Source organism: Gossypium hirsutum, chromosome D06 (assembly GCF_007990345.1).
Source record: "Gossypium hirsutum isolate 1008001.06 chromosome D06, Gossypium_hirsutum_v2.1, whole genome shotgun sequence".
Lineage (NCBI taxonomy): Eukaryota > Viridiplantae > Streptophyta > Magnoliopsida > Malvales > Malvaceae > Gossypium > Gossypium hirsutum.
This window is the reverse complement of record NC_053442.1, coordinates 44841848-44913936: the sequence shown is the minus strand read 5'-3', so window position 1 is coordinate 44913936 and position 72089 is coordinate 44841848. Positions and strand designations below refer to the sequence as shown.

The 72089-nt window shown below is 33.4% G+C and overlaps 1 protein-coding gene, 2 long non-coding RNA genes, 1 other non-coding gene and 2 pseudogenes across 16 annotated transcripts; 5 read left to right on the top strand and 1 right to left on the bottom strand.

Annotated features, from left to right (window-relative positions):
• Positions 1-17770: 17770 nt before the first annotated feature.
• LOC107901750 (uncharacterized) lies at positions 17771-20621 on the bottom strand. Of its 11 annotated transcripts, none has more exons than XR_001685395.2 (8): positions 20295-20535; positions 20149-20206; positions 19911-20062; positions 19496-19599; positions 19007-19096; positions 18747-18818; positions 18434-18534; positions 17771-18325 (listed from the first exon to the last, which is right to left on the bottom strand). It is a non-coding gene; the product is annotated as an uncharacterized lncRNA (long non-coding RNA). The 11 variants fall into 11 exon arrangements; XR_005914660.1 differs by having other exon boundaries at positions 19007-19092; positions 19496-19618; positions 20360-20535; XR_001685394.2 differs by having other exon boundaries at positions 20360-20535.
• A 638-nt stretch (positions 20622-21259) lies between these two features.
• Positions 21260-23037, top strand: LOC107901749 (regulation of nuclear pre-mRNA domain-containing protein 1B-like; annotated as a pseudogene).
• A 12342-nt stretch (positions 23038-35379) lies between these two features.
• On the top strand, positions 35380-35485 carry LOC121218888 (small nucleolar RNA R71). The gene has a single exon (XR_005915370.1). It is a non-coding gene; the product is annotated as a small nucleolar RNA R71 (small nucleolar RNA).
• A 9082-nt stretch (positions 35486-44567) lies between these two features.
• LOC107962166 (cold-responsive protein kinase 1) lies at positions 44568-48258 on the top strand. Its single transcript, XM_016898436.2, has 7 exons — positions 44568-44760; positions 45015-45150; positions 45324-45436; positions 46090-46300; positions 46424-46661; positions 47349-47499; positions 47647-48258. The coding sequence occupies exons 2-7, from the start codon at positions 45075-45077 to the stop codon at positions 47965-47967; spliced, it is 1110 nt and encodes a 369-aa protein (XP_016753925.2). The 5' UTR covers positions 44568-44760; positions 45015-45074; the 3' UTR covers positions 47968-48258.
• A 1881-nt stretch (positions 48259-50139) lies between these two features.
• On the top strand, positions 50140-57525 carry LOC121218133 (uncharacterized). Of its 3 annotated transcripts, XR_005914373.1 has the most exons (4): positions 50140-50382; positions 50535-51041; positions 56652-56920; positions 57188-57525. It is a non-coding gene; the product is annotated as an uncharacterized lncRNA (long non-coding RNA). The 3 variants fall into 3 exon arrangements; XR_005914374.1 differs by lacking the exon at positions 56652-56920; XR_005914375.1 differs by lacking the exons at positions 56652-56920; positions 57188-57525 and adding an exon at positions 55199-56028.
• An 11753-nt stretch (positions 57526-69278) lies between these two features.
• On the top strand, positions 69279-69403 carry LOC121218933 (uncharacterized; annotated as a pseudogene).
• Positions 69404-72089: the final 2686 nt, after the last annotated feature.

Genomic DNA, 72089 nt, shown 5'->3' with positions numbered 1-72089 from the left:
ACCATGCCTAGCAGGTCCATAGCCCCTAGGTGGCTGCTGAATTGCCCTCTAAGGCTGTACAGAACCCGGTCCTGAAGCTTGCATCTGATCAGCCCATTGTGGACACTCTCTAATCCGATGCTCCAATGACCCACCCCTCAGACAAGCCCCTAACCTCCTCCAACACTAGCCCGAATGGCGCCTACCACAATCCCCACAAGGCTGAACCCCAATAGGAGCAACAGGAACCCACACTCTAACAGGCCCATTAGGTCTGGCTTGTTTTTTAGGCCTCTGAACAAAATTAGAAGGCTCCGAATCCCTCTTATTCTTGCCTCTCTCTCTATCCCTATTTTGGCGCTCCACGCGCTTAACCCATTCGGCGATTTTCACCTTATCTACCAGAACTACGAACTCTCACTCCCTCTATGGAGCAATCAATACCCTTAAATTATCCTCAAAACAGACGCATTTCTCTACGGAGCCATCCTCAAAATAGACACATTTCTCATACTCAGATGCCACCATGCCTCGAGTCTAGCGGCCCAACCTCAAAAACTCAGCCTCATACTTGGCCACAGATCTATCACCTTGCGTAACATTCATAAACTCACGCCTACGAGCATCCACATAGCTCGCCTCCATATACTTCCCTTGGAAGGCAGTCTTAAAATAGTCTCAGTTCAAACGATCTGGCTGAGTACCCTCCTTAACCGACAATCACCACTGATACACCTCATCTCGAAGCAAAGAGACTGTACCCTTTAGTTTCTTCTTAGGAGTACAGTTTATATCGTTCATAATCATCTCGGTGGCCTCCAACCAATACTCGGCCACAGTACGGGCGACTCTAGTGACACCCCTAAACAGCTCAGCTCCATTGGATCGGATTCGTTCAGTTACCAACCCACAGGCCCAGATCCAGAATGGGGTCCAACGACCCTCTCCAACACCCTCAACATGGCTTGGGACAGTGCGTCGTCCCCAGCCAAGCGGCTTTGAGACCCAGTCTCAGTAGCAGGTGAAATCAGTTTCTCACTCGTATCTAAATTTGGCATACTGCCCAAAGAGAAAGACTCAGCTCGAGCTTCCCTGCGCCCTCTACTGTGCCCATGAATACCCCGACCGTGACTCCTTGAGTACTTATCGTATATTTCAAATTTTATCTACATTATAAAATTTTACGTATCAGTTCCAGTATTTATTAGCAGATATTTTATTCGTAAATTATCAGAAGTTCAGAAGTGTTTCAGAGATCTTAGTCTCTAACTAGCTTAGTATGGTTTTCAGAAAGTGCTAACTATAGTCTTTTCAGAAAGTTCTATCTAAATTCAGAAATACTTACGGGATCGGTGCTGGAGACTCGGTGTACCACATACTTTCTCAAATTATCTATTTTTTTTTTAAAATCAATTCTTTCTGAAACACAATTTTGGAACTCAAACTTCACAGCCCGAGTTTTGCAACCTGGATCTGATACCACTAAATGTAACACCCCAAACCCGGTCTAGACGTTATGGCCATATTCGAAGATGTCACAAAGAGGGGTTTTCAAAGACTGAGTCGTTCAATAAATCATTCAAATTTTGTACCTCTTTTTCGTTTATAACCATTATCGAAAGTGTTATTTAATTAATTTATTTGCCAAAACATAATTTGCAGTGAAAGCCATAGAAACTTTTGTATTAGAAAATCCCGTTCTTATTTTTGGGAAGCCTTTATTTTAGTAAAACTGTGTTTTTAGCTAATCGTCTTAGATAAAGTGTTAAATCGAAAACCCAAACTCAAAATAAAATCAACAGTCCGAAGAGTCCATTAATTTAAAAACTCTCAGAAATAATCCTTAATTAAATCAAAATCAAAATCTTAAACAATTACGAACTCGTGGTCACTGTGAGGCTCCGTCACACCGATCCGCCTAAGTTTGTGGATTACTTCAACAGAACAAACAAACAGATGTGAGTTTTTGTAAACTCTGTGTGTAACCCAACCGAATTAGACATGCTATTCATACAGATATCACATTCACAGTCAGATTCAAATTCAGATTCGGACTTAAGTCCTTTACAGTTACAGATAACAGAATCAGATATGCAGAACAGATATACAGAATCCTACCCCCATCCTCTACACACCAACTTCGACCATTCTATCACACCATGTAGGGTTAGAAACACCCACCCATCCCTACACACCATATCGTGTCATTATGGCACATATCAGATAATATGCAGCCAAGTTGCCAGAATATAAATGATGTTTGCTATACAAAACACTTCCTCCACATATACAATTCCCATCCCAATCATAAATACAGAAATATCATGCTTACATGTTCATATACAGATATTAAATATATATTTAACAGAATAATCAGACATGCATAACAGTGTCATACTCAAAGCAAAATATCATACTATCAGATCATATAGTTTTAGGGTTTGGTTAGCCCTTATCGACCCTATGGTAAGCCCACAGTCGATTCAACGACCCGTGCAACCCTAGGGAATATTTTAAAATTATGGGCTCACATGTCTGTGTGGCTTGCCTGTGTGGGCCCACACGCTAGTGTCACCCACACGGCCTGACCCAAAATGCACACACCCATGTGGCATGCCTGTATAGGCTGACACATCTATGTCGCCTTCCAGTATGGGCCCACACACCCGTGTGGCCCACACGGCCACACCCACACCACCACGTGGTCTGGTCTTGCGTATGACCATGCCCTCATTAAACCCACAGCCGTGTCTCATACACGGCCAACCACACAACCAGGCACACGCCCGTGTGGCATCGATAGAATGGTTTTTTGCCTTCTGTTGAAAGTCAGTTTTCTGTATTTTAGGGACACACCTGGTACGATTTTGATGTGAAAACACCCTCGAGCCACTTAGTACCTAAAAATTAACCAATAAACCATCGAATTAGTCACTTAAATTGATACTAAATCGAATCCAAGGCTTCGTTCATTCCAATAAACAACCAAACCCTTACATTCTAACGAACAACAGTGATTCTGCACAACTAAAGCACCGATTAGAAGGCCCCAGCCCCTTGATCTTCTCCTAAACACAAAATGAACCCCATTAACCAACGATTCACTAACCAAAACAATAACCACACTTACCACACTTACCAGAAACACACAAAGAACACCGCAATACCGCAACACAACGAATTACACCTAGAAAATGACAGAATTAGAAAAGAATATAACAAAAAAAATTTGGCAAAAAACCCAAAATGAGAGGAAAAGAAACGTCAGAATTCTTTTCTGGAAGAGAGAAAAATTTTGAAAAAGAATAAAATAAAATAACATATATTTGAGAAATCCCAACTCTCCACTAACCACTCAACCTCAACTACCTCAAAATCCTAAGACCACCGAAATTCTATCATGCAACAGAGAAAAAATAACATCCACACTCGCACAGGGATTCGAACATAGGACCTCTAACACATTCACTCCCTTACCAATCAAACCAGCAGACTCATTCTGATATGGATTAACAGACAATTTTATATAAGCCCACTCAACAAGAGTAAAGCTTAGATCTAAAACTAACAAAATTTGGCAAAAAGGAGACTTGAACCCAAGACCTTACACACACACCCAGAACACTTAACCACTGAAGCAGACAAATATTTGTTAGGTATTTATAAAAATAGAAATAAATTAAGTGGGGCATTACAGTTCTGAGCTGGGACACGAATGATATGTGAATTGTGATTACTTATGCAATATATATTGCAGGCAAGTTATTTTATTTATGAACCATGTTCTATTGTGAATTGTGTATTATGAACTATGTTATAATGTGAGAGCTATGCTTAATTGTGAGCCCTATTATACTGAATATTGTGAATGTGTTAAATAGATCAATTGGCATGCCATAGGATTGTGAGTACTCGCCCTCATTATTGCAATGGGCATTGTGCCCGGAGATAGCGTTGGAGAGATAAGGGAATGTTGAGCATAGCTCCATTCAACGGAGACAGCATATGGCTCTATGACTTGGGACTGTTAGAGAGTGTGAGCATTCGTGCTACACTTATATCAAAGACAACATAGGGCTCTTTGAGTCTAAAAGTTAGGCATTATAAAGAGATCCGTTTATCAAATGTGTGGTGATAGAGTCCTTTATATGTTTCATAATAAAAAAATGTCAAGTTATCGTTCTTAGAAATATATGAGTTATGATGGAGTATGAACTATTATTATGCATAAGTTGTTATTTCATATGAACTGTTATTTTATACAAACTGTCTATTCATTTAATTCGTGTGAAATGTTATCTTGTGTGAGTTACGATAAAAAGTGAATCGTTTAAGTATTCCTATTTCACCTAACCTGATTGATGTGTTTATTTGTAGTATTTTGAACACTCACTAAGCTTTCATAAGCTCACCCACCCTTTTATAATATTGCAGTGACTTAGCTAGTGAAGAGGTGTGGGATTGAGTCATCCAAGTGATCCAAATTGAGGTTATACCTGGGTATGTTATTGTATTCCCAAACCCAATGAGGAAGGCAATGTAGGACCAAATTATGGGATTTAGAATTAAACTTAGTTATAATTTTCGGGTTATAATTGGACATTATGGACTCTTTAATTGGTTTAATTTGGAACTTTTACTAGTGCTTTAGATAGATGATTGAATTGTAGATTATGCTTGCTTGATGAATGCTTTGATTAATTAATCGACTAACTTGGAAGTGCAGGTGGAAGAGCCGTTGGACATTTAGGTAAGACTTAGATGTTAAAGGTGTGTTTTAGAAAACAATTGAATATTTAGTATCCATGATTGTAAAATTGGATTAATTATGTAAATTGTTAGTTTCATACTAACTAATTAAATGAAAAAATTTATGAAATTGTGCGTAATGTTTTAATTGATCTTCCGAAACAAGACTTATATGTATAATCCTATAATACTATTTTCAAACCTTGTGAAATGTATTTTTCTGATATTTTACTATATTACGATTTAAATCTAATTATATGTTTTTAAACAAAACGATTTTTCATGTCCCTACAAATATAGCCCTTTTAAAAAAAACCCTATTGCATGCATGTATGTTTAACTAAAGATTTTGAGGTAATTTTTCGTTAAATATTAAATTGTGAATTAGTTTTTTTGTTGATTATTGATCAGAGTAGCACAACAAAAACATGATATTAGGTTTTTATTAAATATTCCATGATTAGTTGTATGGTATGATTGGTCGGTTGGTGTGTTTTGTGATGGTTTAAATGGAGAGTCACTTTGATGGCTAATGTGACATTTGAAATTTGGGTTGGACCGTCCCAAAAGGGTTTAGGTTAGAGACATGTTACATAAAAATCAGGAGAGACCACGAGTTTTGTCAAACTGTCATCTTTTTGAAAATATACATAATCTGGTTTTAAAAATTAAATTTGAAATATTTAAATTTTTTACGAAAATGCCCTTGCATGAAAATTAATTGTTTTTGTTGGGGTTGGAATGTGAACATATTGCCTTCCTCGAAAATGTGTTCTTTACAGATTATGCCTTAGATCACTTATTACTTCCCACTCCTCGATAATGTTTATTTGTTGATTATAGTATGTCTGATATGCCTTCTAGTCAAGATTGTGACAGTGCACTCGGGCAAGGTATGTTTTTCGTGCTACATGTGCTTTCTAGGGAACATGTTCCTTTAAAAGTTTGTTTTCAGTATGAAAAGAGGTTTCTGTTGGTTTAGGTTTTTTGGCATAACCTTAAAATTAAAGAGGCTACTCGGGATGTAACATCCTATAAATCACGGGTTAAAGAGAGTGGTCATGCCCTAATTTTTTAGATTATCAATGAGTTTTTAGGAATAAATGAGGTATTGGTTTGTTGAATATGTGTTCGTGAAACGTTCCTTGAAATCCAAGTTCAAATCCCTTCTCCCTCACCATTTTTAATATTTTGTTAATTTTGCCTCAAACCCTAGTATGTAACACGCCTTGTTTTTAAAATAATATTTCAAAATTATTTCAAAAAGAAGGAAATAGCCTAGTGGTTAATTGATAAATGCAAAAGCATGCAAATTAAATTGAGGTCCCAAGTTCGAATCCTTTCCCATGCAAAACAACTTTTTTATACAAAATCCATTGTTTTTAATGTGTATGCCATCCATAACCTTGTAACCCTAGGTATAGATGATAATTTTACACAAAATAATTAGTTTAGGGTTTAGGAATAAATAATATATTATTTTATTGGATAAGTGTTAGTGGAACGTTCCTTGAAATCCAAGTTCAAATCCCTTCTCCCTCACCATTTTTATTATTTTGTTAATTTTGCCTCAAACCCTAGTATGTGACACACCTTATTTTTAAATTAAATATTGTAAAATTATTTCAAATATAAAGAAATAGCCTAGTGGTTAATTGATAAATGAAAAAGCACAAAAATTAAATTGAGGTTCTAAGTTCAAATCATTTCTCATGCAAAATAATTATTTTTTTTTACAAAATCCATTATTTTTAATGTGTGTGCCATCCATACCCTTGTAACCCTAGGTATAAATGTTAATTTTACACAAAATAACTAGAATTTGTTCTATTTTTTCTCACCCTAGTTGTTCCTACTCTATCCTTTTCTTCTTGATCTTCAATTTTTCTTTCTTTCTTCCTCCATTGTTGTTGCCGCCTACACCTAGTTTTACCATTTCTTTTCTTTTTGTCTCAAGATTTGTTAAAAACTTCTCCACCATATTTTTGGTAATTTCCTCATTGAAATCAGTCCCAAATCTAAAATCTTGAACTCCAAGATCGATCCTAAACATTGCCAAGAAAGTGCTATTGCCGTTTCTCTCAACTAGCTTGTGTAAGATCTTTTCTTTCTTCAATTTGTTGATTAATCTTGTCAATTAAAAAACTAAATTTCTAGATCTGGAATTTAGGGGAATTTTAAATATTTTAAAGGTATTTTTCTAGATTTTTAATGGATCTTTAAATAGATTTAAATTAGCCCTGAATTTGGCTACCGTGGGTGGTGGTGCGTGCACCTATGTGCAAGAAAGGGGCTTATTTTGTTTCTTGGTTCTTGCTCATTTTTTTCAAAATTAATTTGAGTTCTTGAACCCTCTTAATCAGTCTTTAATCACATGTTAATTAGGGAAAAATTTTCTTAATCAATTAGCCATTCGGATCTCATAATTTGGGAAGTGTGAATGAGATTAATTGTAAACTAGTTCGTTGTTTCGACAAAGTTGTTAGGAAAAGGTTATGGATCGATTAAATGATGGATTTTAATCAATATTATCTAATGATTTTTCAGTATTTAATTGTGTTAGGTGCTGACCGAAACACCCCAAATCAACCGTAAAGCCGAAAGATGTTCACGCGCACGATTCGTAACAAAATAGTTTAAGAAATCTAACTAGTTTGGATTCATAGAATAGTACTAATTTTTACAATTGGTTGGAGCCCATAAAAGGGTCTTTAAGGGCTGGTTAAGAGACGAATTGATGGAATTTATATTGATTTTTACCTAGAATCATTTTAAGGTTCACTAAGGAAAATCGGAAGATTCGCTAGTATGCTGTGAGAAATCAAGAAAGGTGTGGGTCCTAAACTCAAAACCTTAATTAAAAAAGATATTTTTTTGATATATTTGAATTTATCTTGCTGATTGGATTAGCTTAATAGCCAAAATATTAATTTTGTAAGTGGCCAAACCATGTATGTTTCGAGGCCTAAAAGATTGATATATTAGCAAAGTTGCTAATTTGACAGTGTGACTGTGTGAATGGTATTGTAATGCATGATTGTGTTATTTGGTATGAGATTGATTTTATATATAGCATGATTTGCTAAGATATGAGTTTATGCATGATATACTTGCATGGATAGTTTGCTATGTTATATTGGGAAGGTTGTTATACATGCACATTGGAAAATCGTAAAAGTATGTGAAATTGTTTAATGTTGAATGATATCATCTCAATGGTAATTTGAAAGTTGGAACACTATTTCCATTTACAGAAAGTATGTGATTATTGAAGGCATGTTGAACAAGTCAAATAAATGTGAAAATTATTAAGATATGATTATGTATGACTTTGTGTGACATATTGCATTTGCACTGGAATGGGATATCTTGTGATTGACGGAGGAGTTTCGTAGAGTACAGTTGGCATATTAAGTCCACATTTATATGTAGTCAGTGCACTACATACCTAGAGTACCGAGAGGATTGGCAATTTTATCGCATATTATATGTTATTGGCGATTGTATTGCACTATTTGATATCTGGAAGATTTTCTGCATTATTTATTATTTGGTGGTTTTACCACATCAACCTATGCTCACATTTGTTGAAGTTTGGCAGACGGGTTCTGGGGAACTCGTGGTGTGTAGCGGATGGTATGGGTAGGAACCTTTTTGCATTGTATCATGCTCACGAAATATTCGAATGTTATTGATTTATGCTACATATTGTATTGTCTAGTATTGAATGATATCAAAATTAGTAATTTTTACTTGAATGAATGATGACCATGCTCAAACACCGTTTGACATCACTTTGATAATGACTATGCAATGATATGAAATTCCAATGATGGTTCTGTGTTCTTCTATTAAAACTAATATGTTTCATTGTATTCGATATTTATGTCTGTTTAAATAACTATTCCACTCACATTGAACTTTCATAAGCTCACCCCCCAATAGTGTTTAACTTTTCAGGTAAACCTCAAAATTAGGACCAGACTCGGCATTCGGAGAATCACCTTGGACCTCGGACTATTCTTAATACGTATTATTAAGTCTTTATTGGTTTTGGTTTGTAATTTTTAATTATTTCTGGTCTATGGCTTGGTAACTTTCCTTTTGGAGATTTTTGCATGCATGGATTACTCAAGCATAATAATTGAAAAATGCATGATACTGGGCTTATGTAAAATTTGACATTGTTCCCTAATTTCTGATGCATTGCAAATGAACCATTTTTGAAAAACAAATCGATAAGGCAACTAAGTTTCCAAAATGACTTGAAAAATAGTTTTTCCGCTGCATTAGTTTAACATCAAGTTTTTACAAAGAAGAGTGACAAGCAAATGATTTTTTTTCTTAAACAACATTATCAATAATAAAATGAGTCTTATGTATAGGTTATCTAATAAATGAACTCTTTTAAACTAACTCAAAGTGAAAATACGTTTTTTTCTCTAAAATGAGTTTATTTAAAGTTTTCAAAAGTAACGTAAGTTACCCTAGCCATTTCGGTGGCTAATGTAGCCTTTTCAATCCAACCATAACGTCTAGGTCAATTTAAGGAGGTTATACGAGAAGCTAGGCATTAGAGGGGACATTAATAACCTTATCGGTTTAGTTTAGGTAACTTCAAAGACAAAATTCTTTCTAAATGGGGAGAATTGTCACACTCTAAAAATTGGGTTAGTAGAATTGGGTAAGTAGGATCGGGGGTTAGTGAACAGGAACTCGTAAATAGGTTATATCATTAAATAAATTATTAGAATAATTAGAATTAATAATTTTAGGTTAGGAAATTAAAATTAGGTATCTAGGAATAAATTTTATTAAAACAGATTTTTGAAAACGAGGATTGATTTGAAAATAATTTTGAAATTGGTTTTAATTGAAAACTAAGGACCTATTTGAAAATGGGAAGAAATTAGAGGTGGTTATATGGGTAATGGCCCAATTTTTAAAATTTTGGTGCCTATTTAACAACCCCCACGTCTCCTTCCCTCCTATTCTTCATCTTCTTCAAAAATTTGCCAAACACCAAATCAAAGCTTTTATCCTAAAATTAGTTTATCCTTTTTTATTACTAAGCTCTCTAAACACAAAATCTCTTTTCAATTTTGAAGAAAACTCATGTTTTCATCCTTAAAATCCTCAAGAGATCTTCACAGGTTTTACCTCGAATTAGCTTCATAGCTCGACGATTTAGAAAAATTAAGGTGAGATTCTAACTTTTTATGATTAAAATAAGTGAGTTGTTATTTCAATTCGAGATTTAAATGATTTAATCAAGGTCTTAATATATCACTAGATTTTAAGTTGATTTTTGGCTTGAAAATTGTAGATATCATATTTCTCGGCTAAGCTTTGGTTTTAAAGTGATTTCTAACTCATTTTTATCTAATTAAAAGGTATTTGATCTTAATTTAACAAATCCTTAATGAATTAAAGCAAATTAAATGTTTTCTCCTTTTTAAAAGATCACATAAGCTTTATTTTTTTGAAAAAATTAAATCGATGAAATTGGGTAAAATTGATGGTTTGGATATGTAATTAGATGATATTTAGGATGTATGAAGTTGAAATCTAAGCTTAGAAATGAGATTTGAGTGGTTAAACACCTATTTTGGCAAAACTAGTTAAATTTTTGGTATAAAGGTTAATATGCTTTGATCTATGATTTTGGAATAATGTAATGATGTGTGTTGTTATTAATACCTTTGTAATGTGGTTGATGTGTATGAAAAGTGTCAATTCATTTAGGAGCCTCTAGAACCAAGGACAAAGGCAAATAAAAGCTTAATTAAACATGGTAGTTGAAGCAATGGTCGCTAAGGTGAGTGATTTGATATAATCCATTTAAACTCCATTTCACAAGCTAAGGTAACATATGCCAACCCTTGCTTAACTAATATGTGAACCTTGCTTTCTTTCGGTGCAAACCATTGCAATGTTGTTGAGTTTTTGGTATGCATGTTGTGCAATTTTAATGAGTCAAATGCATGAATTTTAAATGTGCATGTAGTTATAAAAATAAAATGGGTAGGTTGTAGATGTAAACCATGTAGTTGACGTGATAAGTGTGTTAGAATTGTGTATCTAATTATTGTGTTTGTGTGTCAGCTAAATATTAAAGATGATTTGAAGTACTAAAAGGTGTGTGTACATATAATAGATACGTATAGGAGTTTTGTTATTTATATATAATACATATGGGTTTTGGGGTTATATATAATATACATGTGTGGATTATATTATATATAATATATAATATATATGCGCTTATAGGATTTGTATTATCTAATATATATAAATGTATATGGGACTTTTAATGTGTCCTAAAATTTTACGAGACAAAGGCCACTAAATAGTTATGTATATATATGTAATATATATTCGTATATGGTTTTGTAATGCTTGCGAACGGATATAAAAATAATAATAGAATGTGAACTTCTATAATATGGAATTTTTATTGATAATGTACATTTATGCATGCATGAACATGTAAGTGAATTATGAGTTTTACGATATTGTGAGTATTGATTAGTGCAAAATTATATTATTGTGAAATGCTAGGTGCGAGGTCAACTGTAGTGTGAGCCAATTATAACTGTGTATTGTGTTATATTGTGAACTGTGTTAAATTGGCGATCTGTATTTGTAATATCCCAAAAATCAGGGGTTAGTAGAATCAGGTTTGGGAATCGAGAGAGTGTGGTCATGCCCTAATTTTTTAGATTATCTCTATGTTTTTAGGAATAAATGAGGTATTGGTTTGTTGGATAAGTGTTACTGAAACATTCCTCGAAACCTAAGTTCAAATCCCTTCTCTCTTACCATTTTTATTATTTTTCTAATTTTGCCTCAAATCCTAGTATGTGGCAGGCCTTGTTTTTAAAATAAATATTGCAAAGTTATTTCAAAAAGACGGAAATAACCTAGTGGTTAATTGATAAATGCAAAATAACTATTTTTTACAAAATCCCTTGTTTTAATGTGTGTGTCATCCATACCCTAGTATAAAGGTTAATTTTACACAAAATAATCAGCCTTTATTCTATTTTTACTCACCCTAGTCGTTCCTCCACTCTCCTCTACTCTTTTCTCTTCAATTTCTTTTCTTTTCTCCATTGTTGTCGTCGCCTACGCTGAGTTTTACTACCTCTTTCTTTTTCTTTTTGCCTCAAGATTTGTTAACATATTCTCCACTATACTACTCTCATTTTTCCTTAGTAAAATCACCACCAAATTTGAAATCTTGAACTCCAAGATTGATCCCGAACATTGCCAAGAAAGTGTCATTGTCGTTTCTCACAACTAGCTTATGTAAGATCTCTTTTTTCTTCAATTTGTTGATTAATATTGTCAATTAAAAACCTAAATTTCCAGATCTGGAATTTAGGGGAATTTTAAATATTTTAAAGGTATTTTTCAATGTTATTAATGGATCTTTAAATAATTTTTAAATTAGCCCCGAATTTGGCCACCGCGGGTGGTGGTGTGTGTGCCTATATGCAAGAAAGGGGTTGTTTTGTTTTTTGGCTCATGCTCATATTTTCTCAAAATTAATTTGACTTCTTCAACCCTCTTAATTATCCTTTAATGACAAGTTAATTAGGGAAAGATGTTCTTGATCAATTAGCCATTCGGATCTCACAATTCGGGAAGTGTAAGTGAGATTTATTGTAAACTAGTTTGTTGTTTCAAAAAATTTGTTGGGAAAAGGTTATGGATTGATTAAATGAGGGATTTTAATCAATATTATCTACTGATTTTCCAATATGTAATTGTGTTAGGTGCTGACGAAACACCCTAAATCAACTATAAAGTTGAAAGATGTTTTCGTGAACGATTCGCAACAAAATAGTGTAAGAAATCTAACTAATTTGGATTCGTAAAATAGTAGTAATTTTGAAGATTGGTTGGAACTCATAATGGGGTGTTTAAAGGCTGGTTAAGAGATGAATTGATGGAATTTATATTGAATTTTTACCTAGGTTCATTTTAAGGTTCACTAAGGAAAATTGGAAGATTCACTAGTTTGCTGTAAGAAATCGAAAAATAAGGTGTCGATCCTAAAATCAAAAACTTAATTAAAAATGATAAAAACATTTTTGATATATTTGATGACTTACCTTGCTGATTGGATTGGCTTAATAGCCAAATAATTAATTTTGTAAGTGGCTAAACCAAGTACGTTTCAACCCTAAAAGATTGATCTGTTAGCAAAGTTGCTAGTTTGACAGTGTGACTGTGTGAATGGTATTGTGATGCATGATTATGTTATTTGTTATGAGATCGATTGTATATATAGCATGATTTTCTGAGATATGAGTTTATGCATGATATAATTTCATGGATAGTTTGTTATACATGCACATTGGAAAATCGTAAAAATATGTTAAATTGTGTAATGTTGAAGGATATCATCTTAATGGTAATTCAAAAGTTAGAACACTCTTTCCAATTACTGAAAGTATGTGATTATTGAGGACATGTTAAACATGTCAAATAAATGTGAAAAGTATTGAGATATGATTATGTATGACTTTGTGTGACATATTGCATTTGCATTGGGATAGGGTATCATGTGGTTGACGGAAGAGTGTCGTGGAATACCGGTGGCATATTAAGTCTGCATTTATATGTAGTCAGTGCACTGCACACCTAGAGTACCGAGGGGATTGGCGATTTTATCGCATATTAGATGTTATTGGCGTTTCTATCGCACTATTTAATACCCTGAAGATTTTCTGCATTATTGATTATTTGGTGGTTTTACCACATCGATCTACACTCACATTTGTTGGAGTTTGGCATATGGGTTCTGGGGAGCTCATGGTGTGTAGCGGATGGTATGGGTAGGAACCTTTTTGCATTGCATCATGCTCATGACATATTCGAATGTTATTGATTTATGCTAAGTATTGTATTGTGTTGTATTGAATGGTATCGAAATTAATGATTGTTACTCGAATGAGTGATGACCTATGCTCACACTACAGCAAAACAGGTTTTTAGCTTAATTTTTTTGCGGCGTTTTTCAAAAAGCGCCACTACTGGTCAACCTATAGTGGCGTTTTTCATAAAGCGCCGCTAATGGTTGATCTATAGCGGCATTGATTTATGTTGAGCTGTAGTGGCATTAGCGGTGCTTTTTGAAAAACACCGCTATAGATCGAGCATTAGCGGCACTTTTTGAAAAACTCTGCTATAGATTAAGCATTTGTGGTGCTTTTTTAAAAACGCCGCTATAGGTCGAGCATTAGCGGCGCTTTTTGAAAAACGCCGCTATATGTCGACCATTAGTGGCGCTTTTTGAAAAACGCCGAAAAAAAATTAAGCACAATGTCGTCGTTTTATGTTGAGCATTAGTGGCATTAGCGGCACTTTTTGAAAAACACCATTATAGATCGAGCATTAGCGGTGCTTTTTGAATAACGCCGCTATAGGTCGACCATTAGTGGCACTTTTTGGAAAACGCGGCAAAAAAATTAAGCACAACGCCATCATTTTATGTTGAGCTTTAGTGGCACTAGTGGTGTTTTTTGAAAAACGCCGCTATAGATTAAGCATTAGCGGCACTTTTTGAAAAACGTCGCTATAGATCGAGCTTTAGCAGCGCTTTATAAAAAACGCCACAAAAAAATTTATCTGTCCATTTATTATTTAACTGGTTTATTTATATCAATTAAAATACAAATTATTTTTAGTTGAATATTTGAATTCTTCAGAAAAAAAATAATGACACGTAGAAAAAATTTGAAAGTAAAAACATAGAAAAATATTTGTTAAAAATGAAAAAAAATTAAAATACTATTATTTAAAATAATTTTAAAGTTTTTTGGGTACATGACTGATTGTTTTTTAATTTATATATTAAATAATTTCTTATATAATCGTAAAAGAGATAGTATTAATTTTAAAATATTGAATTAATTATCATTATAGTTTAGGGTTTATGGTTTAGGGTATATGGTTTAGGGTTTAAGGTTTAAGGTTTAAGGTTTAAGAGTTACTATTTTAAGGTTTATAGATTATGGGTTTAGGGATTGTGGTTTATGGTTTATGGTTTAAGAGTTGGGGTTTAAGGTTTAGGGGTTAAGGGTTAAGTGTTAGGGATTTAAGGTTTATGGTTTAAGTTTTATGATTTAGGGTTTAGGAGATAGGGGTTAGGGGTTTAGGATTTAGATTAATTAGTGTTTTTAATTTATATATTAAATAATTTCTTATATAATTGTAAAAGAGATAATATTAATCTTCATATATTAAAATTATGATTACAGTTTAAATTATTTAAGAGATAACAGATAAACTTTATATATATTAAATAGTTTTTAAAGCTTTTTTTTTCATATTTTGAAATTTTTTATTTTTTATTTTTGTTTTCTTACATAAAAAATTATATAAAAATTTTAAAAATTATCTAATTCTTTTAAGTATTAATTAAATTTTCAAAAATTATTTATTTAAAATTGATATGAATTATATAATAATTAAATATAAGATTGTAAAAAAGTCAATCATTAGCGACGTTTATGAGAAAAACGCTGCAAAAGGTATGCAATAACGGCGTTTGGACCAAAAACGCCGCAACTATGTATTAAAATTTTTTAAAACGGCACCGTTTCACTACAGGAATTTAATTTTTTGGTGGCGTTTTTGCTGAAAACGCCGCAAAAGTTATACAAAGGTTATACAAATGTTTTTTTCATATTTTGAAATATGAAATTCGAGTGAGCACCATACCATTCTATTTTGTCAGCCTCTTTTTTTCCCGCCCATTTCAATTTTCTTTCCAACCTATCCAGTGTTTCTGATTTAACCTTCAACCCGATCTTTGTCCAGATTCTCTGCAATGCTATTCACATTATAATTCATAGTCTCTTAGGGTGGGTTTGGATGAGCGATTGGGTGCAGTGTGTTTAGTTTACTTTTTGTCTTACGCTACAGTATCTAATCTCACCACCACCGCTGTTTTTACACTAACCGCAGGTAAACGCACTGCCTATCCAAACTCACCCTTAATCACAGAAACAAAAAAAAGATAGCTCTCGAATGGATATTTCCGTTCCAAACCTCGAGGGCGTCAAGATCTCCAACCAAAACGGCGTCCCTTTAGCACCGCCCTCGGTCTCGCCTTCTAACGTGCCTCATGAAAAATTTCACGTTTCCGATGATTCCTCAGTCTCACTCTTTTCACAAATTTGATTCTTTTATTTATTTGATTTATGTTTGTATTTGTTCTTTTATTGTCAGTTGAAGTTTGCTTAAAACCTTCAAGCACAGCTCGCCCTGACGATGTCCAAAAAGCCGTTGAACAGTAAGAAGTTAAAATAATTTTCTTTTATTTATTTAAAAATATTTGACTGGTGACTGTTGTTTTGAATTGAAATTTGTAGGTCAAATTACAGAATTAAGGGCAAAAGGAAGTGTGAAAGAGCAACGAAGTTTTTTGAATCTCTCGTTTTTGAAGCTTAAAGAGGGCAGCAGTGAGATAACGAAGAGTAGGGATTAAGGTTTTCCAGTGTGTGTGTGTGAAAGATTTGAGTCTAAAGAGAAAGAGAGGGGTTAGGGTTTTGATGTTGAAGATGATGGAGGTGATCTTACATGTATACAATGTGACAAACAGTGAGTCCGATAAAACCAACAACATCATTGTTCAAATCAACAAGATCTTCAAGGATGGAATCGGCCTCGGTGGTATCTTCCATAGTGTCGTTCAGGTCTCTTCTTTCTCACTCCTTTTTGTTTTTGTTTTTTGGATTTTTTTTTAATTTCTTTCATGCTGTGATAAATGGATTTAGGGTTTCTGGTTTAGAAATTTAGGCTTTGTGTTGAATTTCTAGAGTTTTACTTGTTTACATATTGCAAATGTTTAACAAATAAGGTCTATTGTTTTGATTAGTGCTTTCTGTAGTATCTTCAAATAAGTGGGTTATTTTGTTGTAAATGAGTATTTTCAACTTTTCCACGTTTGGTTGCTGTATTGGAATAGAGGCGTAATGGAATAGAGGCGTAATAGCAATTCAATTGTTTGGTTTAATGTAATGGAATAGAGGCGTAATAGTATTCTTGTGTTTGGTTGAATGGAATGGAGGTGTAATAGCATAAGGGAAAAAACTAAAATGACTAGAATACCCTTAGCAGAAATTTGTTTAGGTAAATGATTATTGTTATTGTTATTGTTATTAAATTTTAATAAGATTATTAATATCAATAATAAATAATTTAATCATATTTTAACATAATTATTATTAAATATATTTCAATTAAAATATATAATTTAATAAAATTCTTAATATTAAATATTCTTATATGAATTTACTAAAATCATAATATATAATACTATAAATATAATTTAAAATAATTATTATTAAATATAATTTATTAAAAATATATAATTTAATAAAATTCTTAATATTAAATATTCTTATATGAATTTACTAAAATCATAATATATAATACTATAAAATATAATTTAAAATAATTATTATTAAATATAATTTAATAAAAATATATAATTCCCTTCACTTTATTTGAAGATGATACGAAACGAATTAATTGTTTGACTAATCAAGGGACTGATTTTGTTTAGCATATTTATGTAATGAGAGTTTTTCATTTACATCCGAGTAAAGTTATTTTAATTTTATATTTCAACTAACTTAACATTTTATCTCCTATATTCTTTTTGGAATATTAATTTTATATCAATCTTATACCATTCTTCTATATCATTTTGATTAAATTTAAGCTTAAATCTTATAAAAATAACATGTTTTAATAATAAAATAAAACAAACTTATTTTATTAAATTCCATAAGTTCAACTTAGTAAACTGTGCTTCTTTTAAAATGAAAAAGGAAAGCAGGTTATGATATAATTTGGTAAATTAAAATTAGTCAATATCCAAACTTTACAATTTAATCATTTGTGTCCTATACTTTTAAGCAAATATTCTCTCCATTGAAGGTGTAGTAGATCACTTCATGCAAGACAACAAATCAAAAAGCAATTATATAAAGTACAAGCTTATCAGTATAAGGCCAAGAAAAGGAGCCAATTTCTATTTTTCCTTCATTAAGCTTATCAATATATGGATCCATCAATCCACAAACACTTATACAACCAAAAGTCCCATATAGGAAATGGCACCTTTTTCCCTTGAACTAAAAGTAGCTGCTAATGCTCAAGCACACAAGAATACACAAGCTATTACTTTAGTGCATGAGCACAGTCACACCCCCTTAGGTACATTCACATTTAAGAGGATAATATATACTAATAAACCAATAACAAATAAAAATTTACAATAAATTCATGCCAATTTCCCCTTCAAGAACTTAACAACAGTAAAATACAATAGCTCTAACAAACAAGTTCCAAGCATAACACAATAATTATCTCATCAAATATACCTCTGAATTGGAGATATACTCTCTGATAATATACCAAAGCTGAGCATTTGTATCCATCAACTATAAATTACACAGATGAGAAGTAATTTTAGGTGACAGACAACCAGAAAAGAGGCAAAAGGGCCATGAGTTTCATGATGCACACCAAGAATTGGAAACCACTCTCAGTTAATCTTGGAGCTTCTTTATCTCTGTATAAATAGACATAAATACATCATGACACCAATCGTGAGATATAGAACCCTCAATATCTATTGCATAAAAGAAATGAAGCTAAAGTTCATGGCATGATATAGCACCTCTGACGCAAAAGACCACGCTGAAAAATTCTCATCATGGAAGAGTTGAAGCTCGTTGATTTTTCATCTTGTCCTAAACTTATAAGTTGCAGCAAGAAACACTGCTTAACAAAGCTGAAGTAAGAAGCAACTCAAACATAAAAACTAAACAGTTGAGCAAATTCAAAACTAATTGCATAATTCCGCATCGCATACACTACCATTAAGAACATAAATTATGCCAATGACAGTTCTAACTTTTTCCCTATATGTTAGTAAACTGTGATTGAAAAAGTAATTGAAAAAGTATTCAGGTTCAGCTGTTCATTCTCACCTCCAACACATTGTAGATCATAGAGTTTGATTGTTCCTTGACCACGAACCATGTGATATATTAGACTAATATCTAGGAAGACAAAAACTAAAATTAGAGAATAAAACCACCTATGGAAACAGTATTACTTGTTAAACTCTCTCAGTCTATTAGTGGTAGAGCACTAATTAAGCCTCAAAATCTTAACAAGCACCAATGATATGGATATTTTTAATGATCGCCTATTTCAAACATACAGGCAGTGATATGTCCTGCCATACCTGTTTGGCCCAGGAGAATGACTCCACATGCTAGAACAAGAAAGCAGCAAAAAATAACACAGCTCTGCTGCAGAAAGCCTCTTGAACTGCCTGCCACAAACATGGTTAGGTTATTTTGCAATCATTGCAAGACAAAATAACTGCAGTATGTGCCAAAAAAGAAGAATATGATGATTTCATATATGGCTTGAAAGAAACAAATGTTGTTAAAACAAAAGAAGCATAAGAAGAAATAAAATTTTCTTGTGCACAAACTCTAAAAATGATGCCAGGCGTTATGCCAGCCTTATTGAAACTTCCAAAAGAAAGCATGAGTCATAATTCTAATAGAATCCTTTCACTACTTCAACAAAAAACTTAAAAGAGAAAAGGCAGAATTGTTTCGACATAAATTCGCCACAAGCATGGGGATTCAAATCATATGAACCAAAGTATGTATAAATCTGAGTGTGTGAGTGTGTGTGTATACAATATATTATAATAGCTAACCTTGCAGTCAGGAACCTCCAAAGCTTAATCAGAATCCTTGTTGGCATGATAGTTAACAAGGACAGAAACGCATCAAAGCAAACAAAGAATCCAACATCTATAAGCTGAAATAAGATTGCCGCACTTGAGAATGTTTCAAAAAGAAAAACAATGTTACAACAAAACAAATCAATTTGATTAAGCAATCCACAAGAAATAGAACAATAATTCAGCACTTTAACAAAAATAGAGTAGACATAGTTACCAGATGAGGCAAAAAGAAAAATCCAAGAAACAATGATTATAGTCAGTGCACGCAAACTCGTTACTGATAATGTTATGAGGTACAAGTAGAGATTACCAAAAAATCGATCTTTTCTTTTTCTTTTTGACTCTCCTATTTTATCCACATCAAAGAAGGGAAAGCTAATATTACCACTTCACATCTCCATGGCAAGTGGAAGATAGTATCATACACTCGCTCTCGTTCTTTCTCACTACCAAGTGTTGTGGTCCTCCGCAATTAATTTCCACTATACATTTCATCCAAAAAGTACTTCGCCGGTGATTTGTGCACTACATAAAGATCTGTCCAAATCAAATCAAATACTCAGAATCAATACTTTATCACTCTGTCCTTAACATTAACAAAATATAAACAGATAAAAGAGTACCGAAAAAGAGAGAAAGAGGTGAAAGCAGGCATAGATTTGAGCGAAACAAAAAGCAGCCCTGAGAAGAGAAGATATGCGACGGGCAAAGCTAAGGAAAATTGGAAATAAAAGATGAAGAACGGAAGAAGTAGAAGGAGGAAAGTTACCTGGATGAAGAAGGAGAAGAAGATGAAGAACGGAAGAAGGAGAATGAGGAAAAAATAAAAATTACCTTAAATATCTAGGTCTCCTCTGCAATCAATGGAAAAAAAGGGAAAAGTAGAGATGGTTGGAAAAGTTACAGAAGCAGAAGATGAAGCTGAGGGCAAAATTTGAAAAAGAAAATCAGAACAGAGAAGTAATAGCTAATCTTTGCTTTTGGAAGGGATTAGAAATCAGCACTGAAGCAGAGAAAATGCCGAATCCGTCCGCAATGTAATAGGCCCGTATTAGGGTAATACAGCGAACCAAACGACGTATTGAGTGGGGCCACGGAATAGGGGTGTAATGGCTAATCCATTACACCCAACCAAACATATCTTTGAAAGGAAAAGATAATAATACAATGATTGGATTGATGATACCTTACTCTACATCGTAAAGGCCTATAGTTTCACTGTTTCTTTTTTAGCCTCAGAATCATATCATTGCTTTTGAGTAACCCGAGATTGATTAGCTATAATTTTGAATGTATTTCTTTTCCTTCTTTAATTTATCCAAATTTAGATAAAGATTTCTGAGTGTTTTTGGAGTGTCTCGGCAGCACCTCAGTGGCCAAAGTATTGCGGAGCTGAGGTTTATTTTAGTCCAATTATACAAAGTTTCAAGTGAAACGTCTGCTACTTTTTAATTATGTAACTAGATTTTAGGGTTCCTGGATTATTTATATCAATTTCTAGTTCTACTTTTGGAAAAAAAAATGTAGAAATTTTGCCACTCAATCACTCTATCTTGGAGAATCTTATAATGAAATCATGTTACTAGGAATGGAAAGAGTACGGTTTCTCTTTCAATTTCTTGTAATTATGGGTACTGGCAAGGCTTGTCTTCTTTTTAAGCACACTTTAGATTTGTTTTGTCATTAATATTTCACTTGTTGTTCACTTGTCCTTTATCTTTCAGCAGCTCCTTTCTGAAGGCTGCATTTTGAAGGTCTGCCCTGTTTGTTATTGTTACTCAGCCATTAATAGCAACAATGGGCAGTTCATTTAATCCCCAAATCTTAGTAGAAAAGCTGGCCAAGCTCAATAACTCCCAAGCAAGCATAGAGAGTATCCTTTCTAAAAAATAATTATGTATTACCTACTTCTTTGCCTATTTATGACTGTTCTTTTCTGGTTGATTTCATTTTCATTGTGGAAGGTCCTTTCTCAGATTGTCATGTGTAGTACTTGAGCATTTACATACTTTATTATTTCTAAAGGGTAACTTACTGCTGATGCCAGTTTGATATTGTTGTCTAGTTGCCATGTAAGTTAAGAACAAATGAACTTCTGAAGTTTATCTTTTGCACCCTTAACTTGGTAAGCTTTATCACATTGGTGTATTTTCCATATGAATAAGGCAAAACAAGTTGTTGAAACTTGGGATAGACAATTTCATTGCTCTCCACGTAAGCAGAGATTGGCCTTTCTGTATCTTGCCAATGACATTTTGCAGAATAGTAGGCGTAAGGGTTAAGAATTTGTTGGTGAATTTTGGAAGGTTCTTCCTGATGCACTTCGTGATGTGATTGAAAGCGGGGATGAGTTTGGGAGGAATGATGCATTACGTCTGGTATGGTCACCTTAACTTACATACTGGTTTTGTTTCTTCTATGCTGTCATTAAAATATCTATGAAGAATTGAATGTGTCTCACAGCCATCTTCTTGACATAAAGTAACAGAAACAAAATGCTTTTAACTTTCCCTTTAAATGGAAGACCTGATTGGTTGCATTAGGCTTCTTAGGAGTGTGATGTTATCTAGAGAGGCAAGTTACTTTGATGATGCTAAGTAAATAGTGATAACTGGATAATATATGCATGTCTTGCCAGTTTTATATTATGTGGATCCTCACTTATCTTGCATTGATCATTCTAATAAATTTGTCTATAGCTAGGCGTAGGTTAATTTTCAGACATTGCCTGTTTTAATGGTCATTGGATTGGTTCAAAATACTCAGTACTTTTCCCATGGCTGAGTTAAATCTCAAGGATCTGCAGTTGAACTGTTATTTTATTACATCTATTTTTCTAGATTTAATTAACTGGCTTGGTGTTTATTTTGGCGTGACAATTTGAATTGCTGTTAATGGCACAGTAATTAGTCAATGCCTATTGTTCTATTTTCGTATTTTTGCTATCTTTTGGCTAATTGTTATGTTCTTTTATTTCAAAACATATGTGTGCTTTAAATTATTACTATCATGCTGTTTTAGAATGGTTGCTCTCAAATTTAGCATGACATATCACATTTCTTTTTGATGTTTGAAATACAGATCAGTGCATGGGAAAAGAGAAAAGTGTTTAGTTCTCGAGGACAAATTCTTAAGGAAGAGCTTTTTGGCAGACAATCAGAAAGTAATAATAGAAATGGCAGGCATATAAATCCCAAACTGGTGAGATAAATTCCATGCTGTCTGCATTTATTCTGTTGTTTTGCAGCATTTATATGTTTGTGTCATCGAATAATTTTGTTTCTGCTTTGTATTCGTGCTAGCTAAAGCAGCCTGTCGGAGATACTGTGGATAAAATAGTTTTAGGTTATCAATTTCTATATTATAGTCAGATGGATGAAGGTGTTATATTCAGCAAATGTAGGAATGCTATCAGTTGTAAGAATATTTTTAACATTGTAACTTTTAATATTATTGTAAGAATATTTTGAATTATATTTCAGTTATCAATTTATATCATATACCTTTCGTTGAATTTGAAGTATCATTTAAATTTGTTGTTTTTGGTTGGATTTCATGCTACAGGAAGGGTTGTATATGGATGAAAATTGAATGTTACAAATCTACCAAAGTTAGTGGCATATTTTTATAAACGCCGCTAAAGATCATGTTCTTTAGCGGCGTTTGTGATAAAAGCGCCACTAAATGTCATGTTCTTTAGCAGCGTTTGTGATAAAGCGCCGCTAAAGGTCATGTTCTTTAGCGGCGTTTATGGGTAAAATGCCGTTAAAGGTCATGTTCTATAACGGCATTTTTTCACATAAACGCCGCAAAATTTAGCAGCGTTGTCTATAGCGGCGTTTTTTGTGGCGCTTTTATAGGCCTAAAAAAATGTGCTAAAAGTCTGTTTTGCTGCAGTGTCATACACCGTTTCACATCAATTTTATAATGGCTATGTAATGATATGGAATTTGAATGATGGTTTTGTGTTCTTCTGTTAAAGCTAATATGTTTCACTGTATTCGATATTTATGTCTATTTAAATAATTGTTTCACTCACACTGAGCTTTCATAACCTCACCACTCAATAGTGTTTAACTTTTCAGGTAAACCCCAAAATTAGGACCAAACTCGACATTCGGAGAATCACCTTGGACTTCAAAATATTCTTAAAAGTATTATTAAGTCTTTATTTGTTTTTTGTCTGTAATTCTTAATTATTTTTTGTCTTTTGGGGATTTTTTACATGCATAGATTACTCAAGCATAATAATCGAAAAATGCATGTTATCGAGCTTAGGTAAAATTTGACATTGTTCCCTAATTTCCACTGTATTGCAAATGAACAGTTTTCCAAAACAAATCGAGAAAGCAACAAAGTTTCCAAAATGACTTGAAAAATGGTTTTTCCGCTGCATCAGTTTAACATCATGTTTTTACAAAGAAGAGTGACAAACAAATGATTTTATTTCTTACAAAATACTCTCAATAATAAAAATGCGTCTTAAGTATAGATTATCTAATAAATGAACTCTTCTAAACTAACACCAAGTGCAAATACGATTTTTCTCAAAAATGAGTTTATTTCAAGTCTTCAAAAGTAACGTAAGTTAGCTTAACCATTTCGATGGCTAATGTAGCCTTCTCAATCTAGCTGTAACGTCTAGGCCGAGTAAAGGAGCTTAAAGTATTAATATGGCAAACTGTGCCAATTTACCAAACTGTGTTTTATGAGATTTTGAGTTGCATTGTATGTAATCTAAGTAATTGTGTGTCTTATGCTAAATAAATTATGTGAATTATGATTTATCTAAGCTTGGACATGAATGATATGTGAACTATGATTATGTGTGCAATATATGTTGCTTGAAAGTTATCTTATTTGCGAAGCATGCTCTATTACAGATTGTGAATTGCGAACTGTGTTATAATGTGTAAGCTCTGCTTAATTGCGAGCCCTATTATACTGAATATTGTTAATGTGTTAAAGAGATATGTTGGCATTGTGACATTATGGTACCATTGGATATAGTTGACATGCCATAGGATTATGAGTACTCGTCCTCATTATTGCGATGGGCATTGTTCCTGGAGATTGCGTTGGAGAGATAAGGGAATGTTAAGCATAGCTCCATTCAACGGAGACAGCACAGGGCTCTTTAAGTTGGGAGTGTTGGAGAGTGTGAGCATTCGTGCGACACTTATATCGGAGATAGCATTGGGCTCTTTGAGTCCAAAAGTGAGGCATTATAAGGAGATCCATTTATCTAATATGTGGTTATAGAGTCCACTTATAGGTGGTGATAAAGTACCTTATATGTTTCATAATCACAAAAATGTCATTTTATCATTATTTGAAATATATGAGTTATGATGGAGTATGAATTGTTATTATGCATGAATTGTTATTTTATGCTAACTGTCTATTCTATGTGAACCGTTTAATTCGTGGGAATTGTTATCTTGTGTGAGTTGCGATAAAAAGTGAATCATTCAAGTATGCCTATTTCACCTAACCTGATTGATGTGTTTATTTGTAGTATGTTTGAGCACTCACTAAGCTTTCATAAGCTCACCCACCCTTTTATAATATTGCAGTGACTTAGCTTTTGAAAAGGTGTGGGATTAAGTGATCCAAATCGAGGCTATACCTGGATATGTTGTTGTGTTCCCAAACCCAATGAGAAAGGCAATGTGAGACCAAATTATAGGATTTAGAATTATACTTAGTTATAATTTTCGAGTTGTAATTGGACATTATGAACTCTTTAATTGGTTTAATTTGTAACTTTTACTATTGCTTTAGATAGATGATTGAATGGTAGATTATGATTGCTTGATGAATGCTTTGATTAATTGATCGACTAACTTGTAAGTGCAGGTGGAAGGGCCGTTGGACATTGAGGTAAGACTTAGATGTTAAAGGTGTGTTTTAGAAAACAATTGAATATTTAGAATACATAAGTGTAAATTTTGACAAATTATGTCAATTGTTAGTTACCTATAATCTAATTAAATGAAAAAATTTATGAATTTGTGCGTAATGTTTTAATTGGTCTTCCAAAACAAGACTTATACGTATAATCCTATAATACTATTTTCAAACCTTGTGAACTGGGGTTTTTCTGATATTTTCTATATTACGATTTAAATTTAATTATATGTTTTTAAACAAAACGGTATTTCATGTCCCTACAAATATAACCCTTCTTGAAATACCTTATTGCATGCATGTATGTTTAACTAAAGTTTTTGAGGTAATTGTCCGTTAAATATTAAATTGTGAATTAGTCTTGTTCTTGATTTTTTTATCAGAGTAGTGCAACAGAAGCGTGATATTAGGTTTTTATTAAATATTCCATAATTAATTGTGTGGTGTGATTGGTCGGTTGGTGTGTTTTGTGGTGGTTTAAATGGAAAGTCACTTCAGTGTCTAATGTGACGTTTGAAATTTGAGTCAGCCCATCCCGGTCGGGTTTGGGGCACCACATAGCATGTCGTAATGATGTTTTGAACTTAATAATATGTATTAATTGTTAAACTAAATTTTCATTGGTCGTAGTTACTCCAGCAATGAATGTTACATCTTGTAGCTTAGACAAGACGGTTTGTTCGAGTATGGGGTGTTACAATATATATATTCATTATCACATATCATAATTCCATATAATATCGTGATGAGAATGTAGTGGCAAAATGAGATAATGATGAAAATGTAATGGCAAAATGAGATAATGATGATGTATAAAATGTGCAACACAAAACAAGCAAATGAAACAAGAATGCCACGACCAAGTAACTACAGGAAAGAAGATTAAGTAATTGCAATGTTAATTAGGACGGTTGGGATTACTGATGCATCTACCTTCTCTAACTATTAATGCCACAGCAAAGTCTTGAACATTCTACTGCTCGATAGGGTTCTACAATAGTCTGCTTCTCTCGAGAGCAAACCTTGGGCTACCTTCCCTAAGGTACTATATGTCTATAGACTTAAGTTCGGCTACCACTAATATTTTCTATCCTCTTTCGAATAAGGCAAGGCTCTATGTCTAGAGGTTGTTGCGAATACATAATTTTTCATTACTCATATTATCCAATATCTATCCAAATAACCTAAATCTATTGGCATTAAGTTATCTTAATAACCTGCTACATATTCGTCAATACACAACCTATAATAAGCATGAAATACCATTGAATAAAATAACAGAATAATTCCAACTTAAATTGTGAACAATAATAGAAATTAAAGGGTTCAGCCAAGTAATCCTAAGCCTAAGAGATTTAGCTCATAGTTGGGTCAATTGAGTTCAAGTTTAATGTAGCAATCAACATCATCTTTTATAATTAAGTTCTAAACAAAATGTTATAAGAATCAAAGGAGAAATTCTGAGATGTTGACTTTTTCCTATTCAGCTCTCAACACCGGCAACACAATTTCTTGCAACTACCAAAGATGATGCAATCATCTTCTCCTTCTTCAATTGCCTTCCTTCTTGGTCCTTCCCTCATTTCCTATCAAAAGTTGCTTCTCTTTTTCTTCTATTAAAAAAACTACTCCTTTCTAGGGTTCCCCCTTTTGCTTTTATAGGTTTAACCTTCTAGGGTAGGTCCATCAGCCCATAATCCTTTCTCTCTTTTTCAGGTGAATTTTTCTGGTACAAGTACAGCTCAGACTAAGAACGGTATACATTAAGTTCTGACTAGGCATCCTCAAGGTATTCTCATAGCATTTGTGTTAGCAAACTACCCAAAATTTATCACGTCAAACCTTTAACCCTTTACTGATTCTCCTGCACTTTGCACCTACCAATCAACCACCAAACAAATCCTTCCAACAAGCAATTAAAAGCAATATGTAATAGCACTTAAGCACAATCCAAGCTCTTTAATGCAATGCTCTAAAAATACTAATGCAATATCCTAAAATGAAACTAAAATCACTTAAGTACAGGCAATTAACTAAGTCTAAAGGCATGAAATATAACTCTTTTCAAGAGTTATGACACCCCCAAACCTGAGTTATTGCTTACCGTCAAACAAAGTATTCATGAATGCATGAATGCAAGAATTACCATGGCCACATAACCACTTTTGTACTATCAAACCATATAGAGAGCATTTTATACTTTAGTTCTCAGCAATCTCCTATGTCTAAAAAGTTTGTTCAAGTTTCTTAAGTTTATTTAGCAAAGGAAGTGTAGAAAATATTGCCCTAAGAACAAAAATCATACATACTCTTGTATGCAATTTCATTATAGCAAATATCTCTTAATTTACTTAGTTCATCTTTCATCTAAACTCAATTTGATTTTTTTTATTTGTATTAGAACAGGGGGCTCAACTCATCACACAATTCTTTAACTCAACAATCACAATGGAGCATACACTGAATTGTCAAATATTTAATCATGTCACGATCTGAATAGAAATCACTCATGAAGTTAAAGCTTTTGGCTTAGAAGATGGATGGAGTAAACCAAAACCTCCTTAGATACTCAACCTATTACTATAGTAGAGGTCCCTTAAATTTATTTTTCTTTATTACACACTCTTGCCTAAACTCGCTTTTTACAATCAACAACACAATGGAGCAAACAAAGTGTTGCTTTCCTATTTGGAAATTCTAAGCATTGGAGTGTTTTATGGCATTTCCTTGATTTTTCTTAAACTTTGTCATTTTATTCATTATTAAGAATTTCCATTTTACTGAGTTTATCTTTAGAATTCTCTAAGTTTATTAAAAGAACTTACTATAAACCAATTGTGATAGAAGTTTGGATATCTAATTTTTTAGGGGTCGATTCTCAGGCAATCTATCCTAACCTAAATTCACCTAATCTACTGTCACATTTTTCTAGATTTATTGAAAAATTAATCTCCTCATCGAACATCATAAGTAAAGATTGTACTCCGCATAGGCAAAATAATACTTAGTAGTTACATGGTAGTGGCAAAAACAAATTTAACTATACTAGAATGAGCATATGTACTAGATATATAATGCAGCCTAAATGCACAATACACCCCCAAACCTAAAGGATGCATTGTCCTCAATGCATGTACAGATATGTAACAGAAAAAAATATAGATATGTACAGAAAATGTCGTGGAAAAGGAAATAAAATGCATGAGGTAGGGAAAAAATTCCCTGGCTTGGATTGGAGTGTGGTTACTTCATTTGGCCCTGCAAGTGGATTTACATGTACTAACTTTATACCGCATCTTCCTCTTCATGGGGTTCATTTCGTCCCCCTCCTTATTAGTTTTTGTGAGCTCATTAATAAGATGATTGATGTCACGATCTTGTGCAGTCGTAGAAGCTGGTGGGGTGGGTGGAACAAGGTCCTTACTTTTCGTGGTGGCAATAGTGGAAATGGCAATTTCATCTTCCTCTTCTTCTTCTTCATTGTTAAGATTTAATGATTTTGTCTTTTTAGGCTCCTCAGCAATAGTTTCCTCTTCATCAGTAGTGATTCTCAAATTCGAGGGTTCAGCTCTAGTAGCAGGAGTTTGAGTTGGCTTCTTTGCAGCTTCAGGAATCGGGAGCAAAGAGGTGGGGAAGGCAGGGAATTCCAACATCGGCTTTGTAAAGTTCTTCTACAAGGATTTTTTTTAACAGCCAAATCTTTGCTGCTCACATAAGTCCAATATTGAGCTTGTTGTTCTTGGGCCTTGACCATCTCTTTAGCTAGTTAAAGCTACTGGATCTAAAAGAGGGAAATCATTTGCTTTAATTGCTTTAGGGAGTGCAACACTTGTTGTTCAAAGGAGTTGCAAGATGCTGAGGGTGCTGCCGTGGGAAAATGTGCAGCAGTAGAAATGGTAATCTGACTATACTGAGTTGATTTTGCAGCATTAATGCCTTGGAATTTGGCAAAAATGCTCGAGACTGTCCACCCTTATTGGGGGTGACATCCTCATAAAACATTGAGAGGAACTCTAGCAGTACGGCACAAAGCAGTAATGAGAGGGAGGAAGTTTAGGCTGCCAGCATTTTTCTCGGCACACCGGTGCACCTTTTGACAAATGATTCAACCAATATTGATTCTTCTTCCCATGACAATAGAGTGTAATAAGAGCATCCTCTCCTTTGAAATAGTCGTATTGTGAGTTGAAGGCATGAGGCAGCTCTTCAGAAAATGGAACTACACTTTCCCAATAGGCTTTCAAGAAGTCGTCTCAACGTTATAGCAATCTAGACTAGAAACAATCCAACGCGTACCTTTGACACATAAATCATTCAAGACTTGAGTCAATCCATCAATAGTGACATTGTCAGTGAAGGGGGTATGTTCATCTTGCACATCAGCGATCCCAAATTGAGTCTTAATATGATCTTCATCGAATAGAACTGAAGTGCCACAAACATAAATAAAAGGAGAATCAGGTGAATTAACATGTCCATAAAATTCGCAAACAACCTTTCTGAAAATGCCCTCAGGGTGCAAACAAAAAATACTCCACCTATGCTTCTCTACGATGAAAGACTCAGACTCTTCATAGCCCATGTGTGGTTCGTCCTTGAATAAGAACCCTTGTTTAAAACAAAAAGGGCACTTTGAGATGTTATTGTTGTATTTTACAGCTGCGACACTGTTCAAAAAGGTTTTAGGTCGGGCAGTGTTGGCCCACAACGATTTAGCAGCCTTTGATGTAGTCTTTACTCGTGCCATTGAAGGAGGATAGAAAGAAATCTCAGAAAATATGGTTAGAGGAAATGTAGGAGAAGTTGAAGAGAAAGAAACGGTAAAGATGGAAAATTTGTGGGAAACGTAAGAGACGTGAGTAATTGAAAAGAGGTGAGCAAAGGAGATAATGTTGATAGTTTAGAAAAACGAAATGTGTAGAGTAATCTTTGTGGCGTGGAGGAGGGAAAAATAAGGAGATTTTTGGGGGGAGGAATGTAAGGTGATCTAACCCTAAAATAAAATTTTTAGCTTTTTCTCCCTAGGGATACCCAAGTAATAAAATGGTCCCAGCTATCCAAAAATCTCTCCCTTGGACTTTCCTATCCAGTCAACCCATGTTACCTCATACCTCGACATTCATTTACCCAGTTTATCACAGTATAATTTCTTTCTGAGATGTTGCAGTAAAGTCCTCTTAGTATCACAACTAATAATCTCACACTTTTATTCTATCTCCGGAAATCTAGAAAAACTTCTCATTAATCAAAGACAAATAGAAATAAAACAACATTAAATAATTAATGATAACTGATAATAAAAATGAAACAAAAGTAAAGCAATTAAAGAAAGGAAAAATAAAAACAAAACTGCTAACTCAAACATCTCGGAGGTCAATGGATTGCTTGTCACGATCCACATGAGCACCTCAGTAGTGCTTTAAGTGTTGTCCATTAACTTAGAATGTGACCCCCGTTTTTAGGTCTTTGATACTAACAACTCCATAAAGGTATACTTGAGCTACTTCAAAAGGACCTGACCAGCGATATTTTAATTTACCAGGGAACAATTTGAGCCTAGAGTTGAACAACAACACCTATTGCCCTAGTTCAAATTGCCTTGGCATAATTCTATTATCATGCCCATGTTTGGTCTTCTCCTTGTACAGCTTAGCATTTTCATATGCTTGTACCCTAAATTCTTCCATTTGATTCAACTCTAACAACCTTTTATGTCCAGCAGTGATCCAAACCAAATTCAGCTTTTTAATGGCCCAAAATGCCTTGTGCTCCAGTTCAACAGGTAAGTGACATGGCTTTCCGTAAACAAGCTTAAAAGGTGACATCCCCAATAGTGTTTTAAATGCCATATGATAAGTACACAAAGCTTCATCTAGTTTAGAGGACCAATCATTTCGAATTGGGTTCACCACTTTTTCCAAAATTTGCTTAATTTCTCCATTCAATCCCAGCTTGTCCATTTGTTTGGGGATGATATGTCGTGGCAATATTATGTTTCACCCCATACTGATGCAAGGCATTAGCCACTAGCTTGCAATCAAAATGAGATCCTTCATCACTAATAATGGCTTTAGGCATACCAAATCTTGTGAAAATGTTCTTGTGCAAGAACTTCATTACAAACTTTGCATCGTTAGTAGGAAGCGCAACAGTTTCGACCCACTTAGAGACATAGTCCACTGCCACAAGTATGTATAGGTTGCCTAATGAGGGTGGAAATTGACCCATAAAGTCTACTCTCCAGACATCAAACAACTCAATCTCTAGGATATTTTGCAGCGGCATTTCATATCTCTTAGATAGATTGCCTGCCCTCTGACAATGATCGCCTAACTTATAAAATTCATGAGTATCCTTGAACAAATTTGGCCAATAAAAACCAAATTTGAGTACCTTAACAGTAGTTCAAATTCCTCCAAAGTGTCCTCCATAAGGAGCTAAATGACAATGTTGTAGGATTCTATGAATTTCATCATCATGGACACACTTCGTAATTATCTAATCAGCACAGTGCTTAAATAGGAAGGGTTCATCCCGGAATATTTGTCGTCTTTGGCTGTTGAGATCGGGTGGCATCAACCCACTTACTAGGAAGTTCACTATATTGGCATACCAAGGTAATACTATGGCAACTAACAATTGCTCGTCTAGGAAGTCTTCCTTAATCAGTTTGACATTGCCATCTTCATTTCTTGCTTCTAATCTTTAGAATTAATTAGCCACTTGATTTTCAGTCCCCTTTCTATCTCAAATTTCTAAATCAAACTCTTGCAGCAAGAGTATCCACAGAATCAATCTTGGCTTGGCATCTTTCTTGGTCACCAAATACTTAATAGCAGAATGATCCGTGTAAACGGTGACATTGGTACCAACTAAATAAGATTGAAATTTATCAAACGCGAATGCCACACCCAATAACTCATTTTCAGTGGTGGTGTAGTTAAGTTGTGTATCTATCAAGGTCCTACTTGCATAATAGATTGCATGAAATACCTTGTCTTTCCTTTGCCCTAACACTGCTCCCACAGCATAATCGTTGGCGTCACACATGAGTTTGAAAGACAATATCCACTCTAGAGCTATTACAGTTGGTGCTACTAACAGTCATTTCTTCAATTCCTCAAAAGCTATCAAACAATGTTCATCAAAATTGAAAGGTCTATTGTGCTCTAGCAAGATGCACAAGGATTTAGATATCTTCGAGAAATCTTTAATGAATCTTCTATAAAAACTAGTATGGCCTAAAAAAATCCTAATACCTTTGACTCTAGTAGGCATCGACAATTTTTCTATTACCTCAACTTTGGCTTCGTCAACTTAAATCCTTTGTTGTGATACTTTATGCCCCAGAACAATGCCTTTACAGACCATGAAATGGTAATTTTCCCAATTCAAGACAATATTTGTTTCTTCACAATGGCATAGAATCAATTCCAGATTTTTCAAACAACCCTTAAAGTTATTGCCAAAGACAGAAAACTCATCCATAAAAACCTCAAGGAAGTTTTCCACCATGTTAGAGAATATTGCCATCATACAACGCTGAAATGTTACCGGGGTATTACATAACCTGAATAGCACTCATCTAAACACAAAAGTACCATATGAACAAGTGAAAGTTGTCTTCTCTTGGTCACTGAGAGCTATAGCAATCTAATTATACTCTAAATATTCGTCCAAGAAATAGTAGAATGCCTTCCCAGCTAATATGTCCAACATTTGATCAATAAACAATAAGGGAAAGTGGTCTTTCCTAGTTGCCTTGTTGAGCTTACGATAATCTATGGACACTCTCCATCCCGTGACAGTGGGAGTTGGTATGAGCTCATTGTTATCATTGTTGACCACTGTGACCCCTTCTTTCTTGGGCACACATTATACAGGAGTCACCCAAGATCTGTTAGAGATAGGATAGATAATACCAGCATCGAGCCACCTAATAATCTCCTTCTTAATAACTTCCTTCATGATGGGATTCAACCTCCTTTACTATTCAATAGAATTGTTATAGCAATCTTCCAATAAAATTTTCTGCATGTATAGTGTAGGGTTGATTCTCTTGATGTCGGGAAGTGTCCATCCTAATGGCTTCTTAGATCACTTGACAACTTCTAACAACCTAGTCTCTTGACTGGGTGTTAACTCCGAAGAAATAATTACTGACAAGGTGTTGTTGTCTCCCAAGTAAGCATATTTTAAATGCAGCAGCAAAGGTTTCAACTCTAGTGTAGGTGGTTCCTCTATAGACGGTTTAGCAGGATTTAAAGTGCAAGCTGATAAATCAAAGGACTCAAACTTTCTCCCTGGTCTGTCCACAATTTGCTGTGCCTCCATGAGTTTACTGAATTCTTCAAAAGTCTCTATTTCCTGTAGCTCAAGTGAATCTGTATCACTATCAAAATTGTTGTGGCAAAATTTTGCAAACTTTTCCTGCACTGATGTTTCCATCAAACCAATGGCATAGCATTCTTCATTCTCATCAGCACATTTTAGCTTTTTGAACATCAATCAAAGTTTTGCCTGTAGCAAGAAAAGGTCTTCTAAAGATAATCGACACATCTTTGTCAACTTCATATTCTAAAATAATTAAATCGATAGGAAAAATAAATTGATCTACTCTTACTAGCATGTCTTCAATTTTACCTTCCGAATGTGCGTAGGATCAATTAGCTAGCTATAACGTGACCATAGTAGGTCTTGTTTTTCCGATATGCAACTTCTTAAAGACAGACATAGGCATTAAATTGATGCTTGCTCCTAAATAACACAATGCCTTACCAACATAATGATTTCCAATTGAACATGGGATAGTAAAACTCCTTGGGTCCTTCAACTTTGGAGGTAATTTATTCATCAATATTACTGTACACCCTTCACTAAGAGCAACAATCTCAAATTCCCCCAATCTCTGCTTCTTTGATAGTATATCTTTCATGAATTTCACATTATTGGGCATTTGCTCCAAAGCTTCTACTAATGGTATGTTGATGTAGAGTTGTTTTAGAACATCTAGAAATCTTTTGAATTGGAAATCTTGTTTACAATTGTGAAATCACTGAGGAAAAGGGGGAGGTGGTCGTTTTTCAGGTTGTTGGTATTATTTTGTTGTAGCATTTTTATTGGCAACATGATTTGATTTTGCTGCAACAATCTTATGTTTAGCCTTTTCAATTGCAGTATGCTTTTCAGTTGATTTTGAATTCTTTCCATGGTTGAGTCTGGAGTTGTTCTCCTATACAGTGGTGTCTTGAGCAACATCATCCAACTATGTCCCATTTCTAAGAGTGATGGCCTTGCCCTGCTCCTTCCCTTGTGTTCTCGAATTCTCGGTATCGCTTGGCAATGCCTAGCTCTGAATTACAGCGTCATCCATGGCAATGCCTTGCCCTGTTAAACATTTTGCCTCAGCATAGGACGATTATAACCAGGCAGTGCACTATTATCATTATGTCTCAAAACATTGTTTAAATACCCCGCACCTTGATTATTCCAACTAAAGTTCGGATGTTGCTTTCACCCTGGATTGTAGTTGTTGGAATAGGGGATATTATTCCAGTTAAAATTACCCATGTAGTATATAGATGCTGGGTTTGATGGGCATTCATCAAACACATGGTCTTCACTATAATAAACACGATAGTTTGGCTGATTTCATCTCTTAGACTACGGTGGGCCTTTTCATTCTTTTGATCATATTAGCTAAAAAAGATACATGGGATGTCAACAAAGTGATTGTATCAAGTTCAATGGTGCCAGCAACTCTCCTGCCAGTCCCAACTTGCGTGGTAGGATATTGATAATCATTGTTGGAAATCTGATCCAAAATCTCATATGCTTCATTATAGGATTTATTCAAAAAAGTACCATTTGCATAGGCGCTGACTACCATCCTTGTATGTGCATTTAGCCCATTATAAAACATCACCATCTGAGTCTAGTGTTGAAAACCATGCATAGGACATTTTTTAAGTAATTCCTTAAATCTTTCCCAAGCTTCGTAAAGTGTTTCATCCTCTGATTTTTTAAAATATATGATGCATTTCTAAGCTTGGCATTCATATTTGGCAGATTATACTATAGCAAAAATCTCTGGACAAGTCATTCTATGATGCCACTGTTCTCGATGGTAAAGCATTAAACTATGCTCTTGCACGATCTCTCAAATAGTATAGGAACAATTTAAGCTGCAATGCAAATTCAAGAACACCCTGTTCTCTAAATGAGTCACAGACCTCTAGAAAAAGTCTTAAATGCAGTCTTCGATCTTTAGTGGGTAATCCACCAAACTGTCCTACTGTTTGCAACATTTGGACCATTACCGATTTCAACTCAAAATGATGAGCTTGTATATGTGGTCTTACTATCCCTGGATTCAAATCATCCAAAATTAGAACAACATGTTCCCGAATTGGCTTGTCTCGGTCATCTATCATACGATGAATAGGAATATCAACATCCTGACCATTTGGATTCAATGGATCATTCAGATCGAGATCATTCCATTCTTTAGCTATATTACGCAATTCCCTTCTTCTCCTTCGCAAAGTTCTTTCAATCTCTGGGTCAAAAGGATACTCTTTGCTAATAGAAGTGCTTTTACTCATGCACTGATGGCAACCCTGAAATAATTAAATACAACTAAGTTAGCTAAAACTAAGAAAAAAAAACCAAATTTCTCCAATAGCTAATCCCTGGCAACGGTGCCAAAAACTTGTCGCTTGTGAATATGATATACTCAGTTGACTCAACTAGTAAATTCTTTTCAGTTACTAACGTAGTGCATATATATGAATATGTCGATCTAGGGCCAATTAATCCATACCCAGTAACATCAAAGATAGAAAATGTACCAATAATAGCATCAGGAGTTGAGGCCTCTTCACGCGCACAAATTGCATAAGCTCTGGCAGGAGCTCGAGCTTTAGATCGAGCTACTGAATTCTTGGTCCCACTTCTACTGACTCCCGTAGTAACATTGTTCCTTGGTCATCTACCTCTAGTAGTAGTAAGAATAGGTTTTGCATTCTGATATTTGTTTGGCTCAATTCAATTTGGGCAATCTTTCTTGAAATGATTGAGAGACCCACAATTAAAGCAGGATTCATCTTTCAATCTACACACTCCAAAGTGATACTGGCCACATTGGCTGCATGTGCTTTAACCAGTATTCAGCTCTAGCCAGATCATCACCCACCTTACCATGGAACTCTTCGGCTCCACATTTTTAAATGTTATCAATAGAAATTCTATAAGTACTAGATCTTATAAGGTTTTGAGGACGAGGGATGAAGGTTGTTGAGCCGTGAGAATGGCTTTCATATAGGCATTAAACATGCTGTGCATCATTTTGAGAAAGGTACTGGAACCTCTTCTTTAGGCTCTTGGAACTCAGGTACATTATGAGTAGCCATTGATCAGTGACTGGAATATTACTTTAAGCATCGTCGGAATCTATTCAATTAGAATAAGTTGACATCTTTAATCTATAAGAAAACAAGCCAAACTGATAATGAGTCGTTACACTATCACAAGTTATAAAGTGGCATGTATTTTTAGACTTAATACATGCTACGTTCAGTCCTAGAATCGACTAAATCATAGCCTGATACCACTAAATGTAACATCCTATACCTGGTCTGATCATCGACCCGAGCTATAAGGTATTACAACTATAAAACTTTAACATTATTCATAATTTTGTCAAACATAACCAAAATAATTCACATGCAATCATTTTCATGCTATTCAATCAAATTAGGACCTAAATCGAGCTTACGAAACATTTGAAACAAACCAGGAACAATTCTGGATCAAAATGAAACTTTTAAAAAAATTTGAGTAAAAAGTAAAAACAAGAGTCACACGGTCGTGTGATAGAGCTCAACCCGTGTGGCTCAAGAACATGGTCATATAGCCAAACCATGCAACAACCTATGCTCATGTAACTCAGGGTTACATGGCCATGTAACTCTCTAGGACTATATGTAAAAACCTACACCAAAAATCAAAAAGACCATATGGTCGTATCATGCAGCTGTGTGGGGGCACACAGCAGTGTGGCAGACCATGTCACAAGCCATGGGTGCCCAAAAACACCATTAAATACAAGCCATCTTACACACCAAAACTTAAACTCCAAGCTATGCATTAACCAACATTCAAACCTATTCAAAATGTGTCGAAACATGCCAAAAATCTACCAATTCACAATCAACCTATGTGCCTAACCAATATGCCCTCATTGGCACCACAATTCAAACATAAACAATAATCATTCAAGCCAAAACATAATCAACAAGTTAAAATCATTTAATCATCAACCAAGTTCTACATATTATATGTCAAAACTTATCCATTTATATCAACTTTCAAATGCAAATAATTTACCATGACCAAAAATGACCATTTCAATAAGGCATCAAGTAATAAGCTAACACCTCAGGATACCAAATACCAAATGGAAATTTTTACATTCCAAATTGACACAAATCATCATCAAGTTACTTAATAACATAAAACATACTGGAACCCTATTTACATGCCACCTATAGTCGGGCCAAAATAAACAAATAGCTATCGAAAGAGTTTGAGGATAGTGTGATCTCCAATGATGTTCCAATCGACGACAAGAGATCGAGAATCTACAAAGAAGAAAACCAACTAAAGTAAACTTACATGAAGCTTAGTAAGTTCGTAAACAAAACATTACATACATTTTAATTTAATTTTACTATTCATACATAACATAGAAATTACAATCCTTTTTCTTGATCCATAATTTATACCATGTCAAATGATTAAGCCTGGATAAATCAAATCATCAAAACATAACATGCCAAGATTGATATATCAAGCTATACTCAACACAACATAATTTATCATATCATCTCGTTTCATTTGCATTTCAATAATTAACTGCTTTGCTTAGAGAACAATAGTAAATTGACTTCGGATACACGAAAGGGTAATGCTCACACAAACTGACAAAAGGACATTAACCAATACACAATGTTGTTCGCACAAGGTTTAGATAATCCGTAACACATGCAGGATCTCAAGCCATCAGTATGGTATCCATCACTGGTATATAGTACCTACTAAATATAACACCAACTCAAAGTGCATGCTATTGCAACATCGGTACATAGTACTTGCTGAATATAAATGGCACATAGCCAACACCGATGCATAGTACCTACTGAATATAAATCCTAATGACATGTCATTTGTATCCTAACTATTCACTAAGTTCACACGGGCTTTAACCTGTATTATGTAACCTTTTCATCTTTATACTATTATATCATGATCAACCTGCTCATATACATTTCATATGATATATCATTCAATTCACACATACTCATTTACCATGCTTTACAAATCAATTCTTCATTTTCAATCTCATGTCTTACCTCAATTAATCATGTTAACTGTAATGTATATATACATAAACACATATATAATTAAATTCAAATCATTATAAATATAATAAACATAATACAAACTTGCCAAAACGTAATAGCTACATATACCTCAACGATAACAACTCAATAACTTTTCATTTCTCGCGATTATCAACCAATTGATCTGTTTCTTGATCTATATATAATAATTTAATCTCAATTAACCAATTCAAATATCTTAAAGTATTAAAATTCATATAATTGACTCTTTATCAACATTTTACAATTTTACCCTAAACTTTTACCTTTTATTCAATTTAGTCCCTAATCCCGAAACTTATACAACTATCACAATTAAGCCCAAAACCAAGATAGCCAAATTTTTATTTATACTTATACAGCCCATAATTATTGAAATTTCTCAAGAATTTCATACTAAATATATTTTTTATCAATTTAGTCCCTAAACTTAAAATTAACCAAAATCACTTTACAAAATAGTCTTATTTAACTATCAAGCTTATAAATCTATCATCAAACTTCAAAAACATCATAATTTCATCAATGACATAATTCAAAACATTTAAAAGTTTTACGAATTAGCCTCTGAGTTAACTAGATTAAGCTACAATTATCTCAAAAATATAAAAATTACTAAAAAGGGATTAAAAAATACATATCATGCAAAAGTCGAATGCTAAGGGTGTTTGAAGCTTTCAAATTCTTCTTCAATGGTGGCTTGTGGGAGAGAAGAAATGAAAAAAAATAGTTAATGAAATGACTTAATTGATTTTTTTTAACAACAATGGTTCAATTGAGTGCAAATTAAGGTGAAAGACTTGACTGAGTTTTTGAAAAAAAATTTCTTGAAGAGATTTTTGTACTTTTAAGCCAAATAAAAATAGTTTTCTCGATTTAGGTCGTTGAGCTTTTAAATCTAATCTAATTTTATCCCTAATTTTCATTTTCAATTCAATTTAGTCCTTATATTTAATTTTACCTTTTTTTATTAGTTTATATATATTATTTTTTATTTGTTAATGTTGTTATATGTATTTGATTTTTTGTTGAATTTAATTTTAACTTATTTGATTTATGATGTTTAAGTATGATTGTTTTGGTTAATTATGATTAAATTTATTCTAACATATGTTGAATCATGTTTAATTATGATGTTTAACAAATTTATATTCAACAATAAAAAATATTTTTATTTGAATTTAACCATAAAAATATTTTAATATTATTTTTTACCATAGCAAAACTTTCTAGTATAACTTTTTGATTACCCTAGAAAATCTCCCCAAAAGTAATGACGCATTATTTAAGTGTATATGTTTCTTGATGAAGGCCTCCTTTGGATCCCCATTTAGTATCAGTGTGTTTTTTACTGATTTCTGTGCAACCGTAGCACAAAATCTTCTTTGGATGACCAACTTCCAGTGTAATGGAAGGGAGTAGATCGCGCCACACTCCAAAATTTCCACTGCTCCATTTATGCCCAATTGAAAATTCAAAACTACAAACGCAGCTTACATGCCTTTTTTTGTCCCTTTTCATTTATTAATAAATTGAATAAAGAAAAGTAAAAAAAAAAACTTTGATGAGAAAAAAGAAAACGTTGATGGCTAAAGAAAAAATATTTTATTATAAATTTATATTTTAATATTTTATTAAATAAATTTATAAATTCACATATTTTAATAATTTTAAAAAAATAAAAAAAATTTAAAAAAATTCTATTATATATCAATTCTAATTTGATGTCCTTAATAGTCATTTTTTATTCTCACCTCACCGCTACAGCTGCGTTTGAATCCAAACACACGCTTCACCATTGTTTCTAATCTCAGTGCACAGTATCTAATCTCACCGCTACAGTATCTAATCTCATTACCACCGCTATTTTTAACTTCACTGGAGATAAACACACTATCCATCCAAATTAAGCTAAAGTCAATTACATCATGGGTTTTTGCAGTTGGGTTAAAGACTTATGACGGCATTTATTAATTTAAAATTTGATTAATTATCTTGCAATGTAAAATCATATTTAGTGGTAGCCATTGCTGAACGACACATGTTGGCCTTTTCTTCGTAAAAGACAAACCAAGACGACTCTATGCTTTGAAAATAGGAGCATGCCATGCCAGGTCATTTAATCTACGAGCTTTTATTGCTTTTTTTTTTCCTTTTTATATTTAATACGTTAACAAAAACTTCTTTTGATCCTATCTTGATTCCTTAAATTTTATAAGGTAAACTATAGAAATGTTGACCCAACTTAACTTTAAAAATTTTAGAGAAAATTAATTTAATAATTGAATATTTAATATTCAATCCTCAGTTCAATAAATTTTTTAGTTTGATTCAACTTATTCGTAGATTAATTGATTCAATCCCTTATTTTAAATTATTGTCCCGATAAATTTTAGATCTAACATCTTAAAAAATATTTCTAACACTAACTTTTTAAAAATATAAACAAAAAGGATCATGTATTAAATTGGATCATTTCAACCATAAATAAAACAATTAATTGATGTGGAATGCTTCTATTTTAAAAGTTGAAAGCTTTAATTAGGAAGTTTGAGAATCAAATTGATAGAATTTGTAATTGTAAAGAGTTAAATTTATTGAATTATTTAGAATTAGGATCAAATTGATAAAATATGTAAGTATTAAGAATTAAATATGTTATTATATCAATTAAAAAAGACTTTCTATTATCAATTTAACAGAGGGTGCCCAAAACAAAAACGAATTCAAACGTTAGTGGCCACTGAGTAACCAAAACAGTAACACAGGCGTAGTTGAGTGGATATTTTTATATTTTACTTAATTTTGTATAAAATTTTATATCTTATAAAATCTTATAAAATAAAATAAAAATAAATTAAATTATATTTTGACCAAAACCAAGTTTTAATGAAAAACCTTACCACAAATTTTTCTTTTCCGTTTTTTAGAAACAAAAATGAGTTATTTACCTTACTAACTTAACAAAAAAAGAAAGAAAGTGTTTTTAGTTATTCTTTTTTATTTTTTTAATCCTTGAACTTGTACTATTTATCAAATCATCCTAAAAATGAATGAAAAAGTTAACATTCGTAAACTTTGTTAACATGACATACATGTAGATTGTCATGTGAATGTCACATTATTAATTATTTATTTTTTAAAAAAATTAAAAAAATAAAATTATTTTTAAAATTTGAACATTATTAAAATTATTAAAAATATAAAAATATAAAAAAAATATTTTTTTAAATTTTTAAAAATTAATTAATTACTAACATGATAGTTTATATGTATGTCATATTAGTAAATGTTAATTTTTTCATCTATTTTAATGAATAATTAATTTTTTATAAAATTTAAAAATCAAATAAAAGAAAATTGGGACAACAGTCGACTAAACTGGACAGATTCAGAGTTGCTTGGGCCCCTAATCAGGACCGTCAATTCTTTACTATAAAATTTTGGTCTGGATCCTTTGTAAAACCAAAGTTTTAATTTGCCTTACTTTTTATTGGAAATACTGGACCACCGGTTTTAATTTCCATCAGAAATTTACAAAATTGGGAGACGGAAAATGAGAAAAAGCAAAGTTCATTGTTAGATCCTATGATGTAAGAGAAAGATGATATACATAAATCAATTCACACCATAATCGGCTTACTATACGGGAACTTCTATTTATATCTGTGCTTCCATGATTACAATGTGGACATCTTTAATTTTATAGTGGAATAATATTTTTTTAGTCCTCTGACTTTATAAAAAATCATTTCATCTCTTTATCTAATTTTTATTTTTTCTAACCCTTAAATTTAATCACTTAAAAAAGAATGAAAAGGTTAATAGTTTATTAACCTTACTAATGTAGCATAAACATGAATTGGCATGTTTAGGTCACATTAGCAAATAATTAATTTTTAAAATTAATTTTTTTTTAAGTATTTTTAATTTTTCTAATTTTAAAACAAAATAATTAATTGCTCATATGGTATATACGTGTATGCCACATCAACAAAGATAACAAAAGTTAACTTTTTTATCCATTGTAAGGTGATTTAATAAACAACACAAGTTAAAAAATTAAAAATATAAAAATATAAATAAAAAGTTGAAATAACTTTTTTATAAAATTGAAGGGCCAAATACAGGGGCGAAGCTAGAAAAATTTTTTAGGGGGCCGGAATTAAATTGTAATTTTTACAATAGTAAAAATACAATTTCATCATTTTAATGGCCTCTATGTTTATAATTTTTAAAAGATTAAATTAATTTTTTGTCATTTTTAGGGGAGACCAAAGTACAATTCTACTTTCACTAATTTAAAATTTTGAAAAACTTAAAATTTTTTTTTTCATTTTAGGGGGTGGCGGCTATGCCAACCCCTTAATTTCATCCCAGGTAAAATATATTATGACTTTTATAAATCTTGAATTGAAGAAAATATTACCAAAATACCTTAGAGCGTGTTTACACGATGAAACCGCAGCAACATCTTTAATTTTGTATTTCAACCCTAGTAAACATTTCCGTATGTCATTAATTTTTCATTTGAATTATTTTTAATTTTAAAAGTGACATGTACCATAATAATAATTGGTTAAGAGGTTTTTAACGGGTAAGGCGATTTGAATAATAAAAGAATAATTTAGGTATAAATTTAAAAATAAGATGTATAATTTAAGTAACATTTTATAATTTAAGCACTTTCTTTATATGAAAAAAATTTATCTAACAACAGTGTTGTTCACTTTTGGCAATTAAAATAAAATTTTACGAAAGTTGAAAGACGGGATGCAGTGTCTAATTTACGTATATTAAAATGAAGGAAGATTTTTTTAAAATAAACAATTTTTATAGAGATTCAATTTTAATTAAAATATAAAATATTTTTCAATTTAGATAGTAAAATAAATCATCTAATGAGACAATTTTCTTTAAAAAGATTAGCTCAAAACTAGTAGTCACCTCTAATGTAAAGTAATACATGCATTGATTAAAAAATAATATAAAATAGTTTATTCTTTAACTATAAGAAATTCATAGATTCACTTATATCATATATTTATAAAAAAATATTTATATGATAATTATACTAATATTAAAATTTTGATTGATTTAGTATTACTTTTAATTAAGTTTTAATTCGATTGTGAATTTACGAAAAATTTCTTATATAAACTTTTATAAAAAGTTAAATATTATTTTAAGAATGTTTTTATTTTTTTCATATTTTTATATAAAATCTAAAAAATACATATACATGATAGGATTTAAACCTAATATATCATGAATTTTATAGTCAAATTTACCATCTCAACTAAATACATATTTAGTATTTATATCAATTTCTTATAAATTCATTAGATATCTGTTTCCACCCGAGTTTATCATAGTTTAACATTAATTATCGAGTTTACTAGTTTTAAAAAAAATCTATGTAAAAAATAGATTAGTAAAAAAATTATGTTAAAACTAAGTGAGTTTTTATTTTTTATTTTTGAAAGAAGTGAATTATTAGTTGGAATAGTTAAATTTATAGTTTGAAATTTCTATATTATTTTATTAAAATTATTTAAAAGAAAAATAGAAAATGGGCATTATAATAATTTTTCAACAAAATTTACTGGATAATTAAAAAAAAACTACAGAATATTAATATTTTAAAAGAATAAAGAAATAAATAAATGAAGTGCCTTATATTAAGAGGTGGAAGTGACAAAGTGGAAACGCAACGGACAGACTAAAATTTACATTAACATTGACTAATGACCGTTTCTCAATTCTCCTTAAACCTAGTCCAACCATCGCCATTCTTTTCCTTCAAAATCAACCAAAATCATTTTTCATTTTCTCTCTTTTAAGCCCTGCTACGTCCTACCTTCTCCTGTTTCTCAACTCAAGGTAATTATTTATTCCTTTTCTTAATGTTTGACTTTAGCCAGATGGTGATTATGAGCTGTTCGATGATAATTGAGATGTTTGTTTTTAGATTCTAGTTTTTATTTATTTGTTTAACTTCATTTAAGTTGAACTGCTTTTTTTTAGTTATTTAATCTGATTATCGATGCAATGAGAGCTTCGTAGTTAGTAAATTTTATTCTCTTGATTCATGGTTTTATGAATTTTAGTGGTAATTCTTTTTGCTTTCTTTTAAGAAATGGTGTAAATGATGTGATCTGGGAGAGGTTGGTGAGTGAGATATTGCAGAGAACGATATGAGTTGCGGTTGTTTTGGTGGATCAGTTGTTAAGCGGAGACAGAGCACCGCTCGGGCCACCGGCGGTATAGACGGTGAGGATTCTTTTTAAACTTTCTGAGATATTTTCTTTTAAAATATGTTTTGAATTTCTCAACTTTTGAGTCGTTTGATTTCTAGTTATTGTGTGTTCAAGAATTGTACTTCGGTTATTTCGGTAAAATATTTTTTATTATTAATATTATTTTAATTTTTGAAAATTCTGCAGAGCAATTAATTCGGACAGTCAACCATTTCTCATACGATCAATTAAAATTAGCCACAGATGATTTTCATTCAAGCAATAAAATAGGTCGTGGAGGTTTTGGAACCGTTTACAAGGTGCTTTAAATTTACTTATTGTTTACTTAGGTTATCTAAGCAAATTATGTAGAATTTAGTTGACATGTTAATTGATTAATAAGAAGGTGAAAATTTTGAAGCTGGGATGTTTTGGAGCAACTGTTTTAATCTATGCTTTTTGGAGTCTTGTTTTTTCTTAGTATTCATGTCACACGCATATCATGACAAGGGGTACGAGAATATAATCCTCAAATAACCCATTAAAAGCGTAGAAAAACTTAAAAAGAGACCAACACACTTATGTTGGACACACGCCCATATCTAAGTTTTAACTATACCAGACATCTTCTTTTAGTATTCATCTTATTTCTTGATGTAAAATTGGTTTGATAATATTAGTATTGGTTTTATTGATTTGAATCCATATTCATCAGACCTTTATATTTTGGCTTATAACTGATTTCATAAAAGATTGAAAACATGGACTTATTAACAGAAATTTAGCTTTCAGTTGCAACTTTCATTGGTGGCTGACTTATACTAGAGGCTAACTAGACTAAAGGTTCAAGGATCCCTAAGCCTGGATGTGATTTCCTTAGACTGGTTCCTTGGTTAGGAGATTCTAAGATTCTAGCATTCACTTGTAAGCCAAACTTGGGTGTTGAATACTAACTAATAATATCTGTTGCTAGGGAATTCTAAAAGATGGAACTGAAGTTGCTGTGAAGACACTTGCAGCACAATCGAAGCAGGGAGCTCATGAATTTTTGACGGAGATCAATACTATATCAAATGTCAAGCATCCGAACCTTGTAGAGCTGATCGGGTGTTGCATTCAAGGAGCGAATCGTATATTGGTCTATGAATACGTTGAAAATAAGAGTCTTGATAAAGTTTTATTAGGTACGAATGGTCTGAAGTTTTTGTTTGAATGCTGGCCAAGCCCAGGGCATAACCTATTTTGTTTATATGCCGAGAACACAGCGGAAAACTTAGCTATCATTTTTGATTCCTTGCTTTTGGCAGACCAAAGGAGTACGAATATCCAACTGGACTGGAGCAAAAGATCTGCTATTTGCATGGGTATAGCTAGGGGTCTTGCTTTCCTTCATGAAGAACTTGTTCCACGTATCGTTCATAGAGACATCAAATCTAGTAACATACTTCTTGACAAAGACTTTAACCCTAAAATTGGAGATTTTGGGTTGGCTAAACTTTTTCCAGATAACATCACTCATATTAGTACCAGGATAGCAGGAACAACGTAAGTCACTGTTTTCTTGGTTCTCGTTCAACATTAGATTATTTTGTCTGCTCTGTTCACCTTTTGAGGCTTTTAGTGTTGACATTGAATATAGACTTCTTCGAGAAATCATTCACTAGGTATAAGATAAAGATCCCAATCGATTTACTCTTTGAAATCGAAAATGCTTTCATGGATTGATGTTCAATTTGCACACCTTGGGCAGCTCAAAAGAGATGCCAAGTCCATAATCTGCATTACCTACATGTCTACAAATCCTAGCAAGGAAACAAAATACTGTCAAAACATAATAAAGCTGAAGAAAAGCTTATAGTTAGTACGAGAATAGTATTTGCATATAATTTATATGGTTTTTTTAAATAAGCATATTGTATTCATGTAATCGAATTCATACTAGATGTCAAAGAAGATACACTATATATCAAGTAGGAAAAGAGGAGTTTAGTGCATGATTTATCTGAACCTTTTTTGGTATCCTATTTCCCTTTAGAGTTCGGGCCAAGTCTTGGTGCTAGGGATATGCAGAATTTCAGTCACTGAATTCGTAAAAGAAAAAAAAAAGTCACAAGAGGTCGGACGCCATCTCTTGGATTTTGGTTCCAAATGAAACCCAAAGTTCTAAAATCCATTTTATATAACGAGTGAAAAGGAAATGGTAATGACTCCTGCCTACTTTGTTCTGTGCAGTGGTTATTTGGCCCCGGAATATGCTTTGGGTGGTCAGTTAACCATGAAGGCTGACGTTTATAGTTTCGGTGTACTTGTGCTCGAAATAATTAGTGGACGAAGTAGCTCAAAGACAAACTGGGGAGGCACGATGAGGTTACTTTTGGAATGGGTATGCGTTTAATTTTGTTTACGAGAATTATACAGTTTTCTCCTAAGCTTCAGAGCCCGGCACTATGTATGGTTCTTCAACATATTTCAGCACAACAGCCTTATATTTCAATATTAAAAATTATATTATTTTTGTTTGCTTTAATAGGCATGGCAGCTCCATGAAGAAGGCAAGCTCATAGAGTTCGTGGATCCTGAGCTCGGAGAATTCCCGGAGGAAGAAGTCCTTAGGTACATGAAAATAGCCTTTTTCTGCACGCAAGCAGCAGCCAATCGAAGGCCTTTAATGAGTCAGGTTATTGAAATGCTGGGAAGAAACGTTCGGCTGAATGAGAAAGAACTCACGGCACCAGGATTCTTTCAAGATGGAGAGGCATCTTCGAGTAAAAAGTCGCTTGAATCATCTGCCGCGACCAGCTATCAGATGAGTTCTGTTCCAGTCACTATTACTGAGGTGATTCCCAGGTGAAAGATTCAAGTGCTACTTTTTAATTATTATTTTCTGGTTATGAAGGCTTGAAAGCATAACAAGAGAGCATAAAGTTTACTATGTTTTTTCCCCCCTTTTTTGACATTGAAAAATGACGTTGAAGGGCCTGATGTTGGCGCAATATATCCCATTAGTTTTAACGAAGTTGAAGGGCCTGATGGTGGTGCAGTATATCCCATTAGTTTTAGACTAGTTTTGCAATTTTTATTGTTTATACTTTGTTAGTGATTATTATTAAATTAATACAGAATACAGGAATTTTTATTGGAAGGGTTCTATCTTTTTGGTTATAAAAGGGAGAAAATTATATATTGAGCAATCAAATATATCCGTTGTATACCAATAAAAATTGTATCAAATGTATCCAGTTTAAAATTATTTCTTTAAAAGAGTCGGTCGAGATAATTAGTTTCCTTCCATTAATGAGATGCACCGAAAAAAGGTCACTGTAAAGATTGAGTTTAATTAAGGGTTATAAAAAAGTGACTTTTTTGGCCTCTATTTAAAATAATATTATTATTTTAAAGAATTAAAAAAAAATATTTTTTTTAATTTTTTTAAATTGATTAATTACTTGTTTGGTATCTATATAAATTAATTTTTTTATCCATTTTAAAGTGATTTGATAGATAACACAAATTATTTAAAAATATTAAATAGGTTAAATAAAATAAAATTTTAATAAAATATATGTGATGCACTATTTATTTGTTTGAAAAACTCTAGTCATGACAGCTATGAATTTTGATAAAAAGCTTTAACACACGTCTTGAAATTGCAATAGAATCCCCATCAAATTATAAAAATCTATTTTCTTAAATATAAAACTGGTATTTAAACTTGTTTACTTTTCTCAAATTGATATTTAAGATTTTTTTTATTTTTTATTGGTACTCAGATTTTTTTTTATCAATTAAATCAATACTTTTTTTTGTAACGTTGTTAAATTAAAGACAAGTGACAAATAAAATTATGACATGTAACATTAATAACATTATCATAATATCATAATTTAAAAAATATATTAAAAATTAATAAAAATATTTTTAAATATCATAATTAATATTTAAATATCCTTGTTTTGTTTCTATGACATCATCATGATGCCCAACCGACGAATTTCTTGACTTCATTGGCTGAAACCCGAAATCAGTAGCCGAAATTGTTGGTTTAGCCTTAGGAGGATACCCACTACCACATTTTGGAGCTGAAGAACCGTTGAGTACATTTAGAAGTAGCAAAATCTGACATCGGAACTTTAGATCTAGCAGAGGGAGCAAGCTTCTAAGACTTCCTTACCATAAGAACTTGACCGCTGCTTTTCAAGAGCTTCAAATGTTAAGTCAACAACTTGTCGTGATTTGGTGGCAACTGTTTGTGAGCTAACTCAATATACTTCAAAATGGCCCTTTTGCTTGACCCATTCTTATCTTTCAAAGCATCGATGGCCTCAATTGTCATGTCTAAGTAAGGAGAGTGGTTGAAAATAGGACGGCACGACTTTCATTTTTTTTTCTTTTCTTTCATCATTTCAATTTATTTTTTTGAAAACAATAATCAGATTGGATTTTATTTAAGAAATAGGAAAAAAACAGGCCTTAACTCACAGCCCAGAAAAACAATGGCCTAGAAACAAACCAGAGACCTAATAAACAAAAGCCCAAAAAGAGAAAAAACTAAACAATAAATAAACGGAAAAATTCTAGAAAAACTAAACAATAAAGTTCTGTAAAACGCATTCATTATTTATCACTATTCCCAATCTGAAAACGCTTTGGAAAAATCGTCTTTTCTTATCATCTGACATTACTTGTTAAAGACGATTCCAGATTCCCAATGAGAGCTTCTTAGCCGAGCCTATTGATTATCCACTCTAACCTCTCCATTTTCCATCTTCAACCTTCCATTTCCTTCAATCTGGTTCTCTCACACTATCCCTCTCCTTCAATTTTTCTGCATATTCGGGGACTCTTCCTATGAGGTAAACTTCCTTCTTGCTTTTCATTGTTTCGATTGCAATGAAATGTGCTAGACGATTTGCTGTTCTTGGAGTATATTCGAAACTGTATTTTTGAGTTTTAAGCGAGATCTGTTGAATATTATGTATATACGCCCCTATCAATGACTTATCTTGGATCTTTGTTCTGCACTTCTTGATTATTGTTAATGAATCCCCTTCAATGATAATGTTTCCCCATTTCATGTCCATGCCGAGTTGAGTTGCACTTCTACACGCAATTGCCTCAGCAGCAAAGGCTGAGGCGACTTGATTGTGGATTTCCGAGCATGCCAAGAGAACCTTTCCTTTGCTGTTCCTGGCCACAATTCCGAGTGCCGCATGAGAAGATCTCACATCATATGCAACATCAAAATTGATCTTCACAAACTGATCAGGTGGGTGCTTCCATTTACTGACAACTGGAAAAACTTTTGGCCTTCTCGTTTCGATCTCATTTAATTCAAGAATATAACTGTGGACAAAGTTTACTATCTCTTTTCCATATTTACTAACCTTCTTATGCACTCTTGCGTTTCTATCTCCCCAGCTTGCCCATAAAGTGCAGCAGAAAATCCTACACTGGACTGGATTACTCTGCTCAAAGACCCAGACTAGCCACTCTGGGAACTCCAAATTATATTCAGATAGAAAAATCTGGCATGCTAATTCTCCCCATACTGATACTGAAACCGGGCATTCTATAAATAAGTGATTCATCATCTCTGTCCCACTCCCACACCTCGGGCAAATTGTAATGTTTGTCAATCTCCTTTGTTGCATGTTTGCCCGTAAAGGAAGATAGTTCCATGTTACTTTCCATACTGTTATTTTTATTTTTGAAGGTAGGTTAAGTAGCCATAGTTTTTTATAGAAGCCCTTGTGGTCGGTTTGTAACTCATAAGCTCTAGGATCTTCATCCAAACTTTGTAATAGTTTATAGGCACTACGAACTGTATACTCACCCGAAGGCTCACCGCTCCATGCCAGAAGATCATCGTGAGGCTCAACTGCCAGTGGAATGCGAAGAATCCTATCAGCTACTTCTTCTGGAAAGGTAGACTCAATCAACTCTTTTTTCCACAGTCTACTATTAGTGTTAATTAACTCAGCAACTTTAACATCACTCAAATTATAAACTAAAGATGATAATCTGGTGAAACTTAAATCAGGAATCCAAACGTCATTTACAGCTGATATATTTGTACCCCTTCCCACCTTCCAATACAATCCCTTCTCTAAAATGCCTTTCGTAGCCCATATACTTCTCCATGCATACGAACAGTTGTATTTCAAACGCGAATCAAAAAAATTTTCACTCGGAAAATATTTTGCTTTTAAAACTAGCGCAACCAAAGAGTTTGGATTATTCAAAATTCTCCAGCCTTGCTTAGCTAGTAGTGAGACGTTAAATTGTGCCATGTTCCTAAAACCCATTCCCCCGTCTTCCTTAGATCGGCATAAATACTTCAACTAACACCAATGGATACCCTTTTTCCCATGTGCTTTCTGCCACCGGAAATTAGCAAAAATGCTTTTAAACTCCCCACAAAGAGATTTTGGTAAAAGAAAACAGGACATAGCATAGGTTGGGATAGCTTGAAGTACTGATTTTATGAAACCTTCCTTTCCCCCTTGTGATAAGAATCTTGTGCTCCATCCTCTAATTCTAGACTGAATCTTCTCTCTTAGATTTTGAAAGGACTCATTCTTCCGTCTGCCAATCATATTAAGAAGGCCTAGGTACTTTTCCATATTTGTTGATCTTCTTATCCCTAATATTGTTAAGACTTCGCTTTCCTTCTCTTCTGATGTGTTCGAACTATAGAAAATAGTAGATTCAAAATTGACACATTGACCTGAACACCTTTCCTACTCCTGTAGGATTCCCTTTAAAATTCTCGCCCCCTATCCGATGCTTCCCCGAGCAGTATACAATCGACTGCAAAAAGGAGATATGAAATCTCCGGGCCTTTCCTACTAACCTTTGCACCTTTCATCAGACCTTCCTTCATTGCCAAATGCATTAAGGATGAAAGACCCTCACTATAAAATAAAAAAAGAAAAGGACTAGGGGATCTCCTTGACGTAAACCCCTAGTCGATTGAAAAATTCTTCCTCTTCCCCATTTGTATTCACTGCAAAAGACGCTGTACTAATACATTTCATGATTAACTCCACCCATTCCCCTGCAAAGTCCATTTTCAACATTACTTCTTTAAGAAAAACCCACTCAACTCTATCATAGGCTCTGCTATCAAGCTTGACTGCCATATATCCCTTTTTCCCTATTCGCTTATTCTGAAAAGTATGCAAAATCTCATGAGCCAAAAGCACATTATCTGAAATCAATCTGCCTGGGACAAATGCACTCTGAGCTTCATCAATACATTTCTCAATTACTCCTTGAAGTTGATTAGCAATTGTTTTTGCCACCATTTTATAAAGGACTGAACACAAACTTATAGGTCAAAAATTGGCCGGACTTGTAGGATTTGGGATTTTTGGAATCAATACAGTATCTGTTTGGTTGATAAAATCCAGATTCTGGTTACTATTTAAAATTCCCAACCAAAACTTCGTAACCTCCTTCCCTACTATGTGCCAAAATTTTTGAAAAAATATAAGAGGGAAACCGTCAGGTCCTGGTGCTTTAGTAGGCCCCTTTAAAGCTGAATGCACTTCTTCTTCAGACTAAGCTAATAGTAATGCCCGATTAACATCTGGAGAGAAATGATTTTCAATGCCATTTAAGAGATATGATAGATTCCCCCATTTGATGTGAATAACTTTTGAAAAAATGAGGTAGCAGTTTCGTTGATCACATTTGACTCAGTAATCTCTCTTCCTCCAATCTCCAGTCGAGAAACTTCTGGAGGAGGCAAACTTTTATGGAAAAAAGCTGAATTCTTATCACCTACTTTAAGCCAATTTGCTCTAGCCATTTGCTCCCAGAAGAGTTCATCTTTATCAATTTCCATATTTAGAAAAACCCTTGTGTCAATAATTTTGCTTAATGTATCCTCGTCCCTCAACTCCTCCATTAAGATATCAAGATCCTTTGGGAGCTTTTTCTTTAATCAATCTAGCCCATGCCAGTAGGTTAGATTGTAATCTTTTGAGTTTCTCCGTTATTATGTTTGCCGATGATCCCCATGATGCCTTAATTTTATCTTCCAACGTTTCTTCCATGAGCCAACATGCTTCAAATTTGAAATTTAAATTTCCCCTGTGAGGGTTTTCGCTATTTGTGTTTAAAAGAGGGCAATGATCAGACATTGAATGAGGTAAATGTTGAATATAACTCGTTGGGAAAAGTTGCCACCATTTATCATTCACAACTCCCCTCTCAAGTCTTTCCCTTATATTTGTTTTAGGCAAGTTACCTCTTTCCCATGTAAACTAAGCCCCTGAATATCCCATGGCTTTTAATTGACATTTTTCAAGAGTCTCACGGAATGCCTCCATTCTCTTCTCCTCCCTAGGTGCCCCTCCCTTCTTTTCAAAAGAATACATAATTTCATTGAAGTCCCCACTCACCAATCGTGGATGAATTTTATCTTCCCCCAAATTTTTTAACAAATTCCACGAAGCGCTTTTGTTGTTAGCGTAAGATATTAACCTGTAAACCTTCATTCTTTTTTATCCCTTGCTTCTTTGATCATGACATCAATGTGATTTTTAGAGAAACTCCATTGAGCCACTTCTATATCATATTTCTAGTCTAAACATAGACCACCTCGCGATCCCTCTGCTTCAACGTCAATTCCATTTAGATATCCACATCTTCTAACTTTTTGCTTATGAATTTTTGTCTCCATTAAGAAGACCATGTGGGGATTATACTGCTATAAAAAGTACCGAGCTTCTATAATAAGAGAAGATGACGAGCTGGATGAAAGTAAAAATAAGACGGTTAATTTTTCAAATATTACAAAGAAGACAAGCTAGAAAAGAAGAGCTTAAATTTTTATGTTGAATCAAGAGAAGAGTGATAATGGTACAAGGAAGAGGATAACCCCCTAAGAAGAAACTGATAGCTTCCGTATGGGGTTGGTGTATGATGAAAGGATAAAAAGATTGAAACAAGGAAAAGAGGGTCGTGAGAACGTTCTATCTGAAGCAACGTTGGATGCTATGGTACAGGAAGATGCTATAAATTGTGGAGCATCTTCTTGTACCATAGTATCCAACGTTGCTTCAGATAGAACGTTCTCACGATCCTCTTTCCCTTGTTTCAATCTTTTTATGCTTTCATCATACACCAACCCCATACGGAAGCTATCAGTTTCTTCTTAGGGGGTTATCCTCTTTATTGTACCATTATCACTCTTCTCTTGATTCAACATAAAAATTTGAGCTCTTCTTTTTCAGCTTGCCTTCTTTGTAATATTTGAAAAATTAACGTCTTATTTTTGCTTTCATCCAGCTCGTCATCTTCTCTTATTATAGAAGCTCCCTCTTGCTTTTCAATGGGCTCTGTTGCATCAGTCTCTTTTGATGTCCTTTGTGCTCTCCAAACCGTATTATTTTCCTCCATAGATGTTATAAAATTGGTTGACAGCAACTCTGTACCCCCTGTATAGGAGCTTTGAACCCTTACCTTATTTGAAAAAGCGTTAAATTACATATTCTCCTTCCCAATTAAATTCGATTCTGCTTTTAAGGAAAACGTGTAATTTGGATCTTTTTTGATTCTCTTTTTCAACAGGGTTTAGCACATGACATTCTTTGAGATTATGTCTTATTCTTCTACAGCCAAAACAAAACATAGGAAGTTTCTCATACTTAAAAGAAATCCACGATTTATTAAATTTTTAGTTGAAACAAAAATACCTCTTCGTAAGGGTTTCTACACATCTAAATTAATCTTAAATCGGCATAAATTCCCATTGATTTCAGATCTGATAACCCCACCAATCGTAACATCAATGGCATGTAGAAGATCCTTCTTATGAAACAATGGTAAACACGAACCTATTTTTATCCAAAACGGTGATGACGTCAGACGGATCTGAGCCCTCTCTGCCCGTTTAGTTAAACTGTCAAACAGAATAACACTTTTCCAAAAAAACCATGGTCTCCCTTCCATAATTGCCTCCAGATCCTCATCTATATCAAACTCCAACAAAAATAAATTCTACCCTACAATCATAATTTCAAAGTTTTTCTTTGTCTTCTATATTCTTCTCATCTGCGCTTTAAAACTTTCAGGATTGTAAAACTTCTCTGTCCATATTGTACAAATTAGAGTCGGCTTGTCAGTTGGCACCACCATCGATTCCTTTACCGATAATTGAATAAGTTCTTCTGCTAAAAAGGAAATCTCATCCCTCCCCCCTCTATCATCACAACCACTTTCCTCCATCCCAAACTACAGCATCTACTGCACTAGGATTTTTCGACAAAGCACTCTTGGCGACAGTTAATAGGGTATTATTTCATCATTTCAATTTAGAAAGATTAATTTTTTTTGAATTAGAATGAAAGTTATGTCGAAACCATTTTTTTTGAAATCGACTTTTATTTTAAAAAAATTGGAGTCGTCAACAATTCTTTTTTATGAGGTGTGATAAGGTCACCTCGGAAATTGATCGCTTTAATAAATGTTTGATTTACTAAAACAAAGACTTTTGATCTACAAAATTCAGGAAATAGGTTTGGGAGTTGGTTATGCACGAGTAAGGATTAGTACTCTCGTAACGTCCAAAATTGGTACCTAAATGACCAATTAAAGTCTTAGTGCCATGAATTAAAAAGTTTGAAGAGAATTTAAAATACGATTATTCTTTACATAATGTTATTTTTAATTAAAATCACTTGAACAAATCAAAATGTATGAAAAAGGTCCTCTTATCTCGAGGTAACAAAATGTCATATCCTGTAAGTGATGATACGACATCTCGAACCCTTGAAAATGAGCTTGCGTTTTATTTTATTTTTCATTAAATTTCATGTATTTTAAAATGATGTTCTAATTTCCTTTTCTAAACAAGAACAAATGTAATGTTTAAAACAATATGTATTTATATTTGGATACGATACACCAATGAGCGAATATACTAAATTTAATGTGCAGTATAGTCGTAAACAGAATAATATATAATAGCTATATGGGTAGAATGTTAGAACAAACAAGTAGAGAAATACTATAACATTACAAATATAATTGTAATAATAACATCAATCAATAAGATTAATGATGATATTAGTAAAATAAACAAGATGATCTTAAAATAAAGTAACATGGGAAATGCATGATAATAAAAATAAATAAATGTGACATGAAAGTATAAAAAATAAATAAAATAATAAAATAATGGGAATAATAAAAACATTAAAAATAAAATAATAATTTAATAATAAAAATACGCAAGTAAAAGAGTGTGAATAATCTATATTTTTTTTAAGTGTAAAAAAGGGTAAAAAAAATGATAAGTAAATAAATAAATAAAATAATAAAATAATATGTGAAAAGTGTTGAAATTTAAGGTTAAGAATTAAATCGAAATTAGGATGAAATTAAAGGGATAAATCATTTGAATATAAATAATGAAAAACACAACGTTGTATTAGTCCTATTATAAATAATAAAAAACAGAAAAAAAATCATTTGAATATCTCTTTTAAAATTTTTTTTCTTTTCTTTTCTCTCTGGGTATCCCAGAATCCAGCCATGGAGACTTGCGAGCCTCGGCGTCGGTCGTTGGTCGCCGGTGACGGCTCCATTGTCCACGGTGGCTGACAAAAAAAAGGGCCTTTTTGATCGTTTTACTATCCTCTACCCCAATCTAATGCCAAAATGCCCGAAGAGCCCACCAAAATTCAAAACAAATCAAAGGAACCCTTCGATTCTGTCTTTTTCTGTCGCGACCATTTGGCAAACCTTGAGGATCCATTAGTCTTTCCAAACGGAGGGAGAAGACTGCGATGAGGGTAAAAAATCTTTCATTTTTATTTTTATTTTTATATATATGTTTTCGAAAATAAAAGATAAAGAATGAAAATATACTAAAAAAATACCTTTTGGATTTTTGAATTCTGTTTTTGATTAATCTTGTGTGCCAAAGAATACATGGTGGATCTGACTTTTATAACCAAATAATACATTAGATCTTGATTTTTCTATATATTTTTAATGTTTCTACTATTTATGTTGCGCTGTTTCTCTGCTGTTGTTGTCCTCTTTCGTTCTTTTTGTAGGCACTGGCGCGTGGTCAACGAAGAGGAGAGAAGGGCTGCCTTTGCCATTTTGGTGCAATGGCGGCAAGTGCGCGTTAGGCCTCGGGACGAGGTGGGCTGACGTGGCACGAGCGGAGGGAGGGGGTGCGGCGCGCATAGAACATTAGAGTTCTGAGAATGAGTTTAAGTTGTGGGCCAACGGGCTGTTTAAGGCTTTTTTTCATTTTGGGCCATTTGGGCCTATTCTATAAATGGATTTCTTTTTTTGTTTTTGGGCTTGTATCATTTGGACTATTAATTTATTAATATTTCTTGGTTTAATTTTTTTGATGGGCCTGGACAAAAATGGCCCATTACAATGATCTCTTCTATTTTCTTTCCTCGTATTTTCCTTTCTTATTAAGCATACTCTGATAATTTTGGATTAATAATTTACATATTTTATTAAACTTAAATAAGAATATATTATATTAATTAAATAATAATCTTGACCAAACCCAATTAATGCCGTCTTATTCTTCAATTTCAGCTATCTTGAAAGTTCGCAGCTATCCCTACCGCGTTCGTCTTATTCTTCAAATTTCTCCATTTTTTTTTTAATTTCAAAGCCGTTTTGTTTGAAAAAAAGAATTTAATAGGGAAGTCATATTACTGGCCATAGCAAAGTAAACCAATATTTATAATATATATAAAAAGTTTAATTGTATTCATGTGAGGAATTAACTTGGTTAGAGAAATCTTTTTACTAAAGTAATTAATATTAATTCCACATCTTTTACTATTTTTATATGAAATATTTAAAAATAAAATGTCTAAGCTTTGTTAGCCATATCCACTTATTGGTTGGTGCAAGATAAATGTTGATGGGGCTTGACGGCAAAGAGATAGTAAGGCATATGTTATTTTGTGTTGTTTCATATATATATATATAAAGTAACGAAATGTGTCTAATTTATTGGGTCCAACATTTAGCTTATTTGTCTATTCATAAAGAATATGTTATTTTAAACTTTTTTTTTAAAGAATCTGGAATTGAATAAATCATAAGATCTCTTTCAATATTGTATTATACATCAAAATGGATTTTATTTATTTTTGTTTAGAAGAACTTTGTTTATTTTGGACAATTCAAGGCCTACATAGTTTTTCTCTTAATATTGTTTGGGCCTATATTGTTAATTGGAGGTTCCAACTGCCAAACCATCCTAGAATGTTGTAAATTCTATGGTTGCTTTTCTTTTAGAAAATTTGGTGGGGGAAAGGGGATAAAAGTAGCACATGTGTTTTTCTGAGTTGGATATACCAAAATTTTAAAATTTTTCTTATAATTCTTCAAAACTAATATTATAGAATACTTTTTTTAAGGATATTTCTACATTTGCGTAGTAAATCAAGGTAATTATTAAAGAATTTTGACGTCCAACAGTATTGAGTTGTATAAACCAAATCAATTTATTTGTATTTACGATTAACGTACATAAATATTGACACTTGTAAGTTTCGAGTTATCTTTAATATGTAATATATTTACAATTATTCTTATTGCTTGAGAGATAACCCTAATAAATAAAGACTTGTTGTAGTTGAGTGCCTCTTTAATTAATATTTTAATTGTTCCCTAAATCCAACCTTAATAAATAAGTTTAATACAACTCAACATTTATGGTTTTTAAGTTCTATTTAGTTTGAAATTTCATCGTGTACCATAAATCTAACATTAATAGATAGATGTCTTCAAAAGAGTTCAATAGGTGTCAAGTAGGCCTATTCAAGGATTGGCTATTTGCTCAAGCTTGAAGGTCAACCCGAAATTTGAGAAGGTTTAGATAAAAATATTAAACCTGATATAGTAAAAACATTAGACTTATTTAAAATATGAATCAAGCTCAAGCATTCAAGGCCCAAGCCCAACTCAACCCATTTTCTAATTTTCTAATATATATTATGTAATTTATGTCACAAAAATTAAATCTATAGCAATATATAATACCACAATGTAAACATGTTAAAAAATTGTTAAGTTACTTTTTATATAAAATTTTAATAAATGAAAAGGTATATAAATTTATTAAATATTAAATTAAAAATAATATAAATATTTTTAAAAATAAAAAAAATAATATGGTCCAGCTAATAATAGGTTTGGGTTAGTCATTTACAAATATGGGTAGATTTGGACAAACTTTTAAACCTATGTTGTTGGTCGGATCAGACTTGAGTAAGCGTAAAGTATGTTAATATTGCGCTTAGGCCTGGCCTATGAAGACCTCCAATGTTAAATTTAGATATATTTGAATTTTCAACGTTTATTGTAAACCTAACCCTAATAGATGTATTTACTGAATCTTGACACCTATTGGTGTTAAGTTTAGTTTTATTTGAATTTTATAGTTTATTATACCTCCATAAATGTATTTAGTTTAGAAAAATATTTTTTATTGCACCTATGATACCCACCATCCCTTCATTTTTTTTAGACAAACAAAAGTTGTCTCCCATCGTAGTTGACTTCTTAAGAAAAAATCTATCTATATCTTTTTTGATCTTAAAATCGATCTTTTCAACCTACTATCGCTCTAGTGAGGAAAGAGAATCATATTGCTCTAGTAGTTGCTGACGTGATAATTTTTATTAACTTATTTTTTATCCTTTTATTTATTGTTAATATTTAATTTTACTATTAAAATTTTATTATGTTGAATTTAAAATATTGATTTATTTTTGTTTTCGTGAACTTATTATGTTGATGAACAAAATCTCCAAATTTGATAAATGTACATTATCCGATGTGTCACACCCCTAACCTGACTTGTCCACTGGATCTGGGTATGGAGCGTCACAAATGGACCAGGTTCACCTATCATTAATTTTTGCCGACTTAATTTCTAATAAACAGACTAAAAATAAAATCAATAATAATTCTTACAACAAAGTCCTTAAGCCGCTAAATGTTTAGTCCCTCAAATTTCAATCTTTAATCCGACTATTTGTTTACAATGAAACTCGTACAACTCTTACCAAAGGCTAATATCTCCTTCCTATGTGCATGACTTTAATTCAACAACGATTCTCGATTTCCACTTCATCTAGCTTGGTCCCTCCTCAAAGTCCTCGATAAACCTCATAAATGATGCGAACATCATTCACATTGCTGTAAGTTCAAATGAACTTAGTGAGTTCCTTCATTAGGCCACACATAAATAAATGAACCCTATCTAACAAGGGTATTAAATTGAAGATAACTAAACATAAATTAACTTCGTATTTGCTCAAGGCGAGTGTTCTTTATCAGGGTGACGGACTCCACCTGATCGTTCGAGCTACTTGGCTCATTATAAGAATTTCCTCTGGTTGGACTCTTCAGTCGACCGTATCCCAAATACTTCACCATATCAGCGAAACCTATCCTTACTTCCTATTTTCCCTCCCTTACACTTTCCCTTCACATGGGGTGTTCGTTGACCTTAAACTAACTTGGTTGTACACTGGCTTCCCATCATGAAACTTTAGGGTAACTTTTTTGACTTCGTGCCTAAGGATTCTTAGAACATACCTTTCTTGATGGGCTTGGTTGGACCAATCCTTGGTGGACTCCCTCTTTACATACCATAGTCCTGAAGGACTTGTTGACGTTTCGTATTGTGTTGAAATGCAACGGACCTCGCCATTCGAACGAACCCATACCTGTTCCACTCTACTGGTAACAATGGTGGGATTACTTCTAGTAATCCACCCATAACCAAGACCTCTCTTAGGGACTCACCCGTCCCATAAATAAAGGTCAGTCTAACTTGCCGAACTAACAGGTTATCGTCTATGCGACTATACGAGCTTGCCATCCCACTTCCTCGTTTCCTTCTTACTGGGTTATCATTGCGGCAATGTACCTACATTAGAATTTCCTCAAAGAGGGATAGCATTGACAAACATTCTGTCCCCTAGACAGAATCCTTACCCTGGGATAGAAATTTCCATCCCTTCCATGAGATTACCTCTCATGATAGATCCTTACTTATGATCCTTGAATACTTTTCCCCTCTTACCTTTCTATAGCTAGGCCAGATCCCGCATGACCTATCATCCCCTAATTTTTGTTGAGTCCTTGCCCATGCCTTGTCGGCTTTTATAGCTATCCCTTATTGCTTTCATCACTTTTGGCGGATTCCTCCATATCTACTTGCCACTACTTACACTTTCTTTTAGCTCTTATTCCACTTGCGTAGTTTCACGTACTTGGTGAACTGATCATATACTCCCCACTTGAGGTCCTAGTGTAATTCCTGCATTTGACCCATGGCGGACTCTAGGGGTTACCGTAGCTGTGGTCTTATACCCTTTTTTCTTGTTCTCTACATCCCATTGAACTTACCCCACGTTTACTATCCTAGTGGACTTACCTCGTTTTTATTGTCCTGGTGGACTTTCTCTGTTCTGTGTTTATTGTCTCAGTAGACTATCTCTATTCTGTGTTTACTATCTCAGCGGACTTTCTCTGTTCTATGTTTACTATCTTAGCGGACTTTCTTTATTCTGTGCTTACTATCTCAGCGGACTTTTTCTATTCTGTATTTAATGGCTCAGTGGACTTTTTCTGTTCTGTGTTTACTGTCCCAGCAGACTTTCTCTGTTCTATGTTTACTATCTCAGCGAACTTTCTCTATTCTGTGTTTGTTGGCTCAGTGGACTTTTTTTGTTCTGTGTTTATTGTCCCAGTAGACTTTCTCTGTTCTGTGTTTACTGTCCCAATGGACTTTCTTTGTTCTGTGTTTACTATCCCAACAGACTTTCTCTATTGATGTTATAGAGTATTTCATCCACGGTCTTATGCTACTTATCCATCCTAACGTACTATCTCATAATGTTATAAAGTCTTTCATCCATGGTCTTACTCATCATACCTCGTCTCCATAGCATCTTTCATCTATGGTCTTGTACCGTATACCTTATACCTTGTGTCATGTCGCCGTGACATCTTTCAACCATAGTCTTATGCTACATACTTCATACCAGACTGCCATAGTTTCTTCCATCTATAGTCTTATGCATATACCTTAAACCAAAATGTCATAACCTCTTTCATCTATGGTCTTACGCCATAAATTGTCGTCATAATGTCGCCCTGAAGGACCAATTGATACTACTGTCATGGTAAATACCATTCCATGATTTCATTTCTCAATCATCCTTCTATTACCTCCTTTACACCATCTAACATTGATGCTTAAACATCACAGTGTTCCTTTTGGAAGGCCCGAAGCTTCGCCCGAAGTAGTAACTAATAGGGCCACTCCCTTTTTCCCATCATAACTTCATCTAACCTCTGAAGGTTTTTTCATCGTCATGTAATGCATACAAATATCGTCATGCTTTATGTTTATGCAGACATGGCATACTCAAAAAACATAGATCATAGTGAAAGGTTTGGAGCTAAGAACTCACCTAAAACTTTATCATTCCCATAGCTTATTCCTTCTCTCGAACACCAGAGCTTCCATTCTTCTGGTAGCAGCTTAAAACCAAAAACTTAATGGTTAAACTTGCATTTTATCTTAAAAAATTAGGCTTCATAAGTATGCAGAACCCTTGAGACAGTTTTGATGATCCATAACTTCATTTACCTAATATTTTTTTACACAAAAAGGTTAAGAACCTTACCAGCTTGCTAGTTTCCTTACTTTTCTAGATCCATCCTTATTAAGTCTGCTCCATATAGAACCTTCCGTGGCCTTCTCTTCTTTTAAACTACCGAAGATGGTAGAGAAAAGAAAATGAAAACAAAATCGAGAAGAAAATCATCATTGGGAGCCATCTCCCAACTATTTATAGCCCTTCTCGCACTATTACCAATCTTAGGAGAACCATCCATCGCTAATCATTCTGTGTCCCACTAAGGAACTGACGGGTTCCATCCTAACCGAACCAGGTTTGGTTCTCAATCATGTTCATTTTAGTTTTTTACTTTCCCGTTTCTTTCAATGGAGGCCGCCAACTTGTGGTCTCTTTCGATTTAACCTTCCAATTATTTCATATTTCCAGGTTATTAGGAATTCGGGTAATACATGATGTCGGGTGAAGAACGTGGTTGACTTAGAGAGCATTGTGTCGCGTGATTACGTGCAAATGTACATGGTCATACAAGTAATAAGTAGCAAGTGATTGCCTTACTTTTTGGAATTCGAGTGTTAGCAAGCCACTAGAAAGGCATGAACATTCAAAGGAGTTTTTCTCTGAAACTAATGTAAGAAATGGTGTGTTGAAATGATGAATGAAAGTCTCCTTTTATAGCTGATGTGCTCATGCCAAAAATAATGAACAAATCTTTTCATAACCTCCATGCTTTGTGTTGTCCCTCTTATGGTGGAAGACTAAGTCTTCCTTGCTAAATTTAGTAAGGAAGTTTCCTTGATTCTCTCTCCCCTTGGTTTTCGTCCCTTATTGAGGAAGACAGAGTCTTCCTTGCTATTTTTAGGAAGGAAGTTAGCTTTGTTCTCTCTTTGTGTGGCCAGCCAATATGTGGTCAAAATGCTGTGGTTTTTAACTATTATTTTTAAGAGTAGGTGGACAGTTGAAGACCTTTTCTAAGGAAGTTTTCATGCTAATTTATTTGGTGTAATATTGGGTCATATTTACTATATTTTGGAGTCTGAAAGGTTGGTTAGGGATTGCTAATTTTAGCAGTAAATTTTGCAAACTTATTTTATGGTAAAATTGGGTAAATGAAAGATTTTGGGCCTTGAATTGAACAGTTCTGGGACTCCATATAATTGAATCTAGAACGAAGTCATTTTGACGCCCACGTGACTGCATCTTGGATCTTCCAACTTATAACTAAGACCCAAATACAACCAAAATTCTACCACCCTTTCCCTTAGCCCGATTATTCCCCAAAAAATAGTAAAATAACATGCATTTAACATAAAATTCACTAAATTAACACATTCTCATGGAAATAATAAAATATAAAAAATTTGAGTATAAAACCATAAAAGATGTTATTTATTTATTTAGGATTAGAATGAATTGTACATAAAAGAGTGTTGAAATATCTATATATTTTAGAGTTTACACAACCCTCAAACTTAAATCATTGCTTCTCTCGAGTAATGCTAAAAATATGTTGTATAATGTAGAATTTAATTCATCCAAGCGGTCATGTAAAAGCAAAAAATGATACCCTCAAATCAATTCTACAAGTATGTAGTTCTTATATAACATAGCATCAAATATTTCTTCTACCTAAATGTTAACAAAATCATGATTGGAGTAGTTAATCTTACAAGTAGAGTTAATTCATGTCAAAAAGATTTTAACCTCCCTAAATTAACCAAGCATCGTTCCTCAGGTTTAATATATGTATTCATATGTTGAGTTTAATATTTTCCTCTCCACTAATGTAGTCAGCTTAGCGATTTAAATCAATTGGTCTTTATAAGGGTTGTAACTAGGCTAGGTTCAAGGTAGGGAAAAATGATAGAAAATTTAAGTTTTGTAACCTTAAACTTATCCTACCTTGGCCTTAAAAAATGCAACTGTCCACTGAATAACCAACTCGTTTTCTCTTTTATTTTTTTTCAAAAGCATGTGCTCACTGGTACTTCTTTTTGCAACAACTATTTCTTATTCTTTTTTTCTTCTATTTTTTTACTAAGGTACCTTCCCATACACACAGCTCTATGTAATTAAACATTGAGTGTTTTGTAATGCACACCCAATTTCCTTTTTTAACACCCTCAAACTTAATTCCTAAACATATCCAAAGTAAGCAAGGTTAAGATTTGGTGGTACAAGAGGTCGAGAAAAAATTTAGGAAGAGCTACTTAATTCATAGGTTTAAATAAAAAAATATAGGCTATACAACTCAATTGGGTTTTCGAGGGATAATGATTAATAGGGTAGGCTTGAAAGGCTTAATCAATCCAAAGAAATCATGCTTAAATCATTATTATACCACTATACTGTTAGAGTGTGCCCAAAGATCAATCATGAGATGGTTGCAATAACATACTTGATTTATCATGTTTATTAATATAAGGCGTTACCACTATTATTTTAGTTTATTTTCTGTGTGTATAAATAAATTGTTTTATAATAATGTCCTGAGAATAATATGATTATTCTTAAAAGGTCTTTAGTCAAGTATTATTGTTGGATAGGACAACGATAATGCATTAAGACTAACATGTAGTTGATTTATGATAAAGAGTTGTCATTGATATGGAGTGTCAGAATCGATGCATGAATATGTGTGTTAGAGAACAACATATTGGACTGACCCGTTATGAGTATGTTTCTTGGATTATTATGTAATTGTCACGACATTACTCATAGTGATTAATATGTATATGATCCTCAGACTTGAGATCATTATAATCCTAACATCGTGAGTTGTATATTTTGATACAGTCAAACGTACACTGTAACTGGTTGTTCTATAAAGGCTGATGTTGGATATACCACAATCTATGTAGAGGGATATGGTTGATCGATATAGGATAAGTCCCTCATACATAATGGGAGTAATATCTTAGGCCACTTGATTAAGTGAGACTAGAAATGCATGACCATGCTCAAATAAGCTGATATGAGATGTCATACTTATTTGTATATCATAGTCTACTTAAGATATCAAGGAACATGGAATGGGCTATACAAGTGTGACTATTCTATGACTTGTGTTCAATCCAGAGATAAAGGACTTAAGGATTAGTGCATGAAAAGATTAATCATAAAAAAGGTTATGTCGAATCATGATTTCTTGTGACTTAGGTAGCAATGATGCATTGCTAGGTGCCACTCATTGTTTGTAACTTTGGAATCATTCTAACATTACTGCTAACGTTACAAGAACCTACAAGGTCAAACCCTATAGTTGAAATGAACAGAATAAAACATAATTGGTATTGTGTTTGGTTGTCGCATGAATTAAATTAATTATAGAATTAATTTAATTGGGTAATCAAATATCGAACACATTATATGGACAAGGTTGTTGCACACATAATGAGAATATGATTTTGGTTCGTATATAAATAAATATAGTTTACCGAAATCTTTATTATAATTAATGTAATTATACTTTTTGGTTTTTAAACATTATTATATTTATTTAATTTTGAGAAACCCTAAAAATATATATATATAAAATCCCATTTTTCTTTGCTTGGTGAGTCTAGCAGCCGTCAAAGCAAAGTCTTCTCCAAAACTGTTTGGAGATTCCTTCTGTTCATAGTCAACTGGGTGGATTACGTAGAGATCGGAGTCATCAAAGATTGCGGCTTGGGTCAATAGTAAATCAGATTACTCATTGTCGAGGTGTCACTGTCTATTCAAAATCACCATTCGGTAATTTCGAAACCCATTTTCACCCCAATTCGTTCCTCACACATGGATCCATGGTTAGGATCATCGAGTGTTTTATTTTTCCGCTGCGCCGTAGGGGTGCCGGCGTTCCAACATATACTTCCTAGGATTTCGTCGCAAGGAAAATACAAAACCAGTTCTAGAGACTAAACCCTCATGCATGCTTTAATTTTTCTAAGGAAGATTAAAATTTTATATGGTGAATCTATACATGCTCATTGAAATTAACATTTAGTTTATGATTTGCTTAGCATAAAATACTTGAAGTAAATAGAAGATCATACCTAAATCTAAACTAACATACCATACAAAATCAATTGATGTTGAGCATCTTTTCGCTTACCTACCTCATTGTATGAATTCATCTTCTACAAAAATTCAAGCAAAAATTGAAAATAATTAAGGCACAGTCCCCCCAAACTTAAGCGGAACAATGTCCTCATTGGTCAAAACATTCATTAGAGAAGAATAGAAAAAAAACTCAAAAGGTATATTTCATTAAAACCAATTCATGAGTGCAATCATATTTTATTTTGCAAAAAAAGAGAGTAATATAACAGAATAAAATAATGTTTTTAAAAATGAGTGAAATATTTTTCAGCTCAAATACATTGATCCGATAATAGCTTTCCTTAATCTTACCTTGGTAGTCAGTGGAAGTTTTTGGCCCTCTAGGTTTAAAATTTTACCTAGATCAAACACTTGAGATTGGGTCCATCTCTACGGGCCCTCCTTAGTTGAAATAATGCTGGTAGAAATAAATGATCCTGACCATCGGGACTTGAGTTTCCCTGGATCAAATACTCGCGTTTGGGTCAATCTTTTCTGACTTTCATTGAACCCATCTTCTTCAATTTCCGACAATCTTTCATGTGGATACCAAGAAGAACTGTTATTTTGAATATCTGCAATATGCCATCTAATGTCCTTGTGCCTCTTCAGGTTCACAAACAACTCTATTTCCTGGATTTCAATCAAAACTGGAAACGCTAATCTCCTTGGTTCAACCCAAGGTTTTAAAAAGAATTCCTTTATATTTGTTTGGCAACAAAGTTAGATTGTCATCCTTATCAATGTTACTTGGTAGATCAAATGCCAAGATACGCTCTAATGGATCATCTACTGAGTTAAGTCCCTCACTTGTAAGGATCAATGATTCTATCTTGGATGTTGAAGAACATTCCTCACCTGCATCAGGATATTTCATAGATTTGAATAAATTAAAGGTTACTTGATTGTATTGTACTCATTTGGATATGTATCAATGGCCTTCCTAGAATAACAGGGACATTCTTATTTGCTTCAAAATCGAAAATAAGAAAATCAGCAGGAAAAATAAAATTTTCAACATGTACTAGAACATCTTCAATCTTTCTCTCTAGATGTGCTATCGATTGGTCAACCAGTTGAAGTGTAATAGTTGTCGGCCTAACTTCACCAATCCCTAATTACTTGAATATAGACATGGGCATCAGATTTATACTTGCTCCTAAATCACATAGAGCTAATCCACAATAAGAGTCTCTAATGTAACAAGGTATGGTAAAACTCCCTAGATCATTTATTTTCGGTGGCAAGTTGTCTTGCAAAAATGCGTTACGTTCTTTTGTCAAGGCAACTGTCTCAAATTCCCCCAACCTCCTCTTCTTAGAGAGAACATCCTTTATGAATTTGGTATAATTCGGCCTTTACTCTAGAGCTTCCACAAGAGGGATGTTGATATGTAACTATTTAAGCATATCTAAAAATTTCTTCAATTGTACCTTTTGTTGATACTTTTGGAGTCTGTGCAAATAATGAGGTGATAGAGTTTTAACCTTGACCATATTATTTTCCTAAGGTGCTTGGTTTTCGGTAGGAGTCATAAGAGCAAGCTTTTGCACTATGGAAAATTCAACATTTTGTTGAACTTCCTTCCAATTCTTAGCTACACCTGGCTCATCTTGAATTTCAACAGTCTTGAGTCCCAACATCTTTCCACTCCTTAAAGTAACAGCTTCACATGGTTCTTTGCCTATACTCTTCGAATTTACAATGTCGCTTGGTAAAGCTCCTTAAGGTCTGCTTGTGAGCTGGTTGGCTAACTGTCCCATCTGGTTCTCCAGGTTCCTTAGAGTCACATTTTTTTTAGCCATATATGCTTTCAATAGGTTCTCCAAACTACTTGAAGACTCGGTTGGCTGAGGTTTCTACATCTATTTAGAAAACTTAAAAAATGATTTGAACATGTAGGCATATAAGAATTACTTGGACCAGTCCCTTGATTACTCAAAGATAAATTGGGATGATTCTGCAATGAAGGGTTGTAGTAAGTTGATTTCGATCCTATCCCAGTTCTATTACATTTCTGGTTGTCCTTGTAACAGATGGATTCTAGGTATAATGGATATTTTTTGCTTATATGAACATCTCTGCAATAAATACAAGAGATAATTTCAAATTGGCTTGGTTGTTGACCTAAAATGTTAACATTAAAATCGGTAACAGAAAAGTTCTTAAGCATGGAAGTTATAGAAGATACCTGGGTTGCCAAAGACGCAAGTAGATCATCTTCGTGAACTTAGACCACTCTTCTTTCTATGGCACTGTAGTAGTCTGCCATTGATAGTTTTTGGTAGAGATCCTTTCAAGGGCCTCACATGCTTCATGGTGTGATTTCGCAAGAAGAGATCCATTGGTTGAAGCGTCTACCACCATCCTTTTATGTGCGTTGAGACCACTGTAAAAAGTATCCAAATGAATATTGTGAGGAATGCCATGATGAGCGCATTTCAGTAACAAATCCTTGAATCACTCCCATGCATCATAAAGAATTTCTCAGCCAGTTCTTGCCATGTTGATACCGAATTAGGTGGTAAGGAATTCAACTATGATCATGCTCTTTCTTTCAGTGAGAATAGGAATAACTTTAACCTCAAAGCTTCTTCATACACTTCGGCTAGCTTGAATGAATTACTTACTTCCATGAATAAACGAAGGTGTAGATGTGGATCTTTGGTAGGCTTTCCATTAAATTGGCCCATCATTTGCAACATTTGGAACTTAGCCAGCTTTAATTCGAACCGAGGAGCCTCAATTTTGGGCCACACAATTCCTGGATTAAGTCTATTGAATAAAGGCACAACATATTGACAGATGGGGCAGTTTCTGTCATCAGCAACAATGATCAGATTATAAGTGTTGTAAAAAGCTCATTGGTTTTGATTTTATCGTAGAGGATACATAATCACTTGAAAATAGAAAAAGAAATAAAATAAATATAAAATAAAATAAAGTAAATTTAAACCAAATTGCAAAATAATTATCTTAAAAAATAATGACAAATATAGTCCTTAGCAACAGTGCCAAAAAATTGTGTCACGTGATTATAAGCAAGCATACACGGTCATATAAGTAATATGTAGTAAGTAAAAGAGTATCATATCCATAAGGGCTGTGTGGAAATTATTCGCAAAGTTAAGTTTTAATCAATTTGGTTAAATAAGACAAAGAAGAATATTGTTGATGAAAAGTCACAGTTTAAATTAAAGGATGAAATCAATATTCAAATACCCACAAAACAAAATAACATACATTGCAGAAAATGATCACAACAGGAAATAAACACAAGGAATAATATAACACAACATGTATAAACTAAAATAAAATATTTCACTTTAAGAAGAGTTCATCAGTAGTCATAAAGATAATTTTACGAAAGATTTGTGGTGATATGAAAATTCATTAAACCCATTTTAATAAAAACATAGGCTTCTCCTAAAGTCCTATTATGTTCCTAAGTTAATTAGCATATCCCTACATAAAAAAAAACTAACTTAGAAAGAACCCTTCTGGGCATTTATACAATTTATGCATATAACAATTATCTTCTGAAATCGACATGATATGAACCATTTAGTTTTATGTCTATTAACTATTACCTCTTCCTAGATTAAATAGTTAATTCAATAACTTACAAATGTTGGCCATACATTCACAAGTATAAACATGTTTTAAACCTAAATGAATGAAATAATCATTTGTACAGAATATTCAAAAAACAAAATCTAATTAACTCAAATAAAGATTCATATCCATTATGAATAAACAAAATTAAGTCATGTCATATTAAACTAAAAATATAAACTGACATAGAAAACAATAATTTAACAGTAAAGAAAAGGGTAATAAAAATTAGCCGAGGGGGGAATATCCACGGCCATTTCACAATGCGAAGAGTAAAGAACTGAATGTAAGAGGCTATCTGCGGCTGCTCTTTGCGGCTTCCCATGGTGGCTTTCCTCCTCGTCTTTATGCTAAAATAATCTAAACATCTTCAAGTCAACCTCCTAATTGCTCTTATTTCAGCAAGTGATTGCTAAAATCAGCAAAGATACGGGCCTTGCGGAGGAAACATTGTGGTGTTTGAGTGTCAAGTTTAGGTGGCAAAAAGTAGGTAATGGGAGGAGAATTCGGGAAATGAAATCATGGAATGGTATTTGCCGTGATGGCGATATCAAATAGTCCTTCTGGTTGACACCGTGATGATGGTATATGGTATAAGACCATAGAAGAAAGAGGCCATGACAGTCTGGTTTAAGGTATATGGCATAAGACCATAGATGAAAGAGGCTATGGCAGTCTGATATGAGGTACGTAGCGTAAGACCATTGATGAAAGATGTCATGATGACATGGTACAAGGTATAAGGTATATGATGTAAGACCATAGATAAAAGATGCTATGACAACTAGGTAGGATGAGTAAGACCATGGATGAAAGACTCTATGGCATAACAAAGATAGTCTGTTGGGGCAGTAAACACAAAATAGAGATAGTCCATTGGGACAATAAACACAGAACATAAATAGTCTGTTGGGACAGTAAAGACGAGGTAAGTCCGTCGGGACAGTAAACACGATGTAACACCCCGTATTTGTCACTGAAATAGGGTTACGGAGCATTACTGTAAATACATAACTCAAATCATTCATTTCCAACATTTCATAATCATTGAAAAATCCAATCAAACACATACATAACATCCCTAGTTCGAGCTCTCGATGCCTTAAAAACACTTCAGAAATGATTCGGGACTAAATTGAAAACCTTTAGAAATTCATGGAAAAAGATAGAAAAATTCACACTGTAGGGGTCATACGGCCTTGTGGCCAGGTCGTGTGACTCACATGGCTGACACACACGCCCGTGTCTTAGGCCGTGTAACATTTGGAATAGGGACACACGGCCGTGTCCCGGCTCGTGTCCATGCCCATGTAACTCTCTGACTTGGGTCACACGGCCAAGCCATATGCCCGTGTGCTAGACTGTGTAACTGCTTGACTAGCAAACCTTTAAAACCTACAGGGGACACATGGCTGTGTGTGACACATGGCTGAGACACATGTCCATGTCTTAGGCCGTGTGGACAAGAAATAGGCCATTTCCAAGCCATTTCTTTCACCTAAATCAAGCTCACACCTACAAGCCATTTACACATAAAATCAAGCTTCAAAACATATTTGAAACATGCATAATAAGACCAAATCGAATACCAAATTCCATTCAACCAGTATGCCATATA

Excerpts from the sequence above, each read along its gene's own strand:
- LOC107962166 (XM_016898436.2), top strand. The coding sequence starts at position 45,075 with ATGAGTTGCGGTTGTTTTGGTGGATCAGTTGTTAAGCGGAGACAGAGC. Across the intron at positions 45,151-45,323 it reads GGCCACCGGCGGTATAGACG|AGCAATTAATTCGGACAGTC; the intron begins GTGAGGATTCTT and ends AAAATTCTGCAG. Across the intron at positions 45,437-46,089 it reads GTTTTGGAACCGTTTACAAG|GGAATTCTAAAAGATGGAAC; the intron begins GTGCTTTAAATT and ends ATCTGTTGCTAG.